The sequence below is a fragment of the Nymphaea colorata genome, chromosome 5, assembly GCF_008831285.2.
Source record: "Nymphaea colorata isolate Beijing-Zhang1983 chromosome 5, ASM883128v2, whole genome shotgun sequence".
Lineage (NCBI taxonomy): Eukaryota > Viridiplantae > Streptophyta > Magnoliopsida > Nymphaeales > Nymphaeaceae > Nymphaea > Nymphaea colorata.
Window position 1 is genome coordinate 3855089 of NC_045142.1, and position 71490 is coordinate 3926578.

Consider the following 71490-nt stretch of genomic DNA (forward strand, 5'->3'; position numbering starts at 1 on the left):
GCTTTCCCATGGGAAACTTGGGAAGATTGCTCTTCACGTGTCAAGAGGGCATAGCATCTTCCCTAGTGCATACTTCCAAATTAAACTATATATAAAAGGACATATATTGTTCATAAGTTTTACTACACGAGTTCATGTATAAAAGGAAGATACCAAAATGCAGCTTAATTAGATGGGGCCTTTGCGCTTGGCTTGATCAGTTGGCTCAAGATATAAGAAACAAAGTGCAAGTGGATGGAATATAAAGATTTGAAGCTGAAAAACAGCAAATTCATTTATTTTCTGCTGATTTGGTGCATCAAAAACTGCCAGAAACATTTAAAAAGTCATTAAAAAATAACCAAAACTGATAAAAAAATGAAAATTTAAATTTAGTACAAAAGTTAGTTAAAATTCAACACATTGCACACTTGAACTGCCCACGGAATCGAACTGGGGACGCCCGTTTTAGACGTGGCAACGTGTTCATGACTTGGTCTGGGTCTTGGTGGCTCGCTGTTTTCGGTTTGACTAAGACCAACTTAACTGACCATCGGCCGAGTTGCCATTTGTTATTTTCTTGATTGGCAAAACAGTTCCAATGGGGACCCTCCTCCGGTCTTGCGCTAATTACTTGGTCCGGTTTGGATTCATTTGAATCAATATTATTCTACTCCTACAGCCAGTCATGAGTCAAATCTGCTCACTTTTGAGACGACTTAGCCTTGTGACCTGAGGAGTCAACAGCTCTCATTTTTTATTGAGTTGAGTCAGTCAAAGTTCGGTTTGTAATAAAACTTAGGAGGTGGAGGGTGCAAACTGGAAGTTGATCATTAGTTTGATTTTTGTGGATGTTATTCTTTTATATTGCAAACGAAAAATGTGAGACACACTAATTGATAGATGCGTCACTCTTCACTCAAGTTCTGAATAGAATCCAAAAACAAAAAAAAGAAAGATCTCTCTTATTTTCTTAAAAGAAAATGGTCCAAGGCTCATGGGAGAAGCCACTATTAAAACTTACCTTTTCTTCCTCCAGGTTCTTATAGCGGGATATATTCCTTTTCCTCTAAAACTCTCCACAAACATAACCAGCCTAATCCACCTATGCATGACAAGGGTCTCAAGGCCCTTTAGCTCTGATTGATTTTTTTTAATTTTAAATTTACATGTAAATTTTAAAAATTTTTACTTGTCTTATATAAAAATTTTTAAAAATAATATTTTGGTTCTTATCAAAAATTTAAAAACTTTAATTTGGCCACCTTCATCAAAAAATTCTAGTTTTGCACAAAAGATATTTTGAGCTTCAGCCAGTCGCCCCACCTTTTACGCCACACACATAAGATAAATAAATTAACATATATATATATATATTATATAAAATATCTTTGTAATAAAGTGAACGGAGGCCTAGCCTCCTACAAGTCTGTTTTGGAAGAAAATACATAGATGTGCTTTTTTAATTAGAAAAGCAAAAAAAATCATATTTATGTGCATATGTAAAAAAAATTTAACAAGTCAAATGGGAAACATGTGCCTCTGTGGCTCCGCCATCGCAAATAATTATAATTTAATTCTCATAGTTGCTAGCTTGCACAAGACAGAACTGCTTCTCTTAATTGAAACGTTTTTTTGAATGAACTTTACTGTTAGCCTCTGCAATTTTTTCTTCTTAAAATCATGGATATCCTAATAAGGAAAAACCATGCCCTTAATTTTATACAAACTCTATGCTTTGGGTGTTCTGACTCCATGCTCAACCATTTTAAAAGAGAAGCATTCTCATCTTTTCGAAAGTTTTATTTATTTTCTCCACATTTGCCTTGTGAGGGGGCCTTCTTTTTTTTTTTTTTTTTTTTTTTTTACCGCAAACGATAATTTGCTTATTTCTTGTCTTTTAACATATTTGAAACTTTCATTTAACTCCATCCATCTTAAGGGCATAAGGTTTGTTTTTTGTGTCTATCGCCCCCGCTTAGAGGCGGAACCAGAAATTTTTCATGAAAGAGGCCGAATTAAAGTTTCTGATTTGACATAGACCGAAATATCATTTTTTAAAATTTTTATATAGGACAAGTAATTTCTTAAATTTACATTTAAATTTTTAATTTTTTTTTTCTTAAGGTGGGACTAGGGCCCATGCGGGGCCCTCTTGGCTTTGCCCCTGCTCCCGCCACACTTCAACTTGCATTTGCAGCATAAGAAGTTGGCATTTCGGGTATTCAACAAGAAGAACTGGCTCCTTACCAATTCCATCTTCAACCATTGCACCAACCTTTTTTAGGACACTTATTATACTTTTTTTTTTTTTTACAAAATGTAAGAGAATATTGGATATAAATATTTATTTAAAACTAAATATAATATTACTTATGTATATCTAAATCTGTATCCAATTGGATGTCATTTCTTAAATTTAAATTCGATATGATTTCTTAATTATATGTATATATTTTTTATATCTAATTGTTTTGAAATGGTTCAGTCGAATATCCAATCCAAATCAAACATCAAATGCATCTATTATAAAAGAAAAAACCTTGACTTTTTTCCTCCTGATATGTGTTTGATTTGTTTCTAAAGAACTTAGAAACTTCCTATAGAAAGAGAAGGTGCCTGCTAGTTGTCATTCAATGAGAAATCTTGGTGACATCTTTTTGATGGAAAAATTAAATGTATGGTGCTTCCACTTTAAGGCACATCTGCGTGACTAGATTTCATTCCCTGATTACACTTCCACACTGGAGCTTTCTCCTTCAAGGTAAAAAAAAGAAGAAAGTAAATTTTATCTTAAATAATTTTCTCCATACTTAATACTACGATGAAGACAATCTTTACAAGAAATAAATGTCTTCCAAACAGTTAAGCGTACTTAAGGTAAAAAAAAAACCCACAATCGAGTAGTGAATTTAAATCTTGCTCCCCTGACCAAACAGGTAAACTAAATGATTAAGATCTTTGCATTAGCCGAGGGAGAAATCTTTTAAATATGTGTACTAACACATAGTATCTCCAATTTAGACAAAATTTTAGGGGCCTTTGGATGACATTCTCTTGCTAACACACGTATGTAAAAACTTAGTTTTTTAAAAATTAAGTTTTTTAATGAGTTCTGAAAACACCGTTCCATGTTTGGATGATGCACCCAAGATCGTGAACAATTTAGGAGATCAGGTTTTTCTTTCCCTAAAAAACCAGGTTTTGTCAAAACCAAGTTGTTCACGAACTTAATTTTGATGTCACCCAAACACTTCCTAATGCTATTTTTGAATGCCATCCAAACACCCCATTTAAACGCTTTAATACAAAGTATAATATTTTGGGACACCAATATTTATATGGGTTTGGGTAGTCAATTGCCCACACTAATTCTTAGTCTGCCCAAACAAATTGTACTTAATAAGGACTTGTCTGTTTGTTTAAAAGCTTCAAATATCTAGTTTCACTTTATACTCTATACCACACAATTAAGGTGACAAACGACAAGACAAATAAGTACTAGGGATCAGTCCAAAATCAGATCCAATAGTATAATAAAAATTGACAAGACCATCAAACTAGATCTATCTAACTCAACTCTGGTATGGCAAAAAAGAAGGAGAATGCTATCATTGAGTGTGCAGTTAACAATCCACTACTCAAAAAAGACTTGAAAGCTCCAGGTTACATTGGTGATGTTACCTTTTATAAAAAAAAAAAACTTATTGGTAATGTTACTTTTTACAGTTCAAGACAATAACACCCACAAAAATTAAACAAGTGAGAAAAAACAAAAAAAAAATATCCTTCTCCCTCTGTAAAAATATACAACAGAATGTCTTTTTTTTTTTTTAAAAAAAAAATTGAAAACAACAGATACCGTTACCATTGGATGAACATTTTTTTTTAAATTTTGTGTTGCTTAGAACATTGCAAAAGGTGTATTAGCAATTTAGCTACAATACTTAGCCACAGTTTCTAACAACAACAGAATGCATGACGGTTCTTGATGAAACAAATAAAAAAAATATTCAACGATAAAGGTAGATTTCTGTTCAATTTTCCTCCATTATTTTAGTACAATGGGTAAAATTAAGGTTAGGGAGTCTTGCCCATCACAATCTCTCACGTCAAACATAATGATGGAGCAGGCAATCACAAATCTTTCAATAACCTGACCACCCATCTGAAAACTGAAAAACGTACGAGGAAAAGTGAAAAAGGAAAAGTTTGGGGAAAATTGCAATGACTTCCTCGGGAGGGTCTCCCATCCTTCCCACACGGTCCCCATGTTAAAAGAACGCGGAGAGAGAGAAAAAAGGAAGTTGGATTCTGTAAAACTCATAAGCGACAAGCTGAATAACACCAAGAACAAGACCAAGTCCTTCTTTGGCCACCTGCACAGGCTATTAACGTGGCAAGCTGGCAAGGTCGACTTGATTTCAGGATATAAACAAGTTTCTCCCCGCCGAAAAGGAAAAAAACCGAGAGAGACAGAGAGGCGCCGGGAGTGGTATGATCGTGGGGGCCTTATAAAGCACCGTTCTTCCTGTGAGTGCGCGTCTTCTTTCTCTCTCTCTCTCTCTCTCTCTCTCCGTCTCTCTTTGTTCATGATCTTGAAACGGTCACCTGAGAGAGAGAGAGAGTCCTCTGCAAGTTGGAACCTTCAACGCCAGACGACGAACTTCAGAGGGTAACTTTCTTTATCTCTCTCTCTTGCTTTTTTGCCTTCTGCCCCTTCTCGTTGTTCTGTTTTTATGGTTGGTTAACGTTCTTCTTGTCTTTTGGTTCGAAAGTTGAGCGAGAATTACCCCCCAAAACCTCAGCCTCCCAGTTCTTCGTCTTGCTCTTGTGCTTCCATCATCAAATGGCGGTGGCAACTGCTAGGGCTCGAGCAGACTACGACTACCTCATAAAGCTTCTCCTGATCGGCGATAGCGGTGAGGTTTTCCTGCTCCATTTCTCTCCCTCCTCTTGATCTGTATGCTCGCTCTCCCCAAGGAATTCATTGGGCAGGGCTTATTGGCTTTCTGCGTCTGTTAATCGTCTGAACGAGCTGGTTACTCTGGTGGTATGGGCTTCTTGGTGCGAAGCTGTTTTCGCTTATGGACTTATCATTGGTGTCGATTGTCAATGTCTTTGAAGATTGCTTAACTTCTGTGTTTGGTAATTTTGGTTTTCTGATCTGCTGCCGGTGGGCACGAGAGCTTAGGAGTTCAAGAGTTTGCGCTCCGTTGGTTGCAGTCTGAGACTCTGATTGTTGATTGAACTGCAAATTTAATCTAATGAGGTTTTGATTTTAACATGTATTAGTTTAGATTGTTAACCCCTGACGACATGTTAGCTGTTAGGCGCGTGCTTTCAGTTTAGTTTGCTTGTTACTCGAGGTGCTGGTTTTGGCTTTGAGAATATACATGGATCTGAGTACCCAGTGATTTGAATGGCGATGTTACTGTGTACTGATGGCTTGAAGTGCTTGAGCTATCTTTTGGCCCTTTCGGCCAAACTGCGGGGAGAGGAAGTTTCTGTTTTTCTCCTCTGCCCTCCGTGTGATGCGGGATTTTAGTGTCATAATGGCCGGTAGCTTCTCTTTATGACACCGATGTATGTCGATCCTGCCGTTCAGGATCTTCTGCTGGACTTTTGCCTATTATTATTCTCTCTTCTTGCTTGAGATGTCTGTTCTAGTTCCCTGGTTTAGCTGCTAAATATTATATAGTTCTTATGGGGCATTCATGTTCAACTCGTCTTGTATTTTCATTTTCTCCTATTCATGTATTTGGATAGTCTGCTGTCCTGTTATCTTTCTTCTCCCTTTTGTATACCATCCTTCACCCTGTTCACATGCATACTTCTCTGGAACTGATTCATCCCCTGCCGAGCTTTCTTTCAAACACCCGATAAGATGATTGGTTACCTTCTTTACTTGTTAACATGTCCAAGCTTTATCTACGAGGAAAACTGGGTGCTTTTGTGTTCCATCCTAAGACACATAAAGAGTTTCATTGACGGAAAAAGTTTTACTTTTTTGCTTTTCTTTTTTTGCCAAGAAAATGTAGGTTCCGCATTTTTGACTATAGAAACAAATATAAACATTTTGACATGGGCAAACTTTTGCAAATGCCCACTTTCCAGCTTAAGATGAAGCAAGTTTTTGTTCAAAAGGCAAAGCCTTTTCCCGATTTTTTACTAGCAAATTTTTTGCACAAATATAAGCATGTAAAACTTTTTGCACCAATTAAAAACCCCTAAAGAGCAAACAGTAGAAAAGCTAATGTAAAATGCTCAGTGAATATCTACTTTTCTATCCATCTACGCTTTACCTTTCTCTATAAAATTTTTCTCCATGCTTTTTATGTAAATTGATCTGTGAAATTTGTAAATTGTGTTGTGGAAGATTTGATCATATGATGCTAATCACATGGTATTTTACTTGATTTTCTGTTTTCATTTGCGAGTTCAATGGAATTTAAGCTGAATAGTTTAGTTTGTGACAGCAAAAATGCCAAAACCTACATATCTTCTTTCTTAATTGCTTGACTCATTTGTTGGTGAATTTCTTGTTTGGAAGCATTTTCTAAAGAATCAAACAGTTAGCAAAACAAATTTGAACAATGAATATACTTTCCCACTTCTTGGTGGCAACGTAACCAATATCTTGGAGTCTTAGTCTTAGAATCATATTGAATATCCATTACTTTTATGTCTTTCATGTTGCTATGTCACGATAATATAAGCTGTTGATTCCCACTAGTTGGATTGCGTTTTAGCACTGTTAAGTTCCCAAAAGTGTGTCACTGAAAGATGGCAGTTGTTGACTTGGTGTTAACTGACAACTCCTAGCCATGACAGTGAGCATCTGGGTTTCTTCTATTAAACTTCTAATCCCATCTGAGAAATCTGCAACTTTTTTCATGTTTCTTCCCTACCTTCATTAATTTGTTTATTTTTTCTGTCATTAATGCAATTTTGGAGTCCCTTGTTCTGGTTATTTTTATATCTTTTAGGTTTTGTATCTAGAGTCCTAGACAACATGCATCTGAAGAAAAATGGTTTTGAAGAAAGAGACATTTAAATCTTAATGTGCTTTCAAGGAGTTCAATGCTGACTTTTGGAGTTAATTTCATCCTCAGTTTTCATATATATGCTTTGTGGCTGTCACATATGGCTATTAGCACAATAGTCTCTTACAAGGCTAATAGCATGTCACTGGGTTTAAATCGAAGCATGTTGTTGTGGTTGTTGCTTGTTAGTGTATTTTTTTTTTTTTACCTCTGATGCCATTGCAATAGATGAATTTGTTTTCCTGCATTGAACATGTGCCCGATCATAGGCATGGTTTTGAAGGCAGATTATGCAACTTTTATTTCAGTCTAAAAGTTATGAGCATCTTTATGGTTTAACCCTGTATTTGTTATGGTGAATTCAAAGACCAATTTGACACTCAGTCCCTGGTTCTAAAATGGACCATTAGAAATTTATGTTTTACCTCTGCTCAATAATTCTGTTATATAATTTTACATGGCCATGAAATGGCATTTTTCTTTTCTCGATTATTTGTTTTCCTTGGCTCTTCAAACAACTTTTTTTAGTTTTCCTTTTCTTCATCATTTGTTTTTATTCTTGGCTTTCAAACAACTTATTTTCTTCTTTCTGATTCTTATCTATTTTCCACGGAGTGGACATAAAATATGAGTGCTGGTCAAACTTATGCAGGTGTTGGAAAGAGTTGCTTACTTTTACGCTTTTCTGATGATTCTTTCACAACCAGCTTCATTACCACAATTGGGTACTAACTGTTATCTTAACACTTGTCATTTTCTGCCACTATTCACAACTCTCTTTTGACAAGATTTTTCACTTTATTCAGGATAGACTTCAAAATAAGAACAGTCGAGCTTGATGGCAAGCGGATTAAACTGCAGATTTGGGATACTGCTGGTCAGGAGCGATTCCGGACAATCACAACTGGTACATGAACCTTGCCACGTCAAATGTCATGACTTATTTTCATTCTTCAAAAATTAAATAACACTAAATTCTGATGTAATATTTCCTTTGTGCAGCTTATTACAGGGGTGCAATGGGTATTTTACTGGTGTATGATGTGACAGATGAATCTTCTTTTAACAGTACTGTGCTTTGCTCCCAATTTCTTATTGTAAAACTTTTATGAATATTTTCTGATTTTGTTCTTAACTTGATATGATTTCACTATATTCAGACATTCGGAATTGGATACGGAACATTGAGCAACATGCATCTGACAATGTCAACAAGATACTCGTAGGAAACAAAGCAGACATGGATGAGAGCAGAAGGGTACGACGACTCACATGGTGCTTTCACTGACAAACAACATCAACCTACTAGCTCACATAAGTTTCTTGTTTCCCCTTAGCCTTTAGTGGAAGTAAACAACCGGACCAACTGCAACAAAAGCCATTTATAAGAGCAAACCAATTGAGTTACTAGTCCTTTGTAGTTTTTGAATGATTCATGGAGACAGCCAAGTCCATATGAAATTATCAATTGAAATCTTGTTATCAAAGTAATGCATCTTCGTTTTCCTGAATAATAAGCCAATTATATTTAAAAAATTGATAAGAGAATATAGCTGTTAAGGGTAAAATGATGCCTTCATCAAATTCTATATGCATGGACTAACTTTGTTTTATATCATGTGGCCTGAACTTTGTATTTTTTCTAGGCTGTGCCTACTTCACGAGGACAGGCTCTTGCTGATGAATATGGCATTAAGTTCTTCGAAACTGTGAGTGATATCAGTTCAATTATAAGATGCTTTTAAGTTGGTCTAGGTTTTTAAACATAAAAATCTCTGGTAATTTTTAGAAGTATGATTTAAATCCTCTATGGAGGTGATTAAATAAAGTGGACAAACTATCAATGGTTAAAAAACTGTTGCCAATCTGAAACTGAATTGGATGAAACACATCAGAGTCCATTACTTAAGTCTTGAATGTTTCCAAGTGCCTGGATCATCACGTTAGCTGACATAACAAATGTCTTGCAGAGTGCAAAGACAAATTTAAACGTGGAGAATGTGTTTTTTACAATTGCAAGAGATATAAAGCAGAGGCTTGCTGATACAGACAATAAGGCTGAGGTAATAGATATGCACATAATATAAGAATAATTAATTGCCAATCTCCCTTATCTTGCTGTTCTTTTTAATTTTATGGAAGTTTTGATAGTTCTAACAAAACCCAACTCTTTCTTAAAGCCTCAAGCCATCAAGCTTAACAAGGCAGACCCGACTAAGGGAGATGACAAAGCTCTTCAGAGACCAGCCTGCTGCAGTTCTTGAGGGTAATGCAGAGAGGTCAAGGTGTGGTGACTACTTCAGCAGAAACTAATTGTTTCTTCTTTTCCTGCAGTTGATGATGGTATGATGTCGGTACAGGGGGGTGCTTGTATTTTTCAACTTATCATTCTTTTCAACTATTAGTGTGGAATTTTTAGTCTGTTGTTGAACAGGAATCATCAAACTGGTTGTTTCAGCTGCTGCTAATTATGAGATACACTTCCAACTATATAGTTGAATTATTTAATGTTTCAGATTACTTGGCTAAATTTTCATCTGTTAATCTTTCCTTTTCACTGGAATCTGCATTTTCACTCACTATTAATCATGAAGCGGTTGAAGAGAACTGATCAGAAAAGGTTTTTGTATATATGTTTTTTCCCGTGTGAATTAGCTGACATAGATTGGTTACTAAGAGGTTGAAGAGCTGACTGCCTCATCAAAAAAGAAAGAGAAATTTACAAGGAACTGCCTGACCTTTGGCATGTTTACAGAGGACTTCCTATTTTTTGAAAATTACATATAGCTGCCTCTGTTCATGCCTGATTCGCAAGGGATTGCCTCTGCTTAACCACATACGCTTACCTGTAATTAAGCTTGAGTCGATCAAACTAAATGACTGCCTCTTTTTCCATTCTTACCTGTAATTAAGCTTGAGTCAATCAAATTAAACGACTGCAGTACCAGTGGGAGAGCCCCAGCGGCAATTGCTCTGCAGCCGATGACACTGGTGCACGGCAGCAGTAGGAGAGGCGCTGGTCTTCTTGGCAGCGGTTGTGGGCGGGGGCCTGCTCAATGTGCTTGCCGGTGAGGGGGGTTCTTGAAAGACGCCCATTAGGATGGTTTTAAGGGCAGTTCTGGTTATTTGCTTCTGCTTGGAAACGGAATGGTGGTGGTGGTGGTGGTGGTTATCCGGTTGGTGCCTGGGATTGAGAAAGGTGGTCAAGAGGATGGAGGTTAGTAAGAGCCTCTAGAAAGGATCATTTGAGCACTTCTGTTGATAGCTCTGCCGCCAGTTCTGCAATTCACAATGGCTGTTGGGGAATTTGGAGGTCTGGAAATGGGTTTCTTTTCTATGAGCACTTCATAGGATTTGTTCATGTGGGTCGTCGTTATTTTCTTGCTTTTTTTTGTTGGTCGGTGTTGGTGGTGGTATTAAAAACAATGATTTTATACACTACATGGCTTATGGCATATGATTCTGCTAATGGCATTGGCAACACTATAGGTTCAGCTGTTGCCACCAAGCAATATAAAAAGGACCGGGGAAAGAACATATGAGATGGGTCATTGAGAATATACAAAACCCTGCAACACACACGGTTTGATTTTCAAGTGAGGACTCGAAAGAGAACTTCTAGAGAAGGGTCCTTCGTGAGGAGGGTTCTCTTTCCGAAGTACTTCTTTAGCTTTTTAGGGTGGTAACCTTATGAAGAAGGTTGGGCGAGGAGCCAAGGCCCCTCTCTTCCTATGCCCTCAAGGTTTGGGGTTGCTTTAAGCTTAGTCAGGGTGTTTGTGTTCATGCCACTGGAGCCAGCAGCTATACATCTACCAGTCAGTGGTTCTTTGGATTGCTGGTTTCTAGGAAAAATGTTGAATTGGATGGACATCCGAACAGTTTCAGAGCATTATCTAGTGACTAGTATTATAGTCCTTAGAAACACCGAGTCACCGAAAGCAGATTTGGTACCTTTAGAGGATAAAAGTATGGGTTGCGGCAAAGTCGCTTTGAATCTGAACAGCAGGACAGATTAATGTGGGTGAATTTAATAGTTGCATACGGAAGATATGCTAGGCGTTTGGGAAATTCTACGTGCTTGATGATGTTTAATTGAAAGTTTTGGATTTAAGCGCCATGTTCAATTTAACTCATAGGGTGTTCTACATTTCTCATGGTGGGAAACTTTGATGTTTGACATGTGTGATTGTTATTCTCTGCATGATATTCAGTTATATAGGAGAATGAAATTTTTAGTGGGGATGTCATCTGATCGGATCTAACCATAACGACGATCTGGTTAATCACATAGTTGCATATCCAGATTTAGGTTTGGATTTGAATTCAAATTCAAATCAAGAAAAAATCAAAAGACACACGAGTCCGATTCTCAAAGTTGCAACGAAATCAGTTCCAAATCTGACTTTGATGGTAGTTCTGATACATCTGAATCTGATTGTATCCAAAGATGGAGTTAAAATCGGATTTAGAAGTTGAATTAAATATGAATATGCAAAATAGTAGTTGGATTTATTACATTAAAGGGTGATATCCATTATTCAATCAAACATTATGTAAAACCAACTCAGAATCTGATCGGATGTCATTTTCCAAAACTGATTTTTTTTGGTGATTGGTTTCTGTCCTTTTGAGAGAGAGAGAGGTACCAATTGGAAAAAATCCTTCTTGAACTTGAATTCGATTGGTAGTTGGATCTGTTTTTTTTTAATTGAAATTGACTAATAAAAAAACTAACACAAAAATTTCTAAATAAACTAATATTTTAATTTGGTATTAAGAGAAAAGGAATGAAGGAACTGATTCCTGAAGCTTGCCGCCTCTTTAAATGACGACCGCACACGCTTAAGATTCCTGAAGCAGCGCCATCATCTACCCTTTGTTTCTTAAACGACGAACACGAAAAATACGCTTTTTCCAAAGATAAATATGATGGTCGAACAGATCATATGCTCAACCAATTATATTTTCGGTAAGGATGTGAAATCTCAATCACTCATTTTAGGGTTGTGAAGACGAAATATACTGTACCTCATGCATCTTCCCTCACGCGCAAGCAAAAAAAATTTATGAAAAGTCGGAAAGATGTCTTCTATATATATATATATATATATATATATATATATATATATATATATCATGAACGATATCACAGTCGTTCATCTAAAGTAGATGGGTGGTTGACGGAAAAACAAAGAAAAAAATGTATAAACTAATGTTAGATGATAAAAATAGCCATCACCTTTTTTTCATTTTTTTTTACAATCCATCGTGTTGAATTATACATTAGATGACTGAGTGATTATAAAAAGTTAAAGTCATCATTCAAATATATATATATATATATATATATATATATATATATATATATATATATATATATATATATTCTTACTATTTTATACTTTGTCTAATTATGGCCATTCGACGCAAGTATGATTAAAAACACTACCCATGCATTGCATTTGGCGGCATGCTGTCAAAGGCTCAATAAATTTTTTATCCAATGAAATAAGCCGACTGCATTTATGACCAAATGGGTTTTCTTTTTTTTTTAAAAAAAATCAATGCTAAAAATCGTTCCAAATGGTGAATCCCATGGCTAAAAACTGTACTAATAAACTACTGTCACAAAATGTATCGTTTGCGACGGTTTTTAGCATCATAAGATTTAAAAAACCATTCAGTTATAGAGATTGGCTGTTGACTTATATATATATATATATAGCAGTGCGATGAAAAATTTATATTGAGATATATGTGAGAGCAACACTTCAGTGAGAGAAGACAATCTTCTAGACGCCCCTGTGGCAGACGACACAATGTGGACGTTAAGGCGGTTACAAATTTCAAAGCACCATCGTTCCCATCCAAGCTAGCTAGAGACTAAAACTGGCGGCAATGAATAGTCCTATATTGAAAATGTTGATAACTCTTGTAAGAATTGATGTGCCTCCATTTTGTACTATTATGCACCAATTATGGCTATCGAGCCATTCTCTCACTTTATTAAGTAATCATTGTTTATAACTTTAAGATAAATATAGTTAACAATGAACATTTGATGAAGAGAGACATAGATACAGTGGCTATATTGCTGTATATCTCGCTTCCTTTTTGAAAATGTAAAACTTGGAAAATCGCGTGATTTTATTGCACTTAGAGAAAGAATGTTCTTCATGCTTGCCAACACCGTTCGTTCAAGTGAAGGGAAAAAGATTAAAAGTAAGTATTGGAATACTGTATGATCCTCATTAAAAGTAACACCAAGCTTCAGGAATCCAGTTCCTTCATTACTTGGCTGTTAGAAGATAATGCTATAGACAGATCAGGTACCAAATAATTAGAGATTTGTGTAAACTCGATAGCACAACAAAGTATAACATTAGTAAATGCTTATTTTTTGTAATTATTCTTAATCTTCATCAGCTGAATTTAATAAGAAATTCACATCAAATTATTAATGTAATCCAGATCCAGCACGGAATTTCAGAGGTAAGCTCTCTAGTAAGAGAAAAGAGACTAACTGCCAACGTGCAATTGATAATAGAAAACCGTGTGCGTGAGAGACATCCTGAACAGTGATCACTTTCATATTCACTAAAATAGATTTGCAGGTCTCATTCTGGATGGCGATCACTTTTTGTATTTACTAACACACATTAATGCAGAAATATTTGAGCACTTTACGATTCACTTAATTGTTCTCAGGGACAAAATTGACAGCAGGAACAAAAGAAAAAATGGAGAGGCCACAAATGCAAATGCATTCGACTCAAGTACCTCGATACAACTTCCTGACATTATTATTTCTGAGAAAATAGTATAACATCTGAATGTAGCCAGTGCCTCATGGGAACTTAATTGGCTCAGGTTGCATTGCTTTCTGCACCAGTTCGGTTTGTTCCTGAACATGCGCTTGATAGAAACCAGTAGCTGTGGCAGCAGATGGTGCTCGTCCTACGTACTTGACGTCCTCGTATCCCCCTCTACCCAGTGCTTTCATGGCAGTCGTCAGACGGGGTGTGATGTAGTGATAAGCACCCATGTTCATTGGCTCTTCCTGGCACCAAACAATCTCAGCCTCTGTAACACAAAAAGGAACAGCCAATCAGTGTGGAAGTTAGACATAACTAATAAAATGTATTGAAATATATATATATATATATATATATATATATGTGTGTGTGTGTGTGTGTGTGTGTGTGTGTGTGTGTGTGTGTGTGTGTGTGTGAGTGACAAGTTGATAATTCGATTTGCTGAATGTCTTGTAAAATAACCCTAATATTCCTGACAGAAGCCCTGTCCTGAATCCTTCAACTGACAAAATTAGAAAAATCTGTAGGCTGATTGATCAAGAAGCAGTCAGAAGACACTACGTCAACAAGGAGATCCATAGGACATACTTGGGTATCTCTTCAGCTCTCTCTGGATAAGGTCGTAAGGGAATGGACAAAGCTGCTCAACTCTGCAGATTGCAATATCTTTAGCACCTACTTTCTTCCGTTCTTCATCCAGTTCATAATAAACCTGCACGGTTGACAATGATTACGGTTACTTGTGAATATTGCAAGATTAAATGATTGTTTATTTTTAACATACCTTTCCCGAGCAAAGAACCAAACGTCGGATGCCCTCCTCAAGAAGAGAGTGGTCATTCTGGTCCTTTATCAGACGCTTGAAACGTGTTCCTTGCTTGTCAAAACCTGGGTGGCCTTGGACATCATCAAACTCTGACAGATTTGATTTACAATCTTTGTGACGAAGCAGATTCTTTGGAGACATGACAATCAACGGTTTTCTGAATTCCCTGTGTATCTGTATAAAGCAAATATTTTAATAGTTGACAATTGATTTCAGTAATGGAATATGGAAGAAAAGCTACTAAGCAATCACCTGGCGACGTAAAACGTGGAAATAATTGGCAGGAGTGGTTACATTCACAACCTGCCAATTGCACTCTTGGATCTGCTTCCTAAGAGTGGGATCCATTTCAGGTATCACAAAAGGATTGTCATCACTCATCTGCAGTAGCAAAAAAAGCCTCAATTAGTCAACAAGCACACATTCCATAAGGCACTTTCAGACTTGCAAAGTTTGGTTGCGAAGGCAAGCACAACTTATACATACAACTTTGAAAGTGTTTGTTAAGTAAAATACTATAGCATTTCTAACTGCCATGTTGCTCTTAAGCAAGTCAGCAGAAAAAGGAAGCCACTGGAAAAGATGAAAATATACACAAGACCCAAGGGAGGTTGGTGTAGTGGGCTGAGCTTCAGCTGTCATGAAATCAGTCAGAGTTCAAACACCATGAGAGCCATTCCCTGCATAAAGCCCAAGCATGCATACGGCAGGGCGTTGAGGGTACTAGCCTTGACGTTTTACACCCACCAGGAGTGCGACTAAGTCTCACTGCTCAGGTGTAGTTTCCTCAATGAGAAGAAACGAGCAATCACAAATCACATACAACTGGACGAAACCAAGAGGATAAGTCAAACTACACCTGAAGAAAGCGCTCCAATCTTGCACTTGAATGCTCAGGCCCCTGGCCATCATAACCATGTGGAAGCAACACCACCAGGCCAGTTTGGCGAAGCCATTTAGACTCTCCACTACTTAAAAACTGATCAAACATTACTTGAGCACCATTTGCAAAGTCTCCAAACTGAGCTTCCCACAAGATCAGTGAATTTGGATTTTCCATCGAATAGCCCAATTCAAACCCCAGGACACCAAATTCAGAGAGTGAGCTGGAACACAAACTCAGAATTTTAGACCATATTTTGATTAAATATGGACGCTTCAAAATTTAATTGCAAGCCCAAAATATACATGGTGTAACGTCAAAATAAAGAAAGAAGTTGCAACACTATTCATCCAAATTTTAAGCAAATATTAACTGCATTATACATCATAGAAATGCGTCAAAGGAGACCAAATTTATAGATGTCAGCAGCTAAATTAATGATTGTCACAAATAATTTGCTCTGTGCTGAGTTTTCATTTTTCCTAGCGCAATTATAAGCATTAACTAATGAATATTCTCAACCAGATTGAGTTTCATTTTTCTATGTTTTCCTAGGTGGACCTGCAATTTGGTACACCCAGAGAACCTGCCCCCTAATCTAGACTTTGCTAAGTCATCGTACTTGATAACGGTTCGGATTGAACTTTCTGGAGCATAAATTCATAGCTAAAAAGAAACAGAATTATCAACTAGCATGCAGGATAAATTTCATAGACATTTGTCTTGGAATATTGAGAAGTAATAAACTTCATGAGAACTTAACCAGACATACCTGTTGCTAACAGTAAACATTTCCTCATCTTGGTTTGTGGTAAGGTGATCAAGTGGGCAGTACTGCTCTCCTGTTTCCTGGTCATGCAGGACTGCATGGCGATGGCTAAAAGTACCTCGTTCAACATCCTGACCACTCAGTCGAACATGGTTTCCTTCTACTAATAGTGTAGCAAATGCAAGTGCCTCCCCAACAGCCCAATCAATGCCTTCTCCTGTTTCAATCATCTGTGCTCGTTGCTCAAAAATCTTTTTGACTGCTCGGTGAGGCTTGAATGTCTCAGGAAGTGTGGTAATGGCTTTTCCAACGTTCTTTAGAATTTCTGGCTTCACCCTATAAAACAGCATGATGTTACAGCATATATATATATATATATATATATATATATATAAGATGCAAATAAAATACGTTAAAACACAAAACTATACCCTGTGTTGCGGATACGAGAAAGCTGCTCAGGAGACTTGAACCCAGACCAATATGCAGAAAGCCAATCCCTTCTCTTTGGCACATAATCTTTGCTGCTTATAAATTCTTCATTAAGAATAGAGTTCACTTTCTGATGTATTGCAGAAACATCTTCCTTAGTTAGCTGCCCAAACTCTATAAGTTGTTTCTCATAGATATCCATGGCTCGGGGATGATTCCTAATTACCTGTTTGCATTCAAAAGCAAAACCAGTTTATATCCTTTACTTGCCTGAGTAACAAAGGAAATAAAATCTACATATTCTGAGAAGCTTTTCCCAACTGAAACAGACTTCCACTAACAACCACAACACCGATAGGAAGTTGAAGAAAACCATTATCACATGATTACAGGTGAGAAACAAAGGATACCAAGTATTTTTGTAGGAAAGCTGTGGTGGAAAAGATAAACATGAAAATTGACCAACAGAGATTACAAAATAATAATAATAATAATAATTTCCATGTACTAAGACATGCATGAAATAAAAAATGGAAAATGTCTAATAAGACTTGACTGTCAAGTTAATAAACCGTGATAATTAGAGTTAAAAGGATTTACCTGATACATTTTGGGCTGTGTAAAAGATGGCTCATCAATCTCATTGTGTCCAAACCGACGGTAACATACATAGTCCACAACCACATCTGAGTGAAATGTCTGACGCCATTCAGCAGCAAGTTCAAAAACATGAACAACAGCTTCAACATCATCACCATTGACGTGGAAAATAGGTGCATTTAAAGCCTTTGCAACATCTGTACAATACTGAGAAGATCTACCAGATCTTGGATCAGTAGTAAATGCCACTTGGTTGTTAACAACAATGTGAATTGTCCCACCAGTTGAATAATTTGGAAGGGCACTAAGATGCAAAGTTTCATAGACCACACCTTGTCCTGCAAAACTTCCATCCCCATGGATCAACACACCCATGTTTTTAGTCCTATCCACATCATTAGAGTAATACTGCTTTGCCCGAGTTTTTCCAAGTACAACTGGATCCACAGCCTCTAGATGACTTGGGTTTGCCACCAAAGACAGATGAATTCTCTTCCCACCCCTGGTTGGTCGATCATAGGATGTACCCAAATGATATTTCACGTCGCCAGTTCCTGTGTATAGCCCAACCTCATCAACAGGCTTTGTGCCACCACTAAATTCACTGAAGATTTGACGCAAGGGCTTCCTGACCACATTGCCCAAAACATTCAATCTTCCTCTGTGAGACATGCCAATAACAATACTTTCAACACCAAGATCTGCTGACCTATCAAACATTTCTTTCATACCAGGAATGAGAGTCTCTCCACCTTCAAGACCAAATCGCTTTGCTGCTGTCCACTTAGTAGCCAAGAAATTCTCAAATTCAGTGCTCCAGATAAGCCTATCAAGTATAACTTCACGGCGCTGCTGACTGTATCCTCTTGGATTCACCGTCTCAATTTTATCTCTCAACCAGTTACACTGGTCACGGTTTGCAATATGCATGTACTCATATCCAATTGTTCCACAGTAGGCCCGTTCAAGCTTGTTCAGAATTGTTCTGAGAGTCAGAACTGGGCGATTCTCAGAAAGGAAACCAGCCATCCGCCAGACCCCAAGGAAAAACTCTCTATCCAAGTCTGCATCCGTGAAGCCGTAAAGTGCTGGATCAAGATCGACTGGTATTTCTCTTTCCTCCAATCCTAGAGGATCCAACTTAGCTTTCATGTGCCCGTTGACTTGGTATGCTCTAACAAGCAACAAGAGACGCATACTTTCCTGAATTGTCTGCCCCGAAATCCCTGGCGAGGTTGCAGCCTGCCCAACAAAATTACGGAAGAAATTGTCCCAAGATTCATCTACACTTGATGGGTCAGCCTCCCAAGCTCTCTGCAACTCCTCCAGATAAACACTGCTCGTACCATTGAGGAAGCTATCAGTCAGCCTCGAAAGTGGCACTGGATGAGGGACAGGAGCCACTTGGGCTTGTGATTTTCGAACTGTGGAATGGAATGCGCGGCCATATGACGGAGCCGTCCATGTTCTTCGAGTCGAATAAGAAGCCCTAGCTAAGTTCTTTCTAACAGCCGCTCTGGCTAGCCCAGAAGCAGCTGCTCTAAACCAAGCCATCTCGTAAAGGCAAGCAAGCTAATCTCGGGAACCAAATATCTTCGTTAAAGAAGCACCAAAAATCTTATTCCCCAGTATCCGTTTTTGTTTATTCTGTTTCACCTACAAACTCTCACCAGCAGCAACAGCACGAAAACCAAATTTATCAGAAAGAAAACCAACAAATACATAAACAAAAAAAACAAAAAAATTAATCAGAAATGGCCATAAAACGGAAAAAAATCAGAGCAACAAGACCACAATCAATCGAGAAAGACAAGCCTATGAATCCTAAAACACACAAAACAGAAGTCCATACACATCATACATAATCGAGGAAAACATTAGTTTTGCCTTCATTCTTACCACGACCATAATCAAACAGCCCGAACAGATGAAGAGAAAACTACACATTTCTTTCCACAAATCACAAAGACGAAGGAGAAAATGTTGGGGAGCAAATTCTTAGGCCCATCATATAGAAAGAAGAAAGCAAAAAAGAAGCGAAGAAAGCCCAACAAAGGGGAAAAAAAGAGAAGAAAATATCTCATCGAATGGTACCATAAACATCCACAATCCTTGATCCTCCGAGAAGAGAGAGAGAGAGAGAGAGAGAGACAGTCGATACCCAAAGACGGAGAGAGAGAGTCAATACCCAGAAATGGTCGGCAATTATACAAAATAATATGAGAGAGCTACTCCGGCGGCCGTGGAACTTGTCCCTCTGCCCCTGTCTTCCCACTTTTCCGCAGCAGGAAGATTGGAGAAGAAGGAGAAAGCGTCGTCCCAACCTACCCTGGAAGAGCAGCGAAAATGCCTTGCAATGATGGTCTCCAAAGTCGTTCTCTCCCTCCATGTTACTTTAAGCCCCTTTAGCCGTCCAGGGAAACTTTTTCAGTTAGGTGACAATGGTTTTCCACTAATCCCGGTACAGACCTAAATTTTCCTGAATTTCTATTATATGCCAGCTATCAAAATAGAAATAGGGCTGCGGCCGAGATCATGATCGGTCAGCTCGAGCTCGAGCTTGACTCGACCGAGTCGCAGGAGTTGTACCACCTCTTCATTTTCATCTGACCTGATCTTTTTTCTCTGTTTTAAGCTATAAAAAAGAATAAACGAGTTTACTCAAGTTTAATTGAGTCATGTTCATGCAACACGTGCTTAACTCGTTTATAAATTCGAGTTTTCAGTTAAGCTCGAGCTCAAGTCAAACTTAGCCATCCCAGTTTGAATCGGGCTTGAGTTCGCTCGATTCATTGTAGAACCCTAAATAGAAACCCAGGCTAACAAGTGACAAAAACATAAACAATTCAGGTTCAGATAATTTAAATCCATAAAAGAATTTTGATTATGATCGGATCCAATATAAGCTTTAAAACCCAACATCCCTAGTATTATACCTTACAAGCTTATGTTATTTCTAAAAAGAAAGCGAGATTTATTGAAGTTTCATATCTTTGTTTTTTTGGGGTTATATTTTCCTTGTCCTTTAAAACAAACGAGGATCCACAATTATTACTTGAGTTGAAAGATATAAGTGAACTTCAATTTGAGATAAAGTTTTATGGGAAAAGCAGCTTCCCCTAAAATAAACATTAAAGAAGGTTGAGTTAAATAGGTTTTCATAAAAGTGAGCCTCTGTGTCATCTTCAAGCAAAATGGTATGATGTGGTACCTCTTTTCAGAAAACAGGTTGGGTATAGTTGAAAATCTTTCCTCTGCTGTGCCTTTTTTTCTAAAATGAATTAGTAAATTAGATGTGAAGTCTACGACCATCCTGGCCTGGTCAAAGGTGCTAATGTCATTAGACTCGGTTGATTCGAAGCCCATTCACCTTTTAATTGTTTTTAAAATGTTATTTTAAATGGTTTATTTTAATTATATTGAGATAACTTTTCATCTATATATTTCTAGAAATGATTTTAAAACTATTTTTGACCGATTTACTATGAATCGTCCCTTCACTTTCATTTAGAAACCGATTTTTAAAACACTAAAATCTCCAGTAACTACACTTTTAATCTAATTGTTTCCAGTTTGGCTTGCAGACCTAGCTTTACACGCTGAACTCTCTACTAAGTGGTACACTTTTGATCATTTTTTATGGAAATTTCATTTTTCTTCTTTGGGGACCTTCCCAAGATACCAACTTTTAATATTTTTGCTATTGAAGTCTTTTTAACATTTAATGTAAAGAGAGATAATTTTTATGATATAAAAACAAGTTTAAATAACAATGAATATTAGCATTAAGTGTTATATACATCAATCTCCAAGTCTGATCGTGCTCTTCTTCACCTTTTTATTATATCCCTATGCAGAATATTCATTCTAATTGTTGATGAGATTATACACTCTCAGGACCCAATTTATAACCAAGGCGTAGAAGAAGCACCAAGGAAGTCCTCAAAAAAAGAAAGAAAAAAACAATTTGTTGGATCATATTATTTTCCTTCACGTACATGCTTGGGCTGGAATCAGCATTGCACTTATAGTTTGCGCATTCTTCTCCCCCATTACAGCATAAGAGAAGAGCGACTATGCTGCTCGATCTAGTGACCGGATGCCTACCAACCATTAACTCAAGCGAGTCGCCCTACACCCCTCATGTAGATCTGTATGATGTTTGATCTATCCAGATTTTTGGAATTAAAATACACATTTATTAAGAAATTCAAATTGTTAAACAAATAAAGTATTTTGTTTTCGGAATTTAAAAACTTAAACCTAAAAATTTGATTCCATTTCAATTTAAAAAGGAATTATGAGTCTCGAATTTTCATTATTAATCAAAATTCAAAACCCTCAAAAGACTATCAAGCAATGTGACACCGGCTTGGTGAAGTACTGAAGTTCCGTTCCGTAATTTGGTAGACATCTTGAGTATGCCCGTAGTAAGCTTCAATGGCATCCTTATTTAGCAAATTTAACCATTTTGTCAATTGAGGGAATGACTTGACAATTTGGACAAGTTCACGCGGTTAGATGGTAAGCTTAAAGTGGTCTGGTCTAACTAAAAAACTTCAAATTAGAAAGGCTTGACGTTTAATAACCAAAAATTTCCAAGGGAGTTTGGCACGGGACTGACTTCACCAAGATTAGAAAGTTAAAAGAAGCATGAAAGTTTAAGAGGTTATGAAAGTTTGAGAAGGGGTTGGCACAACAGTTTAGGGTTAGGGTATGTAGGCGGTTAGTTTTTCATGCCGTTTAGTAAAAAGGTGGGAATGTGCCTTCCCATGTTAAAGGCATAACATGGAAAGTGCTTTCATGGTGGAGTTAGAAGTTTGAGTGGAAGCACTCTTCTAAGCTGCCGAATAGAGAGAACATTATATATAACTATAGTTGCTTCCATCCCTCAAGGGGGTTGGTGCAATGGTCAGGGCGGGGGCCGATAGGTTGCCAGTTTTCGTTTTGATGTTTTGTGGCATTAACCCTCTATGCTGCAAATCGTGAGACACCAATATTTTCGTTTCATTCACCCGAAATTGTAGTTATTTTCATGTTTGGCAAAAACATAGATATTCTGCGGTCGGTTTTGGGTGGGGGGAGGGGGAATGCATTTTTTGAATGTAGTTGGGGAAAAACCTGAATATATTATTATTATTATTATTATTTTTGAAAAAGCAAATTTCACTTTTATCTATTCTTGCCCTTATAAGAGAGAGTCCTCTTTTTCAACTACAAGGGGCATTTCAGTGATTTCAAGCCCTAATAAGCAACCTTGTTAGGACCTACGTATAACTGGTCTTGGCTCAATATGAGAAATGTGTGGATATGTTTGAGGTACAGAAAGGATATTAATCTCTTTAGAGCAGGCAAGTTATATGTTAGATCCGGACTGCATGTTAGGGGCTAAAATTATTAAAATATTCTTGAAGTAAACGGGAAAAAACCCTTTTAAAAAGATTTTTTTCGCAAAAGACAATAATACCCCTTTAGTGAAATCAAGGGAACATGAGTCCCTTGCTTAGCCACTTAAGAGGGAGCCTGTTTCTATCCCAAGATATTTTAGGGTTTGTTTGGTACCAATAACAATTGTTACTGTTCTTTGAATCTGTGCAACAAAATTGAATATATTCATTAAACATAATGTTTGATTAATACATGAATTTACCTTAATTTTTAGGTAGATTAATGGGACAATAACAACTTATTATGATTGCCAAACCGCCCCTACTGTAAGTTTGAATATTAAGATGCTTAACAATAAATTGTTTAAACCTTTACACCACTATTAAATTGAGGAATTTATTTAGGGGGTGTTTGATTGGAAGAGATTTTCTATGTTACGCAGTTGATATAAGAACACATGTTTCCACGTTTTATCATAGAGGTATTTTGGTAATTTTACAAGGAAAAAAAAATTGTGGCTTCACTTTTGCCATTGTAAGAGGTGGGTCTTCCAATCTAGTCAGTAAAGATAATTTGATCATTTCTCCACATTTTATTAGAAGGGAATTTTGATAATTTTATTAGAAAATTACATGGTTTTACTTTCACGTTTATAGGAGGAGGGTCTTCCATTTATCAAATGAAATGAAGGTATTTTGTGTTATTTATTGCCCATGACACATGGTTCCTTGTTAGGACCTCCAAGTTTGAATGGTGGAGGAGGATGTTCGAGACAAATATTTTTGTATGGATGACGCACTTCTCATTCAAACACGGTGGAGGATGTATACTGACACCTATCGTATAACCAAGTTTAAGAAAATGTTTACTGGATCTTAGAATTAGATCCAACGGAATCTCAAACCCATGATAGCTGAAATCCACGATTGTATTAAACCATGGATTTCAGCTTCTACCCCCAACATTGGATTTCAAATCCACAGTTTAATGTAAAAAGTGTGGATTTGGAACCAGATGGAAGGGGTCAGATTTGAAAACCGTGGATTTGGTGATCTGAGTTTACCGTAGATCCTGTGGATTTTAGATCTGTGGTAATCAAAACAAAAACTTAAAAAAAAATTATTGAACTCTTTATAACAGGTTTATCATAGTTGACTTGAATCAACTGATTCAAATCCAATTGTTGGCAAACCGATTTGATTTGGCAGCCCATTCATGACGTGCGCCATGTTCAAGTCTTAACTATTTTTCAAGATATTATAAGATGTTTTCCATTTATTTTTTCAAAAATAATTGTTTGAATATTTTTGGCCCATTCACCGAAACCCCCTGCAGATATTTCTATTCAATTCACGAATCCAATTTTAGAACGCTGCTTTGAAGTGCAGCAAAAAATCGTGCGACCTTTTGTCTAAGATGGCAAGCACTTGATTTCCGTTGTCCACACTTGACCCTAACGCTAAAGCTGCAATTTTATATCAGAAATCTTGAATGATGTGGATATAAATAAAGATCCAAAGCCTGAATCTAATTAGTTTTGGGTGGACCTGCCCAGCATCACTTGGCTGAAGGGCCGAAGGCCAATGCTTCCACCCAACTTCAGAATAACTTGCACACCCTCTTTTTATATTACAGAGAGTTGACATATCAAGAATCAAAATACAGTTTGACTACCTATCAATTCCTACCCACTCTATTACAGTTTACAATCCGAATCTGATTTTTATATATATATCTGAATCTCCATCTGAATTTTGAACTATATTTTACCAATTTTCAAAATTTAATGACATCATATACAAGATATTTGTCTAAAAATGAATCCAATCCGAGTTCGTATCTGAATCCGATCGGATATTTATATATATCCAAATTCGAATCTAAATCCAATCAGATGTCATTTATTAAATCCTAATCCGATCTAATTTCTTAATCAAATAATATATTTTTTTCATATACGATTTTTTTCAGATCGGATTGGTTGAATATCGGATTCAAATCAGATATATTAACATCCCTAATTGCACCAACCCATTGGAAGACAAAGTCTAGATTAGCAGCCTTGATACCAAAAGTAGGGCATTGGAAGAAAAGTGCACTGTTTTTTAGCTATTCTCATAGCTAGAGAGGTTGCCCTGTGTTCCGTGCCTAACATGGGGCCCCATGTGATATGAAGAACGTATTTGGTATTTTTGAAAATAGACATTTCCTTCATTTTTAGGAAAAAAGATACCTTTTCATTTCCAATTTTATGAAATAAAACGATGAGCACCAATGAACGGATGCCACACTTGAACTTAGCTAGAAAGGCCAAGAAAGGTATAAATAAAGTGATGAACTCACATTTGACTTGATGGCAAATAAATATTTATCTTCTTCTAAAATTTGGATCTTCCTTTGCATAGCCTCTACTACCTTTCCAATTTTTCTCGTTTTTTTTTCTTGAATCTTTGTTCACATTTTTTTCAATTGTATGGTTTTAAGTTGAAGATGGACATTAGATCCACTAGATTCAGCCTGTTACCGTATTGATTCATTATAAAAAGAAAAAGATATGACATTTGAACTGTTTAAATTGAATTGAGCGAATACTCTGCATAATCTCAAGCCTAGAACAGCCCATCTGTTGTCGGCTGTGTCAGAGCCAGAAATTTCTGGTTGAGAGGCATTTTAAGCTTAAATTTCAAACTGAATGGGTACTTATATGTAAACAAACTAAAAAGCAAGATGTTTTCATATATAAACAAGGTAAAATTTGTAGGCTGGTGTGGGCAATTGCCCACACCAACTATAACGTAGCTCCACCACCAGTTATGGGGAGGGGTACCCCTCTATTCAGGCTCATGTCTGTTTGAGGTGATGGGCCAGCCCGGTTTGGCTCGGTGACCACCACTAATGTGAGTGTTTATGTATTTGCGGGCCTGAGATGATTAGTGGGCCAAGCCGCCCTAGCCCGGTGCCCCGCACTAGTGCAAGTGCCTATGGATGTTCTTATTCATCTCACACTGCCTTCCTTTTTTTTTCCTTGTTCTTTTAAGGGTTCAAAGGAAAAACATCTTTACAGGTCGCTTTTTTTTTTAAAGATATAACGGCATGGAAGGCAACTACTTTGTCTTTGTTCGCAGTCGTTGCTTCTTCTGTTTACTTTAACAAGGCATTTGTTTACTCTTCTTTAAGGCGCTTCTCACGCTGGCAGAAAACAAGAAAACATGGCTTTGAAAGAAGCCAAGTTTGTTTCTGGCAAACCGGACACTGCCATTAGGCAAGAAAGTCTGTTGTTGAGCGCCTTGAGAAGAGTTCTGGCAAGAGAAAGACTTAGTTCTTTGAAATGCAGTGTTCTATAAATGTGTCCTGTAGTTTAAAGAACTCAGAGTGTGTTCCTGTTACCAATCGACTTCTAAGGGAAGCCTAGAACAGTGCACATGATGCACGTCCAGCATCCTAAGTTTGAATTTTGCATGATCCATGAAATGTCAGGCGCCGTGACCTTCAGTTCAGTTCAGTTCACCTGAGCTAGATTCAAGCATCGAAACTGGTGTTCCAGTCAAGCTCAAGCCAAGGTTTTAAATCCCAGCCACATTTCAAACCAAGGGCAGCAGAGGGAGGAGTAGGTACTGTATGGGCAATTGCTCACACGGACCCACAAAAAATTCTATTTTCATATTGATATATCAGGAAAATTTTCTTGCTCTTTAAAATTTTATAACTAATACCCTTTAACAACAATTTCTAGCAACAACTACTGTTTTTAGCAGCTCCAGCTCTTCTCTGCAACCCTGCCATGGTTAAACCTGGGGTTAGTGCGAGTACCATACATACCTACGCAGTTCCTCCTAGAAACTTATGCGTGGGATTCTGCAATTTGGAAGTCATTCTATACACAACCTCTGTGACAAAAAGAAAGTAAGAAAAATAATTCAGTGGAAATATATCACGATGTGCCATAAAGTGGGTGTCATTTCTACTGTGCAGGTGGGTGGAAAGAAGACCAATTAAGTTGCGACTCTAGTCTCTTCACCTCCCTGCTCCCTGCAGAGGAATGGTCAACCAGTTAATTAATTCGTCCAAAAGCAGGCAATCTACTTTTAGATTAAGCGCACTTCACCGATTCAAAACGATGTAATCCATGAATCAGGAGTAACTTTTCTCCCGAGAGACGATTCCCCACTACGAGTCTCTTCAACAGACAAGGCACACAAGACTAAATGGCAGACCACAAAGTCCACAATCACAAGGAAAACCACAGTAAAACACTGCTTGAGAAATAGCAAGTTGACATTGTGACCTCATCTTTTAAATCATTATCGTTTCTGCACAAAAACAACCAAAGAATTATGAACAATTAAGACGACCGACGGCCAGCACAAAGAAACCAAAACAACTTTGGCAATTCCCATCCCAAAAAGGGAACAGTGAGTGTAATCTCCTTTCTTTTCTCCTTTGCAATCTTCCGTTCTCTCTCTCTCTGTCCTCAGTAAAATACCAAAACAAAAAGAAAAAAAATTCTGCCCCCTTCTTCCTCATTGACCACAACTACGAGGAAAACCAAGCAAACAAGATCAGCCACGCGTGTTGTTGACGGAAAATACGATATGATTCACCTCTGCAAACAGCACCCAACTTGTCCTCCTTCATCGTTCCAACCATTCCACCAACAAGCCTCTAACTCTGTAATTTTGTCATAAACCTATGAACATGATTTTTTTTTTCTTTGATTTTCTCTATAGGGATGCCCCGGCCAGCTGTGACATTTACTTGCTGGGGAAATATGTACAGTAGGGGGACGTAAGTCCTTGCACAGTTGCACCGAACCCCCAGTCAGTGGCTTCTCGACAGTAAGTACGCCCTCTGTCCTAAAGAAATGGACCCACCTGGAGCAAGTAAGGTTTGGTCCGGTCACCTACCTGCTCAGCATCTCGAGATCTCCATGCAACTCTCTGATCTCGCCAGAAGCTCCTCCGCTTCCACCTTGGCGCAAGTCACATTGTAGTTCGCGGAGGGCTTCCTGAGCTTGGCCCGGTTGAGGGCGTCCACCTGAACCGAAAAGAGGGCGTGGACAGGCCGGTGGTCGGAAAACTTGGACTCCCCCCGCACATAGGACAGCTGATGAATCCCTTTCCCTTTCCACAGTATTCTGTCGCACCTGTCACCAACAAGTTTTGGCGATAAAAAAGATTCGTTAAGATTAGATGCGTCCACATTGTTTATGTTTTTCCTGCTTCAGTATCAATGCATCTTAACATCAATGACTGGTCTGTCATTCATTTCTCAAAGTATTGGATGGTTGGCCAATTGGAGGATGAAAGTTAAATGATATATAATTGCAGAAAAATTGGTGTAACTAGACATTACGGTAAATCTGATTTTTTTTTTCTTTTTTAAAATTCAGGCGTATAGATACACTGATATGGGTAGTTGCCGCACGAGCATACAGGTGCCTTCAAGTATTTGCTCATTTATATATAGTAGAACCTGAGAAGGAATAAAAAATTGTGAAATAAGTGTCCCTCAACCTCAAACCGAAATTTCTAGCTCCCCCACATTTTTCATAGCTGGAAGTACACATCTTCACACTTACTTACTTGAGCATCAAGTTTAGATTCAATAACTTGAAAAAGTTCGTTAAATTCTGAACTCATTTATGAACAGGAGGATATGTTTTTAATTTTAAAAGGAAAAAAGCCAATTCCACGATTACCATTGCACATATTTTGTGCACTTATCTGATTTTGCGGGAGTTTGCGGGAGGAAGTATACGCTAGAACACTTGAAGAAAAAAACGAGTTGTGTTCCACATCATGAAGATTTCCGACTGCAAAAAAAGGGCTTATGGGGTCCAGTGCGTCTCTTCTCCATGAAGTCCAGATCCAGCAGAGTTGCTGGTTTAGGGAGAGGATCAACAGTGGCAGAGACACTGAACGGCTTTCCTACAAAATATTTATTTCTTTGGTCCATAAGTTTCCGGGTTTCGACTTCTGCCGTCATGCGTGAAGAGTACGCAACCTAGTTGCCGCCAAAGAAATGATTTCTGTTGGAAATGTAATGAGGCAAGTTCGCATCTCGAGACGAAAGCAATAGGGTCACCGTGATTGAAGATGAACGAGTCACCAGGACAGCAGAAACATGTGGAAAATCTTTGTCCTTGGACCCATGGACGAGAAAACCAGGTGCCACTCCAACCGCCATTGGCAATTGTAGAAAGGATGAAGATGAAAAGAAGAAAGATGAGGTAGTTTCACAAGTTTGACATAAAGAAAGAAAACCAGCCGAAGGCCAGACTTGATTTTGGACGTTGAGCACAGAATGACAAGACACTCCATCTTTGCCAGAAACGGACAAATACACTTTACTGTCCCGCATCTTGAGGACCCGTTATCAGAGAAGATGGGATGAGATGATATACTGGTACCCTGCTTGTTAAAGGAATCCTATTCTATTCTGTTTCACACAGATTTTTATTTGTTCCCTTCTGGCTTGATGTTTATTTCTCAAAATGACATACACAGAGAGAGAGAGAGAGAGAGAGAGAGAGAGAGAGAGAGAGAGAGAGAGAGAGTACCAAGCGGGGGTCCTGCGCTTATCCTTGGACCTGACAGTTTGGACGGCGTAACGATCTGAATTGGCGAGGTACTTGTACGTGGGAGCGAAGTAGATTCTTCCCTCTTCCCACCCTTTGAACACGCGCCCTGCTTTTTGCTCAATTCGGAGCTGCCGACAGGAAGCCCCCAAAAAAGAAAAAGAATTAGGCTGTTCGTTGCTTTAAAGTACTCACGACAACCTTGAAAGAGAGAACAGAGTGGTGTCTTGACTTTTTTAATCATTTTTGCGTATGAACTAGTGCTGCAAAAATTGGTCTCCGGACCGAATCAGCGGTGCTACCAGTTCGGTGAATAGGCCGACCAGAAGTACTTAAAAACAAGTTTCTAAAACAATGGAAACAATGTATAGAACTAATTATAACATAAAAAAATCTTAAAATATTCTAAAGTAATAAAAATGGAGACGTTGGTGCTCTTGATTGGCTACCTTTTTTAGTGGTGGTTGTTAAAGAGATGGAAGAAATATGCAAATCAAGTTTTTGTGTGCGCTTCTCTAAAAGCTTCCGCATGCAATGGCATGCAACAATGAACGGAACTTCTACAGGATATTTCAGCATGTCTTCTAACCTACACTGCAACATTTGACATGAACGGCATGTTGAAAGAATCGAAGACCGGCTTGACCATTTACCTGATCCTTCTCCAACAGGGCGTCCCAGTCCTTCCGTTCAAGCAACTCGTGGGTATCTTCACGCCCATATGCTAGGCGGTAGTTTAGGTCACCAAGCCAGAAAATCCTACTGCAAATCAACGAGGGCAGCAGTTAGTTACAGTCTCAAAAGCTTTAGAGGTATCCTAAACGGAAATTTTGATACCACATTTTTTTTTCCAGAAGTCCTTTCGGAGGAAAGCCAAAACGAGGAAACCAACTATTTAGTTAAACCCTTGGAAGCCAGAGATCACCCTCATTTTTGCAAAACTACCAATCTTGAAAAATGGAAGAAACAGAATACAAAAATATTTCGTGCGTTTCTTTAGTGCAAAGATAGAGAATGTGGGGTGGACTATTTTCTTTTCCACTTTTAACGACAGAATATGAAACATATGTGGATGAAAAACTATGAATTGATGTGTGCGAAAGCGAGTGGTCTGCATTAGGGCCTACTTTAACAATTGCTTGGCAGCAGCCATGTTCTTTTCCCCTGCATCAAGTGCACTAGGACCATACAATAAAATTGGCTAAAGCAATTATCGACACTAATATTCCATTAAAGCTTGCGGAGACAATGATTGTTCATGTCAACCGCACATTAAGGTCAACTGTCACAATGTATGCAGCCTTTTTTGCAGTTCTTTCATTCGGACACTTTCTGAAAAACAGTACAGAAGGAAGAAAAAACGGCGAGAAAATGAAAGGAATCAGGAACTCACTCATGGCCAAGAATGTTATCAGGAGAACTTAAAGGTCCAGAGAACCTGTGAGACAGAGGGAACCTTGTCTTCCTTAGGATCTCGATGACGTCAGAATTTCTTCGAATTTCATCACCTTCTTTCTGACCGGAGGTCAAATGTGTGCAGACAAAACATAAGGAAGTCTGACGAAGAGTCAGACTGATTGAAATTGAGCCCTGTGTGAAACAGATCATACAGTTGTCCATGAAGATTTAGGGAGAAACCGCAAACCGCAATGTAGAAAAACAAAGTAGAAAATGTGCTCATTCTTCAATAAATTTGCAAAATAAGCCAACAAATGAGTTATACATTCATATTTTCCTTTAAATTTCTGGCTTCCATTTCTTTCATCCAAAAAGAAGTCACCAGTGCAAGTGAACTAGTAAAGTTCACTTCATACTTAAAAGGAAACACATAAATTTAAAAATCATTGTGCATAAAAGGATGAGTTCAATGACATTCCAGCAACTTAACTGCGTACTAGCCAAAAGAAAATACTTCTCCTCGTGCTAAAGTCTAAGCAGAAGTCAGAGTGCAGAACAGAACTAGGTCGGACTCAAGTTGAGTTGAATCGCTGTATGTATGACATACTCATATAGCAAGCGCGAAGTAGCAGTAAAACGGAACTCACGGGTTCCAACGTACCTGGTGGCTGGTGCCACCGACTGTCAATCGCGGGCCCAAACAAAGGTCCAACAATCTGTATAAACTTTCAAGCAAGACATAGGTCTGAATCCAATAAGTGGGGCACATCAGACCATATAACCAGACTGGTTGTGCACAACCGACAAATGGGTGGCTAGTTGAGCTGGAGGTTTGTTGGCAGTTCTATTGTTCTCCAACTGTGGTGTCTCATAAAGTAAGCGTAAAATGTGCAGTCAACAGAATGACAAATAACCAGCGAAGAGGTGGTCGAAAAGTAACTCACCTTGTTGCCCATGTAGCCCATTAGTCCGCGACCAACGCACGAGACCTTGATACTGCTTATATGTTGTCTCAGCCCTCGGCGGACCCACACGCATAGGAACAGACCCACCATCTGCTTGCTTGCGGCCAAGCAGTATCCCACTTCCCGATGTCTCTCTTCCTCCCTCGCCGAGTCCACAAAGCCGTTCTGCTGCTCTTCGTCCAAATAGGTAAAAGTCGGGCCGTCAGAGTGGCTTTCCATGGCGAGAAGATCTGAGAAACTGACTCTGGGCTTTTGCGTTCGCCGGTTGTCATCCTCGTCGCTGAGCGTGATGGTGGTGAATATGGTGGGAGACGGGGGCTCCACAGGTGGGGCAGTCTCTCTTCCATTAAGAGCTTGACGTATAAGTGAAAGCCACCTCGCCGCAGGGCCGTGGTCCTCTGCACCTAACACGTTCCCGGCATTTAAAGGCACTATTTCTTGAAACCTGATTCAACGAAGAGAACAGATCCCATTGAATTTTATAGTTATTTATTATGCATCCCAATTTATGCGAGCATTAATATCATCTGATCGATCTCTCTCTCTCATACACACGCCATATCCTGTTTCTTACTAAAGCAGAAAATGTGGCAAATGTTTCAGATCTTTAATGGGACTCTTTACTACGGCAGAAAATGTGCTAAATGTTTCAGATCCTTTAATGGGACTCTTACTGAACCCAACCAAAAGAGAGAACGAAATGCCATCATTAATTCAGTAGAACTTATGGTAGTTGAAACGCCGCCAGAATTATGTTCTCCTTTAGCGCAGTAATGTACAATCTAATTGATAGGAACTAACATCATCTGATTATAACTCCCCGCTTTAACGAGCCAAAAGAACGTCGAATTTAAGAGAGGTAATGAAGAAACGTCGACATCCTGAAATGGCTGATCTCCAAATCCAAAAATGATAATTCAAATTTTTGGGGTTCCGATTCAACAGGTCTGGACATAATGTGGAGTAAATCCCAAAATTTCAGCTAGATTTCTGGGGCAATAGTTCAAGAAATATGGGCAACACGCAGAAAAGGGAACATTAAAGGAAATACTGCAGATCTTTATCCACCTCTTCCGTATATAGAGGACCTGGTGCTTCCCATAAAATTTACGATATTTTCGATTGGTTAACTGCTACATGCCGTTCAGCACCAAGTGGGTCAGGGATGGCCACCCTCGTAGAACATTCCCCTCAGCTCATAATACAATAATTGGCCATCCCAAATCCTAATCATACAGAATCGATTCAAATTGGAGCCACACTCAAATGATGGGAGAACCGGCGCCACTAGGAGGCAAGGTCCTACAGAGTGGATCGTCCCGCACTTAATGTTCAATCTAACAGCAAGGGTGTCAATTATGATACGTGGGGTTCATGGGCCATGGCCGCTCTGTCACATCCAGCTTTTACTATGGCAGTCCACCACTAGTGGGGGACCAAACTTGGAGCACCACATCTCCATAACACGGTGCATGGACGCACGTTCTGGAGGAAGGCCTAGTCTAAAACTCCCTCTACACTGGCTACAGCTCTGACGACCATTATTCGTTTCAAAATACCTTGCGCCCACCCAGGCCATACCGACATACTGCTAGTCCGGATCCAGTCCAGGATTTTGTTGATAGACCTTTTAAACCAACGATATATTGGGCTTTTGACCTCCTCCGGGCATCTGATGGCAATCATAGATGGCAATTGGGTCAGGAGTCAGGACTACCAAAAGACACCCGGTTCAACTACAAAACCCTGGAACATATTGGAGAAATGGCTAGCCGGAAAGGAGTAGCGAGGCCCAAAAAAACCACTCATGTGCCATCGGCCACATGCCTTCGCGCCAAACCGTACTCAAAACCATGGAGGCCATTGATTGTCCTAGTAAAGGCCTCCCCGATGAGGAGAGCGTGGGCAAGGCGGTCAAAGGAAGAAGAAAGAAAAAAGTGGAAGAAGAGATCGATTTCTCACGAGCCCCGCGTCAAATCTACCCAATTCGAGCCCCACAAAAGAGGAAAAAAAAAGAGTAAGGAGATGAGAGAGGTTACCCGAGAACGTAGACATCTGCCGGAGACTGTGTGCTCAACCAGTCCTTGAGATTCAGGCCCCAATGGGGCGTCTTGCCTCCCACGTTCCACGTTCCAACGAACATCCTGATTCAGGAACAAATAAAATAAGCAGAAAACGGATAACTGAGTGGGAGTCGCGACTAAGACCGAAGTCTGCAACTTCTGAAAAGAAGGCAACAAAACAAACAGGAGTCCAATAAATGCCTGCAAGTAAGATCCTCTGTCCTCTTTGCTCTCTCGACCCACCTCAAGTTCTGAGTACCCGGAATCGGCACCTCATTCCTCGGTGACATGGGGCACTCTGGCGCAGCAACGTACCAGCCTCCTGTGGCAGAAATTTGTCATGAAACTAACGAAAACAAGCAGTTAACGATTGTAACTTTAGAGTCATGGTCTTTTTTTGTTTTATTCGTCTGAGAATAGTGCTTGAACGTAAAGATTAAAACTAAAGTGACACGTTAAATACTTAAATATGCAGCATAGGAACGTGGAGAAGAAACCACATAACAGTTCTTCCGATTGCCATAGGCACCGGTTCGAGATAGAGGAACGAATACCTAACAAATCCCTCGTGAGGAGGACGCAACGGTCTATGTCGGAGCAGCTGGCTCTTCGTTCTGTCGTGCCTACAGGAAAAGTCCCATCACAATTTGTTTTAACAGTAAAGAGTAAAATGGGCAGCATCAGAAAAGACTTAACTAAAAAGAGTGGTTAAGAGGACAGAGGCGTACAATGATGAACAGAGGCATCTGTACCAACGGAATCTGAATGGAACTCGTTGGCTTTACTCTTGATATTCAGCCACTTCCTCATCACCACCTTCGGCCAGGAAGAAGACTAGCAAAAAATAAGAAAAAGATCATCACGAAAAGGGGAAAAGATGCCCTTTTCTGTCAGAGGAATTTCGGACTACACTTCAATGTCATTACCCTGCCCCTGCGCTCTTTCTTCATCTTTGAGGTACCAGACCTCACGCCGAAGGCCGGACGCCGGAGGATCCCGTGGATTAAGAGAAGATTGCACGGAAAAAGTATCACAAAAGTAGAGCAAGTGATGTCCTCAACACAACCACCGGTCACGTACCTCCGCCACTTTGCATTTAAAGCACCACCAGTCCCAAACTCCGACGGGAAACTGACCCAAAACTGCAAGTCGGTAAAAAAGGGCCGTGGGGGTGTCTCGAATTTGTTTGCCTCCCTATCTTAGGTGCCACCAACGAAAAGGAAGAGTAGATAGAAATAGCAGAATTAGGCAAAATGAAACACAAGGGCCAGTTAAAGGAAGGAACGCCTGAGATTTTGACTTGATCAGTGGGCCCAAGGGAGAACCTGAAGGAATAGCATCAAGACTTGGAAGTTAAACCGTAACCTGAGGTGGAGCAACCACCACCAGAACGAGTTGAATCACAACCAGAACGAGTCGAATCGTCTGCGGTATCACTGCCGATGCGCGTTCGGAGAGTTTCCGAACTCCAGGTTTCATTTAAAACGTAGAAATGAAGGGGAACCGGCTAGGGAGAGATCGGACCTCCGAAACTTCAACTCGCGTTTCGGAACGCCTGGGACTGCATCGCCAGCAGATCTCGAACCGTGTGAGGCAGATTGTCCATTGAACTGCGTGGATGAAACGAAACAGAACAAGTTGGTTTACTGTTTATCTCTCTGTATCGAAGCAGGGGAAAATTCCGAGACGATCTCTTCAGGAATCAGAACTTGAAAAAGGAAGAAACAGAAGTTCCTAGAAATCGCGAAATCTTTGAAAGAAGAGTTGGATTTCATCTGAACCTTCTTTTCTTTGTTCGTATGCCCCATTTTGAAAAGCATCAAACATGAGACTCGAAATCCGGTCACCAAGACCGCAGCAGAGAAAAGAGCATCGGCGATCACGGCGGCTTTAAGGAGACCGGTGATCACCCAGTCGGCAAAAAGTTAATCGAGAAAGGGGTTGAGATTCAGCCCGAAAAGAGAGAGCGGGTACGATAAAAAGGAGAACCAAAGTAAAAAAAAAAAAAAGGCAGAGAAAAGGAAGCCATCAGGGGGGAAAAAGTTTAGCTTTTCATCACAGGTATCATTTAATGCTTGATGATAACTGAAAAAGACACAAAATCGACCCACCGAAATCATGAAACGGCGTAGACATGACGAAACGGAATTCAGTAGAAAATGGAGTTTATTGGAGGAAAAATGCCCCATGAATTATAAATCTGATCAAATTAACAATCAATGAAAGAAGCAACAAACAACGGAAGAAAGGGGAAGATTCAAAGAGCTAGACAATTTCCGATTAACTCAGTTAACCAAGTTTGTGGTAGAAAGAAACCACACCACCAGGATCGCAAAATTAGATAATAAATCCAATGAAGAGCGCTATCGTTCAGGGAAATTGAGCTTAAAATTAGGCCTTTCAAACTCGGAAAAACGCGAAACAAGAGACATACTATGCATAAAATGTGACAATTGGCTTTCTTAACCTGCATTTGAAGAGTACATATGGTTTTATCAATCAGAAATCGATTTCGGAAAGTACACTCAGTAGAAAATCAACAAATTGAAAGAGAAATTGGGATTTTAATATCAGAAAACAGCAGTTTTCAGGCATCCATAAATGAAACGCAGACAACAAGAAACTCTGATCAAGTTGAGAAGAATCCGGACCGAGACAAAGCATTGCCCAAGGGAAACTGGAAAAAAGTGAAATTTACATTAAACGTAGTTAATGCCAATCAATGATCCTGATTTACTTGAATTACTTTGCCAAAATAGACTCCGACACACACACACACAGAGGCAGAGAGAGAGAGAGAGAGAGAGAGAGAGAGAGAGAGAGAGAGAGAGAGAGAGAGAATCTTCTTCCTCATTGAGGACGACGAATCGCCAGAGCCAGGGGTTTTAACGCAGAGAAACGCACCTAAAGAGCTCGGAACATTTGCCGTTCCGGTTCTCCCGTGGACTTTCACGGATCTACGCCACGCTTGAAGAAGAAGAGAGAAAGCGAGGAATGGGGCCGAATAAGACGTCGCCGGCCGCCTTGTTATTACCGTCGTCACTTCTCTCCCAACGCATCCGCAAGGAAAAGAAGGGAAAAGGAGTGTCCCATTCGAGGAGAGGTTGACTCAACCTTCAATCCACTCAGACTTCCTCTGGTTCATCTATCCATTGCGGCAGAACCCGAAGGAGTCCGTCCACACAGAGCATGACGGGAAGGGTACTGTCAGCGAGAGAGAGATAGAGAGACAGACAGAGCCGGCAAGCCAGGAAGGAGGAGAAGCGAAACCGGCGCCTCTGCTTCTTCCTTTTATACTCCTCTCCTCAGCTGCTTCGCCTTCCCCGCGGTCACATCGCAGCCTCTCTCCCTCTCTGTCTTCTTTTTTCTTTTTTAACTTTTTTTCTTTAAACAAGTCCTGATGGGTTCAAATAAATCGGATATCGTAAATAACGGTCCGACCCGGATATGACATTTTAATTGCAGGATTGAATGCATATTGCTAAACGAGTAACCCAAAGCCACTATTCAGAAATTGAAGCACCACTTGTTTCTCTTTATTAAAGATCTCAATTATAAGAAACTTTTACTATGTAACAATTTATTATCTATATCACTGCATTATAATAATATCAGAGCAATAATGGTTGTATAGTGCACAAAGTGAAACAACCAAATGATGATTAAATCGGTATCTTATCAATGTAGAAGACAATTTTGTTTTGTTTCTAAGTTTATTGAAGTTTTAACAATGTATTCATAGTTTGATGCAAATTAATAACACAAAATCAATTTGGCATTAGAACCGTAGATTGGATCACATTGATACTAGAGCAATAGTTGCATCAAATTGGTGTTAAAGCAGTAGCATTGGATCACATTGGTATTACGGCAATAGCAATTAATTTAAGTAATACACGAGAAACGGAAACCAGATCTATCAATGTCCAAGACAAAATTTTCAAGTATTCACATTCAGATTGGATTTGTATACAAGTTTAAAAACATAAGTTATATTTGGATTTGGATTTGGATTTAGATACAAGTACACGGTTAAGGTTGAGATCCAGATCTGATTCCAATCATGGAGAAGACTTCCAGATCCATAATGGGTGAGAGTCATACACTACTAAGGTTAAAGGCAACTGACGTTGAATAGCTAGAAAAGCTGTGTGGTTCAGATCAATTCAATTGTCATATGAGCTTTTTGGGTGAGTGGGAAGGAATAACAAAGCCTGAGTGAGAGGCCGCAACTTCAATCCTTCTCACTGTCTTTAAGGTTAAGAGCTACTTCGAGACCTGTGTAGTCATATGGTATACCATTTAACTCGAGTGTCGTGCATGCGACTGTTTGTAATCAAACTGAAGACATGTTGACATCACACCACTCAGGCTGACTAGCTATGCTAAGTGCCTTGGAGCTATGATCAGTGCTTATAATATTGGACTATCCGTAAGTTTGAAACTGATTCATATGATCAGTATTGAGAGCGGATTGTTTGGGTCCGGCCTGGGTCCAAATCGACCTGTTTGCCTCTTTATGCACAATGTGTCCCGGATTTGAATGACGTGAGGATAACGCTGTGCTCCCTGAGATCCCTGAGATGGTTATAAATAAGCAGACAAAGAAACACAAACATATAAATAAACATAATGGCTGGTTGATTGGGTTTGGTATGATCCATGCTGGTGGGTCCAACATACTTGTAGCATAACCTGGATGACAAGAACCGAGATCCAGATCTCACTGGCACAAGTCTTAATCCAGAGGATCCGGAAAGGAAAATATGTTTGGCTAAGATTGGATTAGGATGAGTGATCGTAAAAAGAAGAGGGAAAATGGATCCGAACATGTAATTACATTTGGATCTAGGTCTTTGTCAGCAAGGCCTTAAACAAACTTAATTGTAATGGATCGGGTCAGCTTGTCTTTAACAAAAATTGAGATGAACCGTTTCCTAAAATGATAATACCCAGGAATTTTGAGAAAATTTCTTGATCAAATAGCGGACTGCGACCATTGACTTGTATATGTGAAAATATGAACAAGGTTTTGAACATTAACTACTATAGAAAATACAATAAAACTTTATTCACAGATGAATTTTTTTCCTTCGGCATAAGAGGTTAACAATCCACCAACCGGAAAAGAGGTCCGAAGGGCTCTCCATTCCCCAACACTTCGGATGCAAAAGCATCACACTTGTGAGAGTCGAACTAAAGACCTGCTATTCACAGTTTAAAGATGATTTTTTTCCTCATTGCTGATCCAATTCATGTATTTTAGTTTCGTTTTTATGTGATGAAATTACAGACCTACAACTTTTACGCATCATAGATGCAGAATTTGGTTCTTTTCTTTCTTTCTAGTTTATGCATTAATACTCACAACTTACAATATTGCGAAAACCATAACTAGATGTTGCTCTATTGCAGTCACAACTTACAATATTTTTATTTGACAAAAATATTGTGTTAAATCATGTCACCTGAATATAAAGTAACAAAATTCCAACTCTTAAAAATTAGTACATTGTTGCCATTCATTTGTCTATTAGAACACTCATATTTATGCCAGAACTACTAGGAGTAAGACTTGCTTTACACTAAAAAAACATACGTAGATAATAATCTAAGAAGATGAAATATATATCGTTAAGAGAAAAATGAACTTATTGTATGTGGGTCTAGGCTTTTTGAAACACTTGATATACATGTCGATATGAAATCCTCGGGAAAAAAAGTATACATTACACATAAGTTCTAATTGTTTTTTAAAAATGGCTGCAAAAAATATTTCCTTTCATATAGACATTGTTCAGACAGTGCCTAAGAGATCTTTCTCTCTCTCTTGTCTTGTATATTTCGTTATTTTATTTTGTTTTTGTGGTTTGTTCTTATATGTAGGGGACTTCTTGTCCCTAAATTTTGTTATGCATTCCCATTTTATCGGCTCTCTCTCTCTTCAAGGAGTACTGCAAAAGCAAAAAGCCACTTAGAGCTCTGAATCAAAATATTTCCTCTCCATCAAATCTTCTTGTTGATCCCCACTGCTTTAGTTGAAATCAAGCCACCAATTTAGGGTTTTGATGGCCATGATTCAATTATGGACAAAGACAACTTATTAGTGTCTAAACCTCACTAATTACAATTCATGGCTCTCGACTGCACCACGTGGCGCTCACATAGGGCGATGTGGCGGCATGTCTTGTCAAGCACAAGCCAGAAAACACATGTGCTATCTGGATTGGGTCCAGACAGCTCAACATGGGGTGACTCGGATCCGGAGTTTGACCAATCCATAGTCTCCTAGCATGTCCAGCAGTGGGTCCCACATCTGGGCGGGCCAGCATCGCATGGAGAAATGAACAAACATGTGAAGTGGGTCCCAACCCATAGTGCTTCCTTGACCTTGGACCCCACCGTAGAGATTGTGAACAGATTGCAACCACCCTTGGGTCTCCCAACTTTACCACATGGGCAATGAGCCATGGCAACTAAGGCACCACACAAAATGTGTGTAGGGCCAAGGGCTGAGCCAAATTAGAAGATATGTCAAGTCATGTGTATTAGGACAAATTTTTGACAAGCTCAGGGCTTGATCATGGACCCTTGGTCCGCGAACCCTCGTGTACTTGGAGCGACCTCCTTGGTTTTATTTTCCTAATTATAGACTTTTTACCGAAACTGTGATAAAAACCCTAGACTTGTCGACTACTTGCATAAAGCCGGCTGATATCGGAGTCCAAATTGTGAAATTTACATATAGACTCTTTCTAAATGCCTGGCCCATACACATGAAAGGAGACACATTTTTGAGCTGCAAAAATGGATGAATTGTCTGCTAGCTTAGACCTAGATCATAGGCCTCTTTGGGCATCACACTTGGTGTACTTGGAGGCATCTTCTTGTGTCCTTCAGTTGGACAGAAACTTGTCATGAACAATTACGAAAGGCCCCTCAACTGCCAATTATTTGCAGAAAGCCACAATGTTGATATTGGATGTAAAAGTCAGAAGTAGTTTTTAGAAGCTTAGCTTTTTGGAATGACAACAACAATTACAGAGCTTGTTTCTCTCAATGAGCAAGATGGGCTTAAATAGCTTATAGCCCATAGTTAAGTTTTCGTGTTGTTAACAAAACACTCTAGGCGTTACCGTTTCATGTATTTGCAGAAAGTGCTTAACGAATCTGCCTAAATTTTCGGAGCAGATGAATGAAACAATAATGTTGTTGCGAAGCAGTGCTTTAATCTTTTTTCATTAAATTTTTACCATAATTATTGGTTGATGGATAATTAAAATGTCATTTTAGTCGCGAAAAAGGTACTTTTGAAAATGGTTGGCTCAATTAGTCCGCGATCGCGCATGTGGCTTCCAAGGAGAGTAAAAAAGGCTGGAGATAGGATCAATCCCCACAAATACAAGTACACACTAACTTGTACATAGTTGAAGCCATCTAAAGCAAAAGGAGATGTTCTCAATTGAGTATTTTGTTGCGCTCTAGGGTTAGAGGGTGGGGTTGGGCAGAATGGTTCAAGGCTATGTTCCTAATATCACTTCCAAGAAGTAGAAATTTAGATAAGTGGGGCACAAATGTGCAAACTTTATGATTTGGAGGTGTCAAATCGTCCATCTTTTATGAACTTATATATATTTCAAATATTTTCCATAAACCCCATTTTGATTGTCATACAAATGCCTTGAGCTGTTTTGGAAGAACCAAATGGCGTTTAAGGGTGTCAACCAAACACGCCCCTTACTTGGCATTTGCTTGTACAAGGAGTGACATCCTTATGCATCAAATTGTGACTATTGTTATGATTGTCTTTGGTATGCCCCAACTATGGTAGCTAGAAGGTTTTAAGCCTAATGAATTAAAGTTAAATGAAACCCAGATTAATATTTCTAATGAAGAAAAAGAGATTTAGTGTACATTTAAAGCTTTAATTTCATTCAACTTGGATTAGTAATATCCCAAGAATAACCAAGCAACCTTGTTCACACTTTTTAGTGAAAATCCACAGCACATGTACGTGTTTTCATTATTGCAAAACTTTGACTGCTATTTTGTCAACTTTTGTGTGAATTTATATGCTTTTCAATAGTGCAACTCATCATAGACAATCTTCTGCAAAAAAGAAAAATTGGCCCTTTTGTCACTTTATTCGACGAAAGAAAATCCATATGAATGAAGAAAAAGATCAGAAGTGCTTTAGAACATAATTTTGTATGTCTTAACACAATGGTTGGTGGATTTTGTACAAGTAGTTGATCAATCAGGTGTTGGGTAGATGTTTCAAGTTTGTGTTGTAGTAAGTGAAGTAAAAAGCACCACTTAGCATTACCCAATATGAGTTCTTGATCTAAAGTTTTAAACAAAGAGCTCCCTTTGGGGTTGGGCAGGGAAACAACTATAATAAATTATGGTTATGATCATCCGATACAAAACACTACTGTTTTCAGTTATTGAGAGTAAAGATGTTCCTTGTTTCTTATAGTCATGCCTAGCTTAATTTGACACCTGAGTCTGCATATGTTTGCACTTTTTAAGTTCTTTGCCTAAACATGGCCGCACATAATGTTCCATTTCTTCCCAATTATGCAATTGTTCAAGTTGTGTCTCAGAAGATCCTGGATCTACTAGACAAATACATAAGTTTTTGTCAGTCCTGGTCGCGTGCACTGACAACAAATGAATCAAACATCTGATATCATGTTCATTTGTACATATAATTCAATGACTTAAAGTAATTATATATATATATATATATATATATATATATATATATATATATGAAGATGTTAAAATTATATGTACATATGTGTGTGGGGCAACTCAATTCTGAGAATTCCATTTCAAATAATTGAACATTAAATGGGAAGATAAGAGGGAGAGTTGTCAGGGACTACCCTACAATGGGTAAGATGTGAGGGTTTTACGTTGGATGACAACTTAAGACCCTGAAATTATAGTGAAAAGAGGGCAACCCACTAAATCATGTTACATAGATGTTCTAGAAGTCAAGATCACTTGAAGATAATATGGATCATATATGTAGATTGCTTGAAATTAAACATTTTACTACCATTATATTTACTTTTATGATGTGCCCACATGACCCCTTCTCTATTCCCATAGAAAAGACAATTGATTGCCTTTGATCTCAGATCTATGGATTTGATGTGACATACTATCATTGATATGACAAAAGATAGGGACTAAGATTTACATCTCACCAAAGGAAAGTTCTTAGGTCAGACCTAAGATCTACTTTTGAGTTCTTCATTTTATTTTATTTTTATATAAAAAGTTTTAAACCAAGATAAGGATCAGGGAGTAATTTTAAATCCATAAGACTAAACTAAGGATTTCAATCTGATGACATTTATCAACTTAGTGACATTTATGAACTAAAACAACCTAATTTCACATTAGAGATGCCTTCATCCATTTTAGTTAAGGCATAATCAAACTTATCATTATTGTTACTTTCCTTTTGGTTTGTGAATAGACTCATCAAACTGGGTGAGTAAGATAGCTGAACTGTAAGGTCACACTACTATTGAAAGCTCTGCATCATCATCAAATCTTTTAGGGGATTATTTTTTGCGGGCTTCTTTATTGAGAAGAGAAAAGTGGACCCATCAAATTGAAAATGAAAGGAAGAAAGAGAATGAGAAAAGATAAATGACTATGGAAACTGAGATTTTGGATAGGAATGTTTCTGCTAATAACTCTTTAGCAGACCTACTCGTTACCATACAAAAGTAGGAATGATTTTTTGAAAAATTGAATAAGTCATGTATGTCTTGGCAAAAGAAGGCATTATACAAGGACCACTTTGGCAACACCTTCTCCTATAATGTAAATACAACCAACATGGTGCCTAAGCAATGAATGGAACAACTGCCTTTTTACAAAAAAAGAAAAAAATTTCTATGCAAGAAAATATGAGCTATTTTTTTTAATGGATTTTTCTAGTTGAGCAAAAGGATTTAGACACAGGCATAGCGTAGATGGTCGAGATAGAGCTTGTAAAAAGGTAGATCTCTAGTTCGATTCCTATGAGTGCTATGCTTCTGTAGATTATTGAGGTGAGACTTGACACAAAAGTTGAAATGTGAATCACTGCTATCGTTGATGACAATACAACATAGGCATTGGAGGCAGGGAGAGCGGTTGGGGGATGGAAGGGCTTCTGGCCTTGTTCTGGACTGTGCGGATAAACCTCTCGTTCACCATGAAAGGGATTACAACATACCACCTAGAAAAAGTGGAACTGTCCTTCCTTCTTTTCCTTGCTCCCACCGTTCAGGACTGCGCTGGTGCTTGGTGTGAGCATATTGTACATCAATTGGTATAATGTTTCGATCTATAATAGAGACATAATTCCCACAACGGATACAACACGTAAAAGCAAAATTTTAATTAGAAAAGTTAAGAACTATGTATAACCTTTTCTTTTCACATGCTTTCAATGAGAGTTGTAAAGCAAAGGAGTCGTGTGGCATGATTGAAATGCACAATAATTGATGCATTACTCATTTCAATAGTATAAGAATTTCACCATGTATGGAACTCAAAGTGTCCCCACATAGACAATGATGTGTTGAACCATGATATGCACAATAATGGAGGGAGGTACCATAAACGCTTTTGTGACCTCTATTATGAACTTGTTGCCATAATGATATAAAGACTGGAAAAAGATGTTCATTGTGAGCCTCACTTTGTGAATCTTACTACAACTTTGATGCCAAATTGATTGAAAGTGGAAAGAAGAAAAGGGCAAAGGTTGCATTCACTAAGCAGTTTTGGGCATCTCAATTCAAAGAATCTCTCTGGTTTTCATAGGCGTGCATTGTAATACATATCAGCTGCGGAAAACATTAATATTCAATGTTTTCAACAGTTTTTGGGGTTCCAATCATCAGAATCCAAGATAAAGACCGGATCTAAATGTAATCTGACCAGATATTTGGATTACACAAGGAGTAGAAAATGATGAAATGGCTGAATGACCAAAAAGTTGCTGACGCTATTGATTTCGTCATATATATATGGCCGACCAACTTCTATTGCCGCATGGTTCTTTTTATAGTTTATGATGCCAAAAACTGTCACAAATGGTGCATTTGGCGACTACAATTGATTGACATAATTTTTAGTCATAAAATGTATCATTGGTGATGGTTTTTAGTGTTATAAAATTAAAAAGAAATCCGGCCATAGAGGTAGCCAGTGGATTTCAACTTTTCTATATATGAAAATTGCAATCAGCCGACTGCTGAATGACAATCAAATTATAGTTTGCTACGGAAAAACATCATAAGCTATTGCTAAAATTATTATAAATCATTGGGACACCATAAACTGTCATTAATGTCCTCGTGGCCAAAAATTTTCCTGGTTGGCTGATGCGCACACATCAATAGGTTAGACTGTTATTAAAGGCGTTGTAGCGCGCTTCATGCCAGATGCGTGCGCATCAGGCTCCAACCATTTTTTAAATGTTTTTTTTTGAATATTTCAATTTTAGATTTTTTTTAACCTTCACTCGCGTTACGCTTCGTGCCTGATGCCTCAAGTTCTTCGATTTTCATGATCTGCACTTGTTATAATTTCAATCCCCATGGCATGACATTGATCTCGTTCGTAAGAATCCGAATTGATCGGGTGCTTAAAAATTTCTCAATAGGAATAATAATATCACCACTAATGTTTGGCTAAATTTTAATATCCAACTGTCCAAATTCCCAAGGTATTTTCATGAATCTCATTTTTTAACCTTTGTATGAGCATACCTTAGCTACCAGCATTGAAATGCAATTTCTGGCTTAATAGGTTAGGGTAGATGAGGATAATTTCAAAATCTTAATATGGGCCGACATATAAATTTTCAAAACCTTCATATAGAATTAACTTTTTTTTTAAAATTATATTAGATTGTTTTGTTGAAAAGTTGAGGGGGGCCATGGCCCCTATCTTCGTCTTATTAATAGATTTATTGTATCTGGTGAGATCGGTCATACTAACCTTTATTTCATTGTCATATTTCAATTATTTGGTTATTGATTTCATGGGGTCACGTATAATTCTCTTCGCCATAACTTTTTGTGAAAAATTCTATGAGCATGCATTTTATCCTCATCCGTTCAAGAGATATCCTTTTTGTTTCTGTAAATTGTGCTTAATAATATGAAGCACATGCAAGCCATATTGGGTCTTTACAGCTTCCTTGTTATTTTGATTGTTCATTTTCACTTTGAACATTATTTGTGTATTTGTCTTAATACTTACTCATCATTATGCTTTGTTCTTCACTACATGCTTGGCGCATTTGAGCCATCGGCGAAAAACGCACTTTGCCGGCGATCATGGCCGTCAACACAATGTGTATTTGTTGTAGTGTTACTCTTATTATATATATATATATATATATATATATATGGAGAGAGAGAGAGAGTCATGGTGCTCAAAATCTTGGAAATTCTTGTTTTTATGAAGAGAAATCGACGTGCACGATGCGTTACCTCAATGGGCACCGCTTGCCTCTCAACTTGCCCTTTCATGGATAAGCACAACTGCTGCTTATCATTGGACGAATGACAACTTTGCACTACAAAGGCAGCTCTAGGACAGAAATAGTCACATCGTAGTCAGAAGGTTTGACCATTGCCTACCAAAACTTAAATCTTAACTCTCCCCTTGTTGTCGGATAAAATCATATATTTGGTCAGCTAAAAATATGTTACCGGAAGCCTATAATATATCTTTTTTAAGCAACATTATGAGATACAATATGATCAATTGCCCAAAAAATAGGAATACTATGTGGAGATGAAATCTCTCTCTCTCTCTTTCTTTATATATATATATATATATATATATATATATATATATATATATATATATATATATATTAGGACCATCTCATTAAAGTGCACCTTCTAAAGTTTGTTGAGAGTGAAAATAAATGGGCTGATGTCCAAGTTTTCGAAGAACAAGAACGTACGCACGTAGGTACTGGTCACATTCATTATATTCAATTGGCAATTTCTGGATATATTGACATAGAAATATCTGGTTTGATCAGTTCTTATCTAGTGCCCTCGACCCATCGCTTTAATCAATTTGGCGAGTGATAATTTAAAGCAAAACTTTGCGTTCTGGCCATTGATATGCAGTAATGATTGCTGAACATGGATTCAAAGACCTGTTATAGTGACAGAACAAGCAATTATGGACTTTAATTGCTCACGCCTGACACCGGGAAGATCTGGGGAAAGTTCGATGGGAAAAGTATATAAGGTCAATGTTTGATCAGAGTATGGATGATTGAGCTCTAGGCAGGGATGATAGTACCGGATCCGATCTGGGCTTGAGATTTTGCAGTTTTGAGTATTTTTCAAATTTGGATCTGGATCCTTTTCTAGGTTTTAGTTTATTTTATTTCAAGGAAATTGCAAAAGATGAAAAAGTTCGAATTATTTTCAAACATTTTTTTTGAGTAAATTTCTTTTGCATTGCATAATTAAAAAGACCATTAGTTTGGTGAACGAGAGGTTAATCCCACCGTCCGAATGCAGAATAAAAAGAATTTTTCCTTTCCCTTATTCTCCTAACGCTCAAGACCCTTTTCGGTGCCATGAAACAACACTTTTATTATACATCAACTTGCATATCAGTGTCCTTCCTTGTTACAATGCACATAGTTAACTTTTCATGAGTTAGTAACAAAAATTGACCACCTACTAACTCATACCCTGTTAGTTGTGGCCCATTATTTTTTATGTGAACAAATTTATAATTAATCAAATGGCCTAGACATTATAATTACATCTTGAATTACATTTCTAAAAAAGAAAAGGAACATCTGAAAACCGTTCTCCTTCCCTTTCTTGATACATTCAAATATTTTTTGGCCACTAAAACCTCTTGGGAAAATCGAATGGGGAGCTTTCTATTATGATTGGGTACGGGTTGGCGATTTTTATGATTTGGGATGCTTCAAATCAATGTAAAAAATCTTATTATTGGAGTAAATTCTGCAACTCGAACGGTCAATTTGGATATATATATATATATATATAATGAGAGCGTGAGAGAGCGGCTTTCGTTGTGCTCAATTCCAGTCGATCATTTTACTTGGTTGGTTAAAAGTTGTCAAGCAGGTGGGTGAGGGAGGCGCATTTAAAATAAGAAAATGGTTTAGGCAGGGGAAGGAAGCCGTGGCCTCCCCTCACCGGCGGCAAGCGAGGGCAGGGGAATGACCTCCGGCGCCCGGGGGAGGCAACAGCCTCCCCTGCCTCAAATTTCTGATGAACATAAAAAAGATAAAAGAAGGGGGCTTGACCGTTGCCTTCCCCACTGCCACCAGCCACCACCGTCGGTGCCTCGTTGTCGCTGGCGGTTGGTGGCCTCCCCCAGCCAGTGGACGTTCTGCCAGCAGCCGTGGGGGAGGCTGTCTGTTGATGCATTCTTGCTCAGTTCAGAGTTTTTTTTCTTACTTTTCCATTTGTGAAAACGTGGGCCAATGGAACGCCCACACCAGCCGAACATTCCTTTTTGCTGGGTGTTGGCATGAGCGAAGTAGAAATCTCTCTCTTTTATATATATATATATATATGGAAATTTCGATCCGACTATTTAAATTGTTTAATTTTAAATTTTTTTAAGGAGCCTTCAATACGAACACAAGGCTTGTATTTAGAGAAGCTTGTTGACGTTTTCCCCTCTAATGGGTTTGAGCGAGTGTGCCGCTCAGTTCATTCAACAAACAAACGCATGCCAAAAGCAAAGGGGATATTATTCAAAATTTTGAAAAAGAATGGTCATTTTTGAGTCTGTTTACCTTTTTTTTTTCAATTTCCTTTTTTGTCATTATAAAAAATTTCTTGTTTTCTATCAAACGAGCATTTTCGTTATTAAACTGTTGCACCAAATACGGCGTACCATAACCAAGTTGGCTCTTTAGTGACATTTAATTTGGCGCTACTAATGATGAATTATTATAAAAACATGTTCCAAAATTGTTTCATAAGCAATGTGAAGTTGTGGATGTCAACTCTAAATTTAAAAAATTGAAGACATAAGAAAAAAATAGAATCTAAACACGCCTTTTACATGTTTCATGCTCGACCAACTACACTATGCCCTTTTACACACTGTCTGCATGACCAGCTATACCACGTTCCTCGAGACCGCTATATTTTTCTTATCCAATACCTTCAAGGGTAAAAAAAGTTGAAGCCGCTTGGCACGAACATTATAAAAGTTTGGCTAACACTAAGCTAATAAAAAATGTAGGTCAATTATTCAGTCAAACCAATTTTGATCGTACTTTGACTCTTAAAAAAACATCTCCTTTGATGCAAGACTTAGGCCAAAGTCAGTTCCAGTTGCGTGAAGCGGGGACACAGAGCCATGGTAAGCCCGCCTGGGTCTTGGCCCCACCTCAAAATTTTTTTTTTTAAATTTACAAATAAATTTTTAAAAAAATTCAGTTGTTTTATATGAAAATTTTGAAAAATGATATTTCGGCTATAGCAAAAATTTAAAAACTTTAATTCGGTACCTTTCATAAAAAATTTCTAACTCCATCAACTCAAAAAACTTGTAAACCACGCTCATCACTGATCCTTTATGCAATCAACCAAAATTATATATGGCGGCATGTGAAATTATGACCAATGGTACCAACAAGAAAATAATTTTTGAATGTGTTTTCCAACCATTTATGGAAGAGATGCACCTACCTGACCTTTAGATCTATTAATAATACACTTTATAGCAAAAACATATTTTTTTGTGGTCAAGAAGTCCAACTTGCTTCCTTCTTAGAGGATAAGAAGTATGCATATAATTTCGGGTGCTGCATAATTTCGTACCAATTCAGTCTTCGCCAAGGTGGTATTAATTTGCAAATTTCATTGCATGTGTAATTTATACTCCGAAAAACCAGAATCACTATATATATATATATATATATATGTAAAATATCTGTCGGTGACTCAAACAAGTACGCTAACTTTTGGTTTGCTCGAACAAACAAAATGCAAATGAGAATTTGAAAGCCTGTCCATGGACCACCTCCCAACCCGCTTTGGACCTTATTGTATCTATTTGGAAGATGTAAAGTCCGGGAAAGGTTAGGTTTTAAACTTTTGTATTGTTAGTTGGTGTGAGATTAAGTTATTTCCCTAATTAAAGGTGCATTCTTTGTCCGTTTTTCTTTAATAAAAGATGCTGCCGATATGACCATTTACCAAGATTGACAATAATCTATCATACCGTATCACGTTTATAAAAATAGCGACCCTTTACCAACATATATGTCGTCTCTCTCTTTCTATCTATCTATGTATGAGGCAGGTCCGGCAGGAGAGGAGAGATGCTGTCTGTTTCTTATTATGAGTGCTACTTCTAGTGAGAGAGAGAGAAGGCAGATCTCCCGTGCATGAGGGATCTCCTCTCATCAATGGTGTTTCATGCTTTCCATCAGTCGGCCTCTTTTTAAGTGTGATCTTATATATATATATATATGTGTGTGTGTGCGTGTTTTTAAGCAAAGGGATCATATGTTTCATCACACTTACGAATAATGTACTATCTTGCATGAAAAATGCCACCGGAATTGTGACATTCTATGATTACTAGCTACTTTATAAAGGTTGTATGTTGTGATTACCACTTTACTAAAGGTTATTTCTTAACACTTTTTACTGAAAAAAGTGGTGTCTCCATCGTCAGATGCGTAATGATATTCTAATTTTTTTATTGGGAAAACCTCTTAGCCGGTGCAGTTGGTAACCATTATACTTTGATCATGATGGGAGCATATTAGTGAAGTTAATGTAAACAAAGGCCGTTAGTGGTAGGTTCTGGCTGGTTTCAAAACAATATAAAAATATATATTAACATTTGTTTTAAGAGGCAATACAAATGGCTCTGAGGGATTGAAGGTTCGAATCCGGTGGCTGTCGTCATGTTTCGGTATATGTTTCATTGAGACGACAAATAATATTCTTTTTTATTATGTTGAACGGCATGCACTTGCCATTGAAACAAATAATATTCTTTTCCATTATAATATTGTTAACATTTAAGTGCACCTAACGTCTTATTTCAATCATTTGAACCCAATTTTCTTTTACAAAAAGTGAGGTGCGATATATATATATATATATATATATATATATATATATATATATATATATATATATATATAGAGAGAGAGAGAGAGAGAGAGAGAGAGAGAGAGAGAGAGAGAGAGATGTATAACATAACCAGGCCTTTATAGAGATAAAATTTTATGTACTTGCAACAAGAATATTAGTGGTTGTTGCTCTATATTCCTCCTTCATGCGTAGTGCAGACGAGAAATTTTGATGGAAAACCGGAGATTTGAAAGGACTTTTCATCATTGGGATTTTTTTTTCCATTAAACATGATAAGTAAAGTAACATTTTAAACAGGTAAGCTTATCTCTGCGATTTTATTATTGAACTCAGGCCACGGTATCAAAGGGAAGTTGGCCATGAAGGTTATACTTGAGGTGTACATGGGAATTGTTAAAAAAAAGTTGGATATCGGAAAAAATTTAAAATCCTGTTAAGAATAAAATTAAATTAATGTCTAAAAGATGATATCGGGGTTCAAGTTTGGTTTTAGATAAACATCCGACCGACTCGATTGGATTTGTCATTAAATGAATATCCTATACGCAATATTCATATGTTTTTGAAGTTGATCAGCTTTTAATATATAATAATGTGATTTGGATTCGGTTGCTCATTTAAAAGTTGAATCCAGAATCAATTGTAAGTAGGATTCAAATTAGATTTATATTTAAAATTTTAAATTCGAATTCAGATATGATATACATCACTTTCAGATATGGAACACCTTTTTCTTCAATCACATTCGAAGCTAAATATGAATCCGAATATATGAACACCCAATAAATCAGATATATATTCTATTCAAATCTGATCCATCAACATCCTCAACTATAGTACTGCCCAAACTATGCAGTTTGGGTGCCATATCTCCAATAGCAGCACTGTAACATGCGGGTCGGTACAATGGATAAGGTACTCGAATTCTCAGGTCCTGTACTAGATCTTGCCTAGGTATGTCAATGTACCCAATTTGGTTCGGATATCCAGTCAAACTGATCTGAAAAAAATCGGATATGAAGAAAATTGAATATTCGATTAAGAAATCGGATTGGATCCAGATTCATATGTACATAGATATCTGATCGGATTTGGATGTGGATTCAAATCAAATTTATTTATTAACAAATATCCTATATCTAATGCTCTTACGAAATTGGTACAGTTTGATTCAAAATTCGGATATGAATATAAAAAATAGATTTGGAACTAAAATTTGGATGACTTTTTTTCTTTTCATTTGCATTGGAATCCAAATATTTGAATATACGGAAAATCACATATGGTTAATTTTTTTTTATTCTTTTTAATTATTCGATTTCCATTTTTATCCTTACAATTTTTTTTTCCAATGTGAACTAATGGTATTTAAGTCATTAGCCATACTAGCGCATCCGGTGGGTCAGATATATTAGTTTGATCAGCAATGGGCAGATCTGCTAATCTGCAGTTCTACGTATCAACTTACATCACCTTGTTTTCATTTTTCCAATTAAAAAAAGATAATAAGTTAACCTGAAACAAAACTAAAAATATAAATCCATATCGACCTTGCAGTATAAAAAAATCCATATCGACCTTGCGGTAAAGGGTAGTGGTGGAGCAAAAAAATTTTTTTTTGGAGTGAGCACCCTTCACAGATTTTCGTATCTAAAGGATTCCTCATATACAGAATAAAAAAGTATTAAAAAATATTAGTTAAAAATAAAGAAATCTTGAGGAGTTGGTATGGGCACACCAGTACATATCTGGCTCTTGGCTCCCCCTCTGGTAAAAGATCGATAAGGTGTAATGACACCTATTAACAACCCTACCAAGAACTATGTACCCAATTAGAGCAAAGTTGAAGCATAATTCAGGGTTCATTTGGTGTTTTGGAGCAACCCATTTTTTTTTCCCGTGTTGGGGTATACATTTTCACTTACAGCACTTTCTTAAATAATTTTACATATAAAAACAAGATAGATTGTTTATTATGTCTTTCCATCGTCGCAAGTGAAATACACAAAACAACTAAAAAACAACTAAAAAAAGGTTGCAATCTATCACAGTAGAATCACAAGAGAAATACACAAAACAACTAAAGAAAGCTAGCAAGCTGTCACAGTAGAATGAAATAACAACATTCTTTATTTTTCAACCTCCTCGTTCATTTGCGAAAACATTTTTTTGATGAAATTTTCTGCTCTAGCGACCAGGTTCGTCTTCTTCCACCTCCCCTTCTTCCCTAATTTGATCCTCGCAAATGGTTGGGATCTCAATGACAACACCATCACCTAAGGTGGCTCATTCATCTTCCTTATATTCTGTAAACGGCTACAAAAATCAAAACAGCACAAAGAATTTTTTTTTTCAACAAAAAAATCTTAGACACCTCGTGTTTGGCTTTATTAAATAAGTTTTTTTTTTTTATATATTTCTAACAACTTTATTCATTTCTTTTTGTCTTTTTAAATAGCTTATAGAATGACAAAATTGACGGTTGGAGGGCTGCTAGACTCCGACAAGATGGGGCAATTGGGTGTTGTTGGGATATTAGTCTTTGGCTTTAGCATGATCGTTGTATTCCTTGCCAAAGTCGTCGCCATAGTCATCGCTTGCTGCCACCTCTACAACGACGGCCACGGTACATCACTTTCTTTTCTTACCATTTAACTTCACTGTGTAATTTGTTTCAGTTATGCTGACTTTGACTTTTTGTTGCAGTTTACATAAGATAACGAAGTTAGAGGTGCCACCTTAGGTGATGGTGTAGTCATTGAGATGCGAAGCATGTGCGAGGATCGAAGTAGGGAGGGAGGGGAGGTGGAAGAGGCGGACAAACTCTTCGCCAGATCCGAGAATTTCATCCAAAAGTTCTTTCGGCAAATGAAAGAAGAGGATGAAGAATAAAGAAGGTTGATCTGTTTAGACTTTAGATTAAGCTTATTTGGTTATTGATGTTATTTTGGAGTTTGAATCTTTGATTATTGGACTCGAGAAGCAATTCGGATATATGGTCGGGCAACTTGAAGGTTCTTCTTGTTTTGTTTAGGGCTAATTGGCATTGAGAAAAACCACGATTGATTATCGAATTTTCCTCATTCTGTAAGCTATTTAAAAGGACAAATTAGAATCATTGGGTGACACTGCTATTTTGAAATTAGGGTGTTATAGTTTTTTTTTTTTGTCTCCATGTCTTGTTTTTTATTTTTAAAAAAAAAATTAAAGATTTTTTTTTTCAAAAAAACTTTTTTTTAAAAAAACCTTTTTCAAAAAAATCTTTTTTTTAAAGAAATCTTGATGGATTAAATAAATAAATAAATTGCATTCAAGGGTTTACCTTTTGGCGGTAATTTTAAATATGGGAAATGTAGTTTCTATCTTTCTGATGCGAGTCTCAGTTCTGCAAATAATCCCTAAAAAAGAATTTCTGTTTGATAATTACAAAATGGCAAAATTGGCGTTTGGCGCTCTCTGCAACATAATGGGGCAATCGGCTACTGTTGACATCTTGGCATGCAGCAGGTTATTTGTCTTAACCGGCAATAGAAAGAGAAGGTTGATGTATGAAGATTGAGTAACTGGGATCCTGACTTTGTCGTAAGTGGTAAATATTTCTGATCACAGTGTAACTGATAAGTCTGATATATCATGTCTTTGACTCTTTCTTCTTAAATGAAAGAACCTGTACACCCAAGTTTGTTTGCATGTATTTGTTTCTTCTTTGGTTTGAATGTCAGTGGCTTCAGAAGGTTGTAGCCTCCATAATCAAATGAGTTTCGTTCTTTTTCCTGTACTTTTAGTTTTGAAATGCATTGTTGGGTTCTTTATTGGGTTTCTCTGCCAAGCCTTTTTTTCATGTCTTTGGAGAACCTTGTAGTTTTAGAGCTTTAGAGTTATAATCTTTTTTGAAAACTTTACAACTTTGCCAAACGGCAAGAAAAAGTCAAAGTCAACATAAAAAATTTTGTTAATAAAAACCAACCAAAACCAATTATACAGTAAAGCAGAATGGTAATAAGAGAAAGTGATACACCATGGCATTTGCCGCCGTTGCAGAGGCAGCAGCAGGCGAGGACCATGATGACCATGAGGACCATAAAATTAGGGTGTTATAGTTTATTTTTTTGGTCTCCGTATCTTGTTTTTCTTTTTTTTAAAAAAAACTTATTTTTTTTTAAAAACTTTTTTTTTAAATGAACTTTTTTTTAAAAGAACTTTTTTTTAAAGAAGTCTTGATGGGTTAAATAAATAAATTGCATTCAAGGGTGTACCTTTTGGTGGTAATTTTAAATATGGGAATGTAGTTTCTATCTTTTCTGATTCGAGCCTAAATTCTGCAAATAATCCCTAAAAAAGAATCTCTATTTCATAATTACAGAATGGCAAAATTGGGGTTTGGCGCTCTCTGCGACAGAATGAGGCAATCGGCTACAGGCATGGTGTCATGGTGCTCGCCATGGCCCTCGCCTGTTGCCGCATCTGCAACGGCGGCAAACGCCATGGTATATTACTTTCTTTTATTACAATTAATTTGTTTCGGTTGTTTTTTATTAACAAAATTCTCTATGCGAAATTTGACTTTTTGTTGCCACTTACATAACATAGCAAAGATGAAGGAAATGGTGTCATGATAGAGATGCCAACCATTTCTGGTGATCAAACTTGGGTGGAAGGGGAGGAAGAAGCGGACGAACTATTCCCTAATGCAGAGAGGTTCATCAGAGATTTTTACTGGCAACAGAAAGAGAAGGTTGAGGTATGAAGATTGAGCAACTCGGATTTTGACTTTGTTGTAAGTGGTAAATATTTTTTATCACAGTGTAACTGATAAGTCTGACATATCAGGTCTTTAACTCTTTCTTCTTAAATGAAGCAACCAGTACACCCAAGTTTGTGTGCATGCAGTTGTTTCTTTTTTGGTTCTAATTTCAGTGGCTTCAGAATGTCCCAGCTTCCATAATGAAACGAGTTTCGTTCTTTTCCTGTACTTTTAGTTGGGTTTCTCTGCCAAGCCTCTTTTTCATGCCTTTGGAGAACCACGTGGTTTTAAAGCTTTACAGTCATAATCTTTTTTGAAAACTTTACAACTTGCTATTAAAAAGAACTTAAAAAAAGAACTTAAAAAAACTTTTTTTTAACAAAACTTAAAAAAAAAACTTTTTTTAAACAAAAACTTTTTTTTTCTTTAAAGAAGTCTTGATGGGTTTCCAAATGAATCAGATATCATAAATAACGACTCGACCGAGATATGACATTTTAATTGCAAGATTAGATGCATATTGCCAAACTAGTAATGCAAAGTCATCAATACAAGTGTTCAGAAATTGAAGCACCTTTGTTTCACTTTATTAAAGATCTCAATTATAAGAATCTTTTACTATGTAACAATTTGTTATCTATAGCAGTGCATTAGAATAATATCATAAGAATAATGATTGTATAGTGCACAGGTTGAAAGATGAAGTTAAATGAAAGAACTTAAACATAAGCATTCCTTTTTTATATCACCAACATCCTTCATACCTGAACCTAATAATATCATAAGAATAATGATGCTTCTTCCACCTCCCCTTCCACCCTAGTTTGATCACCAGAAATGGTTGGGATCTCTATCGCAACACCATCTCCTTTATCTTTGTTATCTTCTGTAAATGGAAACAACAAGTCAAAGTCAGCAAAAAGAATTTTGTTAATAGAAACCAACCAAAACAAATTATATAGTGAAGCTGAATGGTAATAAGAGAATGATATACCGTGGTGTTTGCCGCCGTTGCAAAGGCGGCAACAGGCGAGGACCATGACGACTATGCTAAAGCCGCATGCTAGGAGCACAATAGCAGCCGATTGTCCCATTCTGCCACGGAGCACACCAAACGCCGATTTTTCCAGATCACTACTGGAAAGGTTAGTCGCCAACACCTGCTTTGCCATCCTCTCTTGAAAGAGGAGGCGATCCACCACTTGATACCTTGTGAGAAAGACCTGAAAGTCGGACAAGATTTGTGGAATTTGGTGAGGATGTGCTGCCAAAGGCCAGTAGTAAACGGACAAACAAAGAATAGGTGATCTATAGACTCTTCCTGAGACATGCAGAGAGGGCATCGATTCGGCAAATGAAATCCTCTCCGTTGGAGGTTGTCAATAGTACGCAATTTACCCTCACTCGCGATGTAAGCGTACCACTGGGCTCTTGGGAGAACAACAGCATTCCAAATAGCCTTTTTCCAATAGAGGGAGTCACCTTTCTTTCTGATGTCCTCCCAAATAAGCTTACGTTTCCCCAATCTAAGCCCCTCCGTTGCCAGGAATCTTGAGATTGAGATAGGTAGACACAGTTAAGATGAGGTAGAACACACATAGTCAAGCTTTTCGCATCAAGGTCATCCTGAGTAGCAGTCTTGAAATCTGCAACATAAATAGAACTCATGGCCTCTAGGATATAGAACATAGATGAGGGAACTTTGAACAACAAAATGCCCTCCCCCCAATCTTCCAGCCACGCATGAGCAGTAAAACCATTCTCCATAGACCATCTAACCTCTTTTCTAATGGCATCCCAACTCCATTCTATTCCTTTCCAAAGCCAGGAGTCTTTGACCTTGCCCTTGCGAGTCCAGAGACTATAGTTCCTTAGGTACTTCTTGGAGACAAGGGATGCCCAAGGAGATTTCGCATGGCCAACTTCCAAAGCAAGCTTTCTCAAGCAAGCTCTATTTAGGTTTGTGGTACTTCTCAAGCCTATAGCGCCCTCCTCTTTCGGTCTGCAAAGCTTTTTTCATGCAACTGAATGATGTTTGCGGCAATCTGGATTAGAGCCCCATAAAAAATTAGCAGCAAGGGATTGAAGTACCTGAATAATCTTTTGCGGAAGTTTGAAAGGAGAACACCAGAAAAATATAAGGGGCATAAAAGAAGATTGGAGTGGGCACAACCTGCTCGCATAGGAGAGGAGCAAGGCCTTCCAAGAGGCCAACTTCTTTTGAACTATCAAAACAAGAGGTTGACAAAGTTGGAAACTAAGTTTCCCCACAAAGAGAGGAAGCCCCAAATAGTTGAGTGGAAGGGAGGCAAGGGGCCAGCCAGTAGAGGCCACAACCAAGTTACTCACATCTTCCTGAGCATTGAACTTTACCAATCTTGACTTTTCATCATTAACTCTTATGCCAGCTTTGGACTCAAAATCGACTATAATACTTTTGATTTCTTGGAACTACTCAAGCTTAAGTGGGAGGAAGAAAATAATTTCATCAGCAAAAAACAATTCCACTGGTGCTTTCCCAACCCTTGGCAGAGTTGGCCCACTCAGCTTTTTAGTGTTCACACTGTGTAGAATATGCCTATGAAGACATTCCATGATAACAATGAAAAGGAGGGGTGACATTGGATCACCTTGTCTGAGGCCTCGAGTACTATTAAAGTACTGACCCACAACCCCATTGACTGAGATTGCAATTGAAGCTGTGGAGACGCATGTCATAATGCGTGCAATCCAAATATCATGAAAACCCATCGAAAGAAGTGAATTTCTAAGAAAATTTCAGTTCACTCGATTATAGGCCTTCGACAAATCCAATTGACAGCAAGCAAACGGGGCATAGTGGGCAACCATGGAATTAAGAACCTCATGAGCCATGGCGACCTGATCTTACAATTTCCTACCTTTAGTGAAGGCTCCCTGAGAGTCAGCAATAATTCTAGCAAGAATAGGTCTCATACGAAAACAGATAACTTTGGTGATAAATTTGTAAAGGGAATTACAGAGTGCAATCGACCTCAAGTCCTTGGGCGAGCAAACTCTTTGATGCTTGGGAATAAGCACAAGAATGGACCTGTTCATCTTCCTGACTAGGCGTCCTGTTTCAAAAAAACCTTTGATCGCTTTGGTGACAACAACACCAACGATGTGCCAATATCGTTGGAAAAAGAAAGCTGGGAAGCCATCAGGACCTGGAGCACTGTCAGCTTTAGAAGTAAAGACAGCCTGCTTGATTTCGAAGTCAGAGATGGGAGCTAAGAGTTGTAGGTTTTCCTCCATAGAAACAATAGGACTAGGGCTTAAATTCGCAAACATAGATCCGGTGGCAGCATCATCACAAAGTAATGCTTTAAAAAACTTGGTACATTCTTCATTGATTTGATCCTGATCTTCAATATTGAGGTCGCCCAAAGATAGAACGGAAAGAGATTGTCTAGATTTCCTCCCAGATGCAACCTGTTGATAGAATTTAGTATTTCTATCACCATTTCTCAGCTAGTTAATTCTGGCTTTTTGGGCCCACAACATCTCTTCTTCTTTTAAAGTAGCTTGCAGCTCAAGTCTGATGCAATAATCGAGATTAGAAAGGGACAAATCCCCTCTATCCAGTCTTTCTTGGACACTATCAAGCTCTTTCTGAAGAGAGTCAATCTTGGCAGAGATGTTACCATAATGCATATGATTTCAGACCAAGAGCTTGTTGCGAGTAACCTCCAGCTTACCCAGAACATGAATGAAAGCGCACCCTGAGGATTGATAGCTCCAACCATCTTTAATGACTTCCTCACATTCACTTCTCAAACTCCAATTCTTGAGAAACTTAAACTGACCTCTTTTAGGTTGCCTGCAAGAGGTATTGATAGCTCGGAGGACCAGGGCACTGTGGTCTGAAGCACCCCAAGGTAGGATTTGAAGAGTATTCTGGTCTCTCACTTGAAGCACCAAATTAGCATTAACCATGGCCCAATCCAGTTTACAGAGGATCGTATCAGAGTTTTTCCTGTTATTACTCCAGGTAAAATGCCGTCGTGGGTCATCAACAATGTTGAAATTGTTGTCTACTAAGAACAGATTGAAATCATTGCAAGAGGAGGAATTTGGAGTTGGGCTACTTTTGTCATTGCTATCTCTGACCGCATTAAAGTCCCCAAGCACAGCAGTAGGGAGGTTCATAGTTTGAATAGAACTATCAAGGATACGGAGGGCATGTTGACGAGTAAGTCGGTTGGGATGGAGGTAAACCCCGAAGGTAGCAAAGGTGGCAGAGCCCTGGCGCTCCTTGGCAATAATACCAATCCAGTCCCTGCAAATAATAACATCTGCCACTTGGATGGTAATGGGATTCCATCCGGCAATAACACGAGCCCGACCATCCGCCTGATCGTGGTTGGATACAAAATTATACTTACTATGTCTATTAAAGAAGACAGCAATGTGGTGACTAGAAAGCATGGTATCAAGAAGAAACACTATGTCGGGATTTTTCTCCTGCAAAGAGTTATAAACCGCACGCTGGGTTTCATTTCGGACAAGCCCTCTGATATTCCAGTTCAGTATCTTCATAAGAAAAGGGAGGTGACATGACACTACCTTACATCAACAAGGCAGATTCGGATCCGCCAGGGAAGACTCTGCTGCCTCCTTCCCAAGAGGGAGAACAGGCTCGCTACCAGCTCTCGAATCACCCGGATCAATTTCCATAGTGGGGTCATGGCTGGTGTCTCCTGGGTCAATAGGCCATGAGGGAGGCGCCTGAAAGGCGAGGGCCATCTGGGAGTCCGGGTTGTTCCCATGGAGGGAGGACTTTTTCACATGCTCCTTGATGACAAGAGATGATAGAGAATTTCCTAAGCCACCATCCTTTGTGGATCAGTCACTCATATGGATTCAAATTGTACCCAGGCCAGGGTAAGCTCCGCGCAGGAGGCTGAGAACAAATCTGAGCACTGCAATCTTAATGGGTGGACTAAAGTTAGAATGGCTAATAAGGCTATGAATTGCCCTGGGTTTGTGCAAGAGCCCTCTAATCAAGCCCTGGGGAGTAATAGGTTCAAGGCACTCCAAAGAAACATTGAGGAGGGAGAAACTCTCCTTTCTCATCAACCTGATTTAGAGAAACAAGCTGGTGCCAAATCTGAACAACCCAATCTTATGGAAGCCTGGATAGCTGGACAAGAACAGAGTATAAGAAATAAGAAGGAGCACTAACAAGAGACGCCGCCGTTTGTGCCCTCCCCAGATGGCCTAGGCCAATACAAAGCACAGGGCCCCATCTAATGCCAATCACAGTCCTAAGATTTCTGCCCACAAATCTCGCTCAGGATCATTGAAAAAAATTGCAGGCAGTTCCGGCAGCCACCCAACCCACCAGGGTTTGTTTGTTATGTTTATGGTTCATAGCTTTGCTCTAGGTGAAGGCATTCATGTTTTTGGAAGCTGCAACGATTGTTTCAGTTTCAACTTCCTAGCTTCCTAAGTGCTCATAGTACCAAAGGGGTTGTCTAAAAATGGAGTTCATGAACTGCAAGAGTTCTCATATTGTAGCTTTTCTCTGTCTATAGCAAAGTAGCTAGCTAATTGGTTTAACATAAACAATAAAGTAAAGATTGAACAAACTTACGCTTTGGTGATATTAAAAACATACGCTTATATTTAATTTATTTCGTTTACCTTCATGTTTCCAATGTAGTATACAGTTAGTTAAATGAAATGAAAGAAATTCAGCATGTTCTTGTAAAAATTTCACTAAAAATTAATGAAACTTGCCACTTATATGTTGGCATAAAATGAACGAGATGCAGACATATATAACGCAAATGGTAAATCCATTTACACTATCAAGCACCAAGCATACCAAAGGGTTCATCCCTGAGGGGCAGGTGCAATGGCTTGGGGGCAGTCCATTTTTATTTTTGATTGATAAGCCGTCGACTTTCTATGCTGCAAAAAGGAGGTCACTAATGTACAAGTTGAAGCGCAACAAGGGCAACGTCCCGAACCACTAAAAGTTAGTCTTGTGATGTAAGGCCGTGGGTACGCTTTTTATACTCTTCCACTCTGTTGCCAACCTCTCGTACGTTTGAACCCGGTGCATGTTCGTGTAGTCTTTTTAAAAAACCGCAAAAGTGTTTCTTTAAAAATGTGAAAAGGAAGCCTGCTTATGAGGACAAAATGGAAAAATAATAAGTTGTTTTCCCATTTTGTCCTAGTGGGGAGGCAACGTGGTGCATTGCCAGGAGAAAGAATACATGTTTATTTGACATGCAAACAAGAAGCACGGTCAAGAAAAATTGGCTGGAGGGGCACTTGTTTAAACAAACTCAAATCTTGTAGGGTACTTATATACATATGAGGATAAATATTTAAGATTTCTATTTAAAACAAAAAAAAAATATAATGTGGCTACGCCACTGGTACACTCTAATTCCACTTTCTCAGCTTTTCTTTGATGTCATTTTGGCAAACTCACATTCAAATTCCAAAAAAACTGTTGATTTCATTTGTATGGACCTCTTCATCACAACTTAAGCTCATTTTAGAGTCATAAGGTCCTTTTTTTCTCAATGGAGAACAGACAATAAATTTTTTCTTTTGCCTCCAAGGGTATAGTATAGGTAGTCGGGATATTGGACATTAATTTTATTATTGTGGGTGTTACTCTTTTGTATTGCAAAAAGTGACGGGTGGTACTCGTAAGTTAAAAAGAGTAACCACAAATTCACGCAAATACCAATGTAGCTTTCAACACAGAGGATAGGGGGAAGAAGGGTGAGGGGGAAGGGCTTAGGCCTCTCACTCAGGCAGTGTAGTTCCCTCATACTCACACGGAAAAGAGTGTTTTTCACATTTATACAAAAGAAAAAGGATACTAGGAAAAGCAAATTAAAAAAGGCGTTGGATGCTCCAAGTTGGATCTTGATCTAAATCCGGATCCAATTTTAAAATTTATGGCTACTTGACTCAATTCAAGTACTACTGACGACAAAATACAAATTACTAAGTGAACAAAAACACATGCATGAGATAAAGCTGTTTTAATCAGGCATGTCAACAAATGGAATTCAAATCGAATGTACCCCATCGTCATATGTGAATTATCAGTTATACATATTTGGATTCAAATTTGGATTTGAACATAAATAAGGAAAAGTATATGCCAAACCTAAATTTGTTCTTCAAATTTTATTTCAATCCAATCCAAATCCAACTTGGAGGATGGATTTTGCTTGCAGCCCGCCCAAATTCGGTTAGTAGGATGATTTTGCTCGCAGCCCGCCCAAATTCACCCGAAAACTCCATATGAAAGACTGAAACTGCCGAAGGGTGAAGGGCGAAGGCCAAAGGGGCGAGGCGAACCGGCGAGCGAAGGGCAACGCAGCACTTGCAGGCTCGCAGCGGCGCAAGCAACAAGGGTCAAGCTGGTAGCCAGTAGGGTTCTTCTTCTTCTTCTTGAATCATGAATGAATCGTCAATCGCTTGGTCTTGAATGGTGTTGGCCCTGTTCCTGTTGGGTTTTCATTTGTTTTTCCCTTTGAATCGCCGGGAAATTAGTATCGAGAACAAAGGAACTACAAAATGGTTTCTTCATATAGTAGTACAACGACAAACTTAAAAATGATTAATTGGCCAAAAATTATTAGCGCTTACCTCCTTCATTGGCAGTTGAGTTCTCCTTTCGTCTGGAGTGCAGGGAGCGAAGAATGCAAAGCTCGACACTGAAGCTATTGGGGTATAGCACTCTTCATCACTAGACACAGACCTCCTAAACGAAAGGCCAGTGGATGGCGAACAACCCGTTGCATCAACCAAAAAGGAAGAAAATGACGTTTTGCAAGTAAACGAAGGGGAGAAGTCCCGCCGAACATCACTACAAACCACGTTGCTGGAGTTCACGACGAAATCACAGTTTATGGGAATCGATTGCTCCGGCAAAGAGTGTTTGAGTAAGCCAAACTGGCCTTCATCTCCCAAGAGCTTCTCTTCATTTTTAAACCAGCAATGGTCTGAAAATACAGAATCAAGAGGATGACTGATTGTCCGAAAGAGATGCAACATAATTGCTGCTGCAATCTACGATCATGCCCAACAACATAGTCAAAACGAGATTCAAGTTTGTACCATTTTCACAAAAGAGACATAAACCATACTCAACGTCATCAACTCGACAAAAGCAATTTAAGTAGGTTGAGATAAACATGAACTAAAGTGTCAAAGTAGACAATTCAAAGTCATATAGAAGGAAAAATAGGAAACACATACCTAAGACCTTTGCTGCATTAAGTCTATGCTTCGGATCTCTGCAAAGCATTCTTCTGATCAAATCCTTAGCAGAAGCAGATACATGGTCCCAAGGTTCCCCTAGAAGACATATGTCTGCTGCCCTTACTTCATCAAAAATCTGTGCCTTGGTATCCCCATAGAAAGGAGGTTGCCCACAGAAGAATGTAAAGAATCACGGCGGCGCTCCATACATCTGGTGCTTCATTATAGGCCCCAGCAAGGAATTCTGGAGCAATATAATATGAACTGCCAACTATACCATACAATATAAATATTTAGCCTTTCACACTTGTCTGGTTCCTTCCCCTCCTCTTGAAATTTGTTTTTTTACCTAACCTTTTGAATCCTCTCTCTTTTCTTTTATTTTATTGCTTCTACTTTTTTTTTGTTAATAAATATATTTTAATAAGCTAGTAACAATTTATTGTTAGTCCTTTTTGAGGATGGTATTGACACAGGCACTCCTTTCTCCCCCCTCCCTTTATTAGCCTTATATTGCTTTTACTTTCAATGTCTTATCAATGGCTTTGATTAGAGTACGAATTCATTGTTCATTTCATGTGGAATTGGCATTGACCCAATCGCCCTTCAGCAAATACAAATCAAATCTAAAACCAACAATGAGAGTGTGAGAGTTATTGGCAAGTGCAGGGGTCGATTCTTAACTCTCACACTCTCATTGTTGGTTTTAGATTTGATTTGTATTTGCTGAAAGGCGATTGGGACAATGCCAATTCCACATGAAACGAACAATGAATTCCTGCCCCTTTTATCAAAGCCATTGATAAGACATTGAAAGTGAAAGCGATAAAAGGCTAATAAAGAGAGGGGGGAGGGGAGAAAGGAGAGCCTGTGTCAATACCATCCTCAAAACGGACTAGACAATAAATTGTTACCAGCTTATTAAAATATATTTATTAACAAAAAAAAAAGTAGAAGCAACAAAATAAAAGAAAAGGGAGAGGATTCAAAAGGTTAGGTAAATGGGAAGGAACCAGACAAGTGTAAAAGGCTAAAAATTATATTGTATGGTATAGTTGGCAGCCCATATTATATTGCTCCAGAAGTCCTTGCTTGGGGCTATAACGAAGAAGCAGATGTACAGAGAGCCGGCGTGATTCTTTACATTCTTCTCAGTGGGCAACCTCCTTTCTGTGGGTTACCAGGGCACAGGTTTTTGATGAAGTAAGGGCAGCAGACATATGGTTTCCGGCGGAACCTTGGGACCATGTATCTGCTTCTGCTAAAGATTTGATCAGAAGAGTGGTTTGCAGAGATCAGAGGCACAGACTTACTGCAGCACAGGTCTTAGGTATGTGTTTCCTATTTTTTCTTCTGTATGACTTTGAATTGTCTACTTTGGCACTTTAGTTCATGTTTATCTTAACCTACTTAAATTGTTTTTGTTGAGTTGATGACGTTGATTATGGTTTATGTCTCTTTTGTGAAAATGGTATAGACTTGAATATCGTTTTAACTATGTTTTTCAGCATGATCCTAGATTGCAGCAGCAATTATTTTGCTTCTCTTTCGGACAATCTTTAAGTCATCCTCATGATTCTGTATTTTCAGACCATTGCTGGTTTAAAAAGAGAAGTTCTTGGGAGATGAAGGCCAGTTTGGCCCACTCTAAGACTCTTTGCCTGAGCAATCGATTCCCATGAACTGTGCTTTCATCCTGAACTCCAGCAACGTGGTTTGTTGTGATGTTCAGCGGGACCTCTCCCCTACGTTTACTTGCTAAACGTCATTTTCTTCCTTTCTGGCTGATGCAATGCGTAATTCGCCATCTACTGGCCTTTCGTTTAGGAGCTCTGCGTCAAGTGATGAGGAGTGCTCTACCCCAATAGCTTCAGTGCCGAGCTTTGCATTCTTCGCTCCCGGCACTCCAGATGAACAGGAGAACTCAACTGCCAATCAAGGAGGTAAGCGCTAATAATTTTTGGCCAATTAATCCTTTTTAAGTTTGTTGTCCAACTACTATACGAAGAAACCATTTTGTAGTTCCTTTGTTCTGAATACTATGTCCTACTACTTATACGAAGAAGCTGCCTTGCTTCCGTCTTGCAGCTGTGGAAGAGCTGCCATCCCCGTCTTCCTTCCTCTAGCTACAGTAGATTTCCACGCGGCTTCCTCTTCGATATAGTTCCTAAAGGTTATTTGGACTTTGAAAGATGTATGTGCTTTCTGTTTATACATTTTTCTGTGGGCAAATGGGTGAAAGAACTCTCTTGATGACATCTAAGTGGGAAGAGCTAGAGGACCGATCCCGTTGTTTGTGTGAAGAATTAATACGAGGAGGACGACGTGATGTTCACACAAACAGGTTCACGTCTTCCTATAAAATTTAAAGTGTTGGATAATCTTCTTGGTTTTTTCTTTCTTCTGAAAGTCAAAAAAAAAAAAAAAAAGCTCATGATACCTCCAGTACTTCGATGAACACTTTGTTCTGATTTGCACAAAAGATAGTTGCTTAACATGACCTGACTTCAATGGGATCCCAGGCATGATTATGGTCCTATAAAAACAAATGGTTAAAGTAAACTGCTACTAGCTAATATGAGAAATAACTAAAGTTATACTCAATAGAAATTGAGCAGATCTCTAGTTTTCAAAATAGAAAAATAATGGAGACTCTTACTTTGTTTGTCCATACACTACAAAAAAAAAACATGCATTCACGGACGCTTGGGAAAATGCTTTGATAGTGCAAACACTTACATATATATATATATATATATATATATATATATATATATATATATATATATATATATATATATATATATATAGAGAGAGAGAGAGAGAGAGAGAGAGAGAGATAGAGAGAGAGAGAGAGAGAGAGAGAGAGAGAGAGAGAGAGACTGCATTGGAGTTTGAGGGATGTTTGAATGCAGATGCTTGTTACCTCTTGCACCTAGGAGTCTGCCTAAACATATCTTAAGATTTTTGGGCGTTTAGAACAGATGCCCTAACACCAGGCGAAAAGCAAAAATAAATCAAACATAAACAATAAAATTGAAAAAACATTAAGATCTAGGCAAAAAAGGTTGCAGACTGATTTAATCTTATACCAAATAAGAAATAAACAATTACTCAAGCAAAAATAAATAAAGCAAGCAAGGAAAGAAAATAAAAAGAAGAAAGCAAAAAGAAAGAGGGAAATACCTAATATGAAGTCTTTGAATTACTTTGTCTCAAGAAAAATCACTAGTTTTAGGGAACAAAAAACCGAATCTAGACCTTTAAAGCTTAGCCTAAAACAGACCTAATGTGAACAAAATTTTAGCCAACATGCTCTTTTTCGCCCAAGAGAGTGCAACATGGTCAGAGCTTTCCCAACTCTAGCACAAGTTTTTTAGCCTTACAATTTGGTGTCTGGTCTCTCCCATGTCCTCTCCATTTATAATTGTTGTAAGGAGATAACTTTTTCCTCATAAGAGGTACAAAACTAAATTTTGTATAGAAAGTCGTGTTATACACTAAATCAAGCCATTTCCTAAAATATTGACATTTTAAGGAGATTTTTGGTGTGAAACATTATTTAATTGATCAAAACTGATATAAAGATGAATCCAATTTCTGAATTTCAAATTCGAATGGAATAACCTAAGAACTTTGTACATGCATGCAAAATGTCTATCAATATTTGTCCACACAATCCCTATAAAATGACGACCAATATATTCAGAAAATGACAAAGATATTTATCGTTATCTTATTTTATGACTGACATGATATGGCAGAGTTTGATGCATACTAGTAGGTGCTCAGTTTTTTAGGATTCCAATGTGATTTAGAGCACAATGTGATTTGCATTCTGATACCTACGATATGCATTTGATTTTTGGGGCAAATGTTATGATATATATTACATATATCCCTTATTGGTTACTCCCTTTTATTATGTACAGGTAAATTTTTAAGTATAAGTTTCATTTCTTATAGATTATTTTGAGTACATAGTTTTTTCATCATTAATATCTTCGATGTAAGTTCTTAAAAAGATACAGAAGCACTAAATTTCACCTTTAATGCTTAGAAAACACCATATATGCTTAGAGTGCAAAGACCTTTGGGTTTCACACATGCATTGATGCACCCACACTTTGTCTTTCTCTCCTCTTTCTTACTTAAATTTTTGGAGAATTTCACTGTTTGTTTGAGTGATAGTAGATCATGATTAAGTTATACCTATTTGTCAATATGAGTATAATAATAAAGAGTGGTGGTCGTTAAGTGTTATAAACTCTTACATGTGGTTTTTTTTTTTTTTTCTAAACAAAGCTTTATGTGGCCCAAGTAATGCTTTTTATGTTGTTAGCATATCAATTAAAATTGCATCATTTTGCTCAATGTTAGCCAAACTAAATGGTGCTCTTTTGGGAATTCAAGCACAAGAAGGTGGAAGAAATGTCCATCCATGCGCAAGTTGTGACTCAACAAAAAGCATGACTTGGTAATTGGACCAACTTGCTGCATGTGTTTGGAGTTTGAAAACAATCAAATCTACAATCGGGAACAAGTAAAATAAGTAGAAAACGGACAACTTAGGGAAGAGGGGTGAGGGGGAAGGGCTTACTACTGATGACAACGTACAACTTCCTAAGTGAAAAAAAAAACACATGCATGAGATAAAGATGATTTTAATCAGCTATGTCAACAAGTTAAATTCAAATCAAATGTACCGCATTGTCATTACGTGACTTATCGGTTATACATATTTGGATTCGAGTTTGAATTTGGATTTGTACATGAATAAAGAAAAGTCTATACCATACCTAAATTTGATTTTCAAATTTTATTTCCATTCAATCCAAATCCAACTTTTTCGTTTCACATCTGAATCTTCAACCAAATTTTAAATACACAACCAAATCTCAACTGTATTACAATACGTTAAGGACCAATTACTTTGAAAATGTTTGAATATTAGATATGAATCAATTTTTGAAAACCGAATCCAAATCCCAATCTAATTGGATATTTATTTAAACCAAATCTGAATCAAATCTAACAGGATGTCATTTCTTAGATTTGTTTCCAAACTGATCAATTTCTTAATTGAATGTTAATTTTTTTTCCATATCCAAATTTTTTGAAGCAGTTTTGCCGGATTTGATCCAACTGAGCTGGGTACTGACTGTCCCATCTAGATCAGAGGTCAGCGGGGCTGAGGTAGGAGGCTGGCAGGGGCAATGCCCCTCTCAGATTTTTAAAATTTCAAAACTTTATATGTAAAATTTTAAAATTTTAGTTTAATTTATATAAAAAATTGAAAAATTATATTTTGGCATCATGTAAAATTTTGAAACTATGTTGGGCCCTTCTAACAAAAAATTTCAAACTCAATCACTGGAGAATCAAACTGACGTCATTTTTTTTCCCACATTTCTCAGCTTAAAAGGCCCCTCTTCTTTCTTCTGGGCTTCTTCACTTTACCTATATTGGGAGGTATGCTTCTCTGCTGATGCTTTTCTCTCTCCAGATAATTCTCTCTCTCTCTCATACACACACATACATATTTGCTATCATATTATAGTCTCTCTCTTATGCGCGCACACACACATATATATATAATTCTACATCCAATGTTGTCAACGGCTACGAAATTTACACGAGTTAAATAAATTAGTTCGTAAATACAAATTGTAGAGTTTTAAATAAACTCATTTGTGAATCAAGTGTACAGATTTGCTTTTTTCCTTACTCTTTTTGTTATTATATTTTTGGACATTCCAAGCTGATTTATATGGTTGGATCCACAAGAAACAACTTTAAAATAGAAGGCATTCAATCATGCTTTCCTTGTAGGCAGGATAAAGTTGGTAAAAATTTCACCCATTAAAATTTTTTTGCACCCTCTGTCAAATGCTGCCGCAATCTTCACAATGAGACAAGGCTATGTATTCCAAAGACATTCCCTAGGTTGGTTTCCCCTTTGTCCCATTTTTTAAGTTAGTTTCTAACAATTATTTATACCCGAACTATGTTTACTAACTAACGGCAGAATGGAGTCTTTTTTCTCCATACTCCGGCACCTTAATTCCCTTTTTTTCTCCATCCATAGGTCAGGAAGTCGAGAATATTTAGCATATGATTTGGTCTGCTTGCAAGCAAACTTTCATTCCAATGCAAAGGAGGAAGGAAGCATGACTGGGAGAATGTAAATATGTGGCTGAAGGTCGGGGTTAGATGTGGTGGACCGTGTGTGGTTGAAAGGGGTGGCTTGAAGCATTCATCGTGGTGGTTAAGAAAAGGCAGACAACAACTTATGCTTGTCTGTACATGGGGGAAGGGGATGAGGGGAGAATGCACCAGGAAATTGCAATAGATTCTCAGGATCGTGCAGAATTGAAGACTCTAGGATGGTGCATAGAGAAGGCCAACAGCAGGTCTCCCAGACTTCATGTTTGGTCCAACAACGGTAGTTGGAGAAAGCGCCTGACAGGAACTCTGGAGGGTAGAAGACAGTAGCCCCAAGGTTGGGAAGAGCTAACTGATAGAATGGAGCTGTGTTTGCTTAAGAATAACTTCATCCCAACAACTGCAGGTAAAAGGATATTGTCTTACAGGGAAGAGGGGACAATGTTGTGCCCCTTCAGGTGTTTTTTTTTTTTTTTTTTTGTTTGAACAACAGTATCTTATTCACAGGTCTGGATGCTTTTGCATCTCCATTTGTTTCTATTTTGGTTTTTCCTCAGTCTTTGTCCCATGCTTTATTGGCACTCTTTCCACAAGGGTCTCATTTTGGTATTGACTCTTTTCTGTACATATTCATTGCTTTTTAATAGAAGTCAGGGAGCATGCTCCCAGCCATGCTTCATTGGAAGTACGAGGGGTCCCATCTTCTGAAACACATTTATTCTGCAATAGTTTTTGTTTGGTAAGATTTTATTCCATAAAGTTTAACTTATATATCAAAGATTACACACTATATGCAAGCGCAATAAATGTATACACATAGAAGATGCATAGATACAGTACCCACACTATTTTGTACATTAACAAGCATATATGAGCTGAACCAAAGCCACTTAATGTACTCCCTCTCGTGCTTGAGTGACTTAAAAGTCAGTGTTCTCCCTCCCCCTATCCCAAGATCTATGCGGTTGTATTTTCACAAGCCATGCATGTCTAACTACCACCACTTCAACAAATTTGCTCTCAAATACCTTCTGTATTGGGCAGAGACACATGCGAGCATGTGGGCAGTTGCCCATACAGTCTAATAACATTCTCTTATTTACTTGTTGCTTGACCTTAAATTTCTGCATACTTATATTAAAAATCCCCCTCAAATATGTGGTGACTGCCAACCCCTCAACCAAATGCGTCTGGTTTTGTCATTGCTTCCTCACAATTAAAATTATGGAGTTTCTATATTCTTGATGCCAACACAGAGGGATGGAGCTAGAAATTTCTGGCTGAAAAAGCGGTCCTATATATATATATATATAGGTAGCTAGATGGACACCAATATGCCTAAGAAAATGATGAAGAGGTACTAATATGTGAAATAATCAAATTGTGTGGGAAATAAAAGAGAGGGGAAAAGAAAATGAC

General features: G+C 38.1%; 4 protein-coding genes across 9 annotated transcripts; 1 reads left to right on the top strand and 3 right to left on the bottom strand.

Annotated features, from left to right (window-relative positions):
- Window positions 1-4492: 4492 nt before the first annotated feature.
- On the top strand, window positions 4493-9540 carry LOC116254439 (ras-related protein RABE1a-like). The gene is made up of 9 exons (XM_031629833.2): window positions 4493-4654; window positions 4758-4901; window positions 7678-7750; window positions 7832-7932; window positions 8028-8093; window positions 8186-8283; window positions 8672-8734; window positions 8996-9088; window positions 9206-9540. The coding sequence occupies exons 2-9, from the start codon at window positions 4829-4831 to the stop codon at window positions 9287-9289; spliced, it is 651 nt and encodes a 216-aa protein (XP_031485693.1). The 5' UTR covers window positions 4493-4654; window positions 4758-4828; the 3' UTR covers window positions 9290-9540.
- Window positions 9541-13684: 4144 nt separating this feature from the next.
- On the bottom strand, window positions 13685-19715 carry LOC116254317 (uncharacterized). 3 transcript variants are annotated; one of them, XM_031629643.2, is made up of 9 exons: window positions 19539-19715; window positions 17351-19006; window positions 16750-16976; window positions 16322-16654; window positions 15526-15772; window positions 14919-15047; window positions 14625-14840; window positions 14429-14552; window positions 13685-14108 (listed from the first exon to the last, which is right to left on the bottom strand). In XM_031629643.2, the coding sequence occupies exons 2-9, from the start codon at window positions 18902-18904 to the stop codon at window positions 13873-13875; spliced, it is 3066 nt and encodes a 1021-aa protein (XP_031485503.1). In that variant the 5' UTR covers window positions 18905-19006; window positions 19539-19715; the 3' UTR covers window positions 13685-13872. The 3 variants fall into 3 exon arrangements, with proteins under 3 accessions (XP_031485503.1, XP_031485505.1, XP_031485504.1); XM_031629645.2 differs by having other exon boundaries at window positions 17351-19013; XM_031629644.2 differs by having other exon boundaries at window positions 19512-19715.
- A 7295-nt stretch (window positions 19716-27010) lies between these two features.
- LOC116254562 (type I inositol polyphosphate 5-phosphatase 8-like) lies at window positions 27011-37075 on the bottom strand. 4 transcript variants are annotated; one of them, XM_031630024.2, is made up of 12 exons: window positions 36646-37075; window positions 35067-35351; window positions 34668-34935; window positions 34470-34575; window positions 34296-34364; window positions 33943-34063; window positions 33718-33822; window positions 31658-32123; window positions 30709-30905; window positions 29969-30077; window positions 29298-29446; window positions 27011-27881 (listed from the first exon to the last, which is right to left on the bottom strand). In XM_031630024.2, the coding sequence occupies exons 3-12, from the start codon at window positions 34689-34691 to the stop codon at window positions 27647-27649; spliced, it is 1581 nt and encodes a 526-aa protein (XP_031485884.1). In that variant the 5' UTR covers window positions 34692-34935; window positions 35067-35351; window positions 36646-37075; the 3' UTR covers window positions 27011-27646. The 4 variants fall into 4 exon arrangements, with proteins under 4 accessions (XP_031485884.1, XP_031485885.1, XP_031485886.1 ...); XM_031630025.2 differs by having other exon boundaries at window positions 34668-34939; XM_031630026.2 differs by having other exon boundaries at window positions 33985-34063; window positions 34668-35351.
- A 25588-nt stretch (window positions 37076-62663) lies between these two features.
- Window positions 62664-64180, bottom strand: LOC126410094 (uncharacterized). Its single transcript, XM_050078063.1, has 3 exons — window positions 63904-64180; window positions 63292-63647; window positions 62664-63173 (listed from the first exon to the last, which is right to left on the bottom strand). Exons 1-3 carry the CDS (start codon window positions 63950-63952, stop codon window positions 63099-63101), a joined length of 480 nt encoding a protein of 159 aa, XP_049934020.1. The 5' UTR covers window positions 63953-64180; the 3' UTR covers window positions 62664-63098.
- Between the last annotated feature and the right edge of the window lie 7310 nt (window positions 64181-71490).

Excerpts from the sequence above, each read along its gene's own strand:
- LOC116254439 (XM_031629833.2), top strand. The coding sequence starts at position 4,829 with ATGGCGGTGGCAACTGCTAGGGCTCGAGCAGACTACGACTACCTCATA. Across the intron at positions 7,933-8,027 it reads ATTCCGGACAATCACAACTG|CTTATTACAGGGGTGCAATG; the intron begins GTACATGAACCT and ends TCCTTTGTGCAG. Across the intron at positions 8,094-8,185 it reads AGATGAATCTTCTTTTAACA|ACATTCGGAATTGGATACGG; the intron begins GTACTGTGCTTT and ends CACTATATTCAG.
- LOC116254317 (XM_031629643.2), bottom strand. The coding sequence starts at position 18,904 with ATGGCTTGGTTTAGAGCAGCTGCTTCTGGGCTAGCCAGAGCGGCTGTT. Across the intron at positions 15,048-15,525 it reads GATTGGAGCGCTTTCTTCAG|ATGAGTGATGACAATCCTTT; the intron begins GTGTAGTTTGAC and ends TTGCTACTGCAG. Across the intron at positions 14,553-14,624 it reads TGGTTCTTTGCTCGGGAAAG|GTTTATTATGAACTGGATGA; the intron begins GTATGTTAAAAA and ends TCAACCGTGCAG.
- LOC116254562 (XM_031630024.2), bottom strand. The coding sequence starts at position 34,691 with ATGAAGAAAGAGCGCAGGGGCAGG. Across the intron at positions 34,365-34,469 it reads AGATGCCTCTGTTCATCATT|GCACGACAGAACGAAGAGCC; the intron begins GTACGCCTCTGT and ends CTTTTCCTGTAG. Across the intron at positions 30,906-31,657 it reads TGGGCTACATGGGCAACAAG|GGCTCAATTTCAATCAGTCT; the intron begins GTGAGTTACTTT and ends TGTTTCACACAG.
- LOC126410094 (XM_050078063.1), bottom strand. The coding sequence starts at position 63,952 with ATGCTTTGCAGAGATCCGAAGCATAGACTTAATGCAGCAAAGGTCTTA. Across the intron at positions 63,648-63,903 it reads TAATGCAGCAAAGGTCTTAG|ACCATTGCTGGTTTAAAAAT; the intron begins GTATGTGTTTCC and ends CTGTATTTTCAG. Across the intron at positions 63,174-63,291 it reads CTCAACTGCCAATGAAGGAG|GGAAAAACAAATGAAAACCC; the intron begins GTAAGCGCTAAT and ends GGCGATTCAAAG.